At 44.8% G+C, this 72,089-nt stretch overlaps 1 protein-coding gene and 1 long non-coding RNA gene across 4 annotated transcripts; both read right to left on the reverse strand.

Moving 5' to 3' along the window:
* Positions 1–12,649: 12,649 nt before the first annotated feature.
* On the reverse strand, positions 12,650–18,124 carry LOC127307278 (uncharacterized). 3 transcript variants are annotated; one of them, XR_011743310.1, is made up of 5 exons: positions 17,501–18,124; positions 16,313–17,420; positions 14,238–14,695; positions 14,008–14,137; positions 12,650–13,571 (listed from the first exon to the last, which is right to left on the reverse strand). It is a non-coding gene; the product is annotated as an uncharacterized lncRNA (long non-coding RNA). The 3 variants fall into 3 exon arrangements; XR_007855373.2 differs by lacking the exon at positions 16,313–17,420 and having other exon boundaries at positions 14,238–14,684; positions 17,501–18,115; XR_011743309.1 differs by lacking the exons at positions 16,313–17,420; positions 17,501–18,124 and having other exon boundaries at positions 14,238–16,222.
* Positions 18,125–33,626: 15,502 nt separating this feature from the next.
* Positions 33,627–35,012, reverse strand: LOC127307285 (protein CURVATURE THYLAKOID 1B, chloroplastic). The gene is made up of 6 exons (XM_051338017.1): positions 34,705–35,012; positions 34,503–34,609; positions 34,333–34,419; positions 34,161–34,223; positions 33,970–34,007; positions 33,627–33,863 (listed from the first exon to the last, which is right to left on the reverse strand). The coding sequence occupies exons 1-6, from the start codon at positions 34,868–34,870 to the stop codon at positions 33,809–33,811; spliced, it is 516 nt and encodes a 171-aa protein (XP_051193977.1). The 5' UTR covers positions 34,871–35,012; the 3' UTR covers positions 33,627–33,808.
* Between the last annotated feature and the right edge of the window lie 37,077 nt (positions 35,013–72,089).

A 72,089-nucleotide genomic window follows, 5' to 3' on the forward strand; every position in this document is an offset into this window, starting at 1 on the left:
TCCCTATATTGAGTTTACCCTCTCCGTGAAGATGCAATACTCTCCTGATCTGCATGGCAGGTTGATATTTATCTTAATGTGTTCTAAGTGGCTTATTCAAGCAAAGATGTTGTCCTGCAGAACATCTTCTGAAGAACACACCTATATGAGTCTGATTGTTAAACGTCACAATCTATGAGAGTTGGGTGCTCTCTAATAAACTCATGAAAGCCCCTGGAGTATGACGTATAAGCTCCACACCGCGAGGAAGCCTCGCGGTAGCCCTGTATCGGTCTAGGCTTTGTGTGAAGCTAGTTCGCAGAATCTTGTAGTTCAAGGCGTAGTCCACTATTCAAGTTGCAAACTAGTGTAATATGAAGTTCTTAGTAGAAGTTCAACTTAACAGTCTCCACCGTGCACCGGTATATAAAACAATGTTTTGGAATAATGGTATTAGATGTGCCAATGAGACTTTGTGGGGGATTGCTCGAAATTGGCCTTGGGCCTTAGCCCATGTTCCAATACAAATTCTGAAATTCTCTTGGCCCATGTGGGAATGGCAAGAGGTGGGACTAAAGTTTAGTCCCACATTGCTAGCTGGGAGAGAGATGGAGTGGTATATAAGGTGGGTTGTTCTAGTCCTAGTAAGTGAGTGAGAAGAGAGAGACCCCTCGCGCACTCCTCCTCCTCCTCCTCCTCCACCCATCTCGTCACGCACGACGCGACGCGACGCGAGTTGCGGGAATCTCGCCGACCCGAGCTTATCTTTTTACTGTTCAGAAAATTAATTATGTGATTAATTACAAGTCATTAACGGACGTGTTAATGCAGCCGTTTCGTTCCGGTTTTTCTGGATCGTGGACTCGGACATGGGCTACACCCCACGACCTTCCCGAACAACACCACTATATAAGCGCGAACGCGGACCCTAGCAAAAACGATATACCATATGCGACCGCCTCATTCCAGTATATTGCGCCGCCGCCTTCGTCTTCCTCATCCATCCTTCGGCGTGCACCGAGCGGCGGGACAGTAGGCCTCCGGAACCCTGCCTCTCGTAGACCTGTGCGGGTGAGGGGCAATCAGGTTTTTGGGGAGCGCTTACGCGCGACTACTAGCACCACGATGTCGTCCGACAACGAGTTCCCAAAAGACGACTTATTCCCGGACATCGACAACCTCTTCGGCAACCTCAACATGGGCAACAACCAGGATGCCGCCAACATCGCCGCCACCGCTGCTGCTGCTGCCGCCAACGCTGGACGGTTTACGTTTATGTCCTCCTTGTTTCAGATCTTGTTAGAGTTTTTAGTCCTGCTATTTGGAGTATATGCGATAGGTTTATCTTATCTACATATCATCTTTTCATCTACTCTATTAATCTGCATGTGGGGAACCCCGGAGGTCAGGGCTAGACAAACCAAGATATCACGTCTGGCATAAGCCTAACCTAGATCTCTAGGGCCTACAGGGTGAGAATCGGTAACACAACAGTGACTCTACGACTGAAAGCAAATATATTACAACTCTTAGCAGAGTTAAGATCCAAATTTATTACACGCAGAGGTCACTGACCACAATTCAACAAGCAACGGAAAGCCAATTATGTTATCTAGATAACAAGACTGCAAAGGGCCTAAGAGGCCATAACATAAGGCGACGTCCCAGCCCATAAGTCTCAGGCTGCCGCCTGAGGAACTCCGAACTACTCGTCGACGTCAAGGTAGAAGCCACCATCAGTTGGAAGGATTTCCTCTGAAACAAAGCATGCAAAGCTGAGTACAGGGACTCAGCAAAACTTAGTACAACCTGTTAGCAAAGCGGGTATGCGAGGCTTTATGTGGAGCTTATTTTGCAGAAAGCGAGTTTTCCTTTGTAAACAGGAGGGAGCAGAAGCTCGTCTATTCAGACCATTTTCAAAAGGGATAAGAGAGCGATATCAACTCTAGCTCTAAGATCATCATGTTGAATCCACCGAATCTTCATCATCACCTGAACCTGTTACCTAGGATCACCCCCTCGACACCCTGAGAAGGGATCCTTATCACACATTGACAGCAAGTTTTACGATTAGGTTCAAGTTGTCTATGATCATCACGTCCTTTCCCAAGTCGTCCTTAACCGTGGACACGGCTTTTCGAAAAGATTTACCCTTCAGGGGTGTACAACTTTACCCACACGCGCCGACCGACTCTTAGTGCCACTAGTATAACACACTTCCTTGGTGTGCTGGCAGAGGGTGGTCGACCAAAACCTTTCCCTTACTTCGCGTATTCCATGAGTCAAACTAACTGGGGAGCTCCGTCATCGTAGGTAGCCACTCTCCGAGGCGGTCCCAGTCATTATGCGCAGGGGATCCAGTTCAATGCCTCCAGCATCCTTCACCCTAGCCACGCCCTGTATGATGCACTTTGAAAACCTTTTCCACCTTTCCCCCATGCGTATGGCAAATGGAACTTGCAAACTAATTGACTCATGGGTAAGCTAGGTAAGTTCGGGCCAAGGGGTTCCCATGGGCCCCGTGTGGCTGTACGCTCAGTCTTGGTTCCAGAGGCAAGAACTCAGGTCCTAGTATCGGCGAGAACGAGTCAAATCACCACATCCCCATGTGGCGGCCCATCCAAGCCTTTAGCATGTTTATTAACATCATCACTGATCTTACCACGTCATCCTGTCAAACTAGGTTCATTCGTAGCTCTGATTCATCAACCGGATGGATCAGACTTCAACAGCTAAGCATGGCTAAGCATAACACATATACGGCTCTAGCGATGCGAACAAGCTCAGACCTAGTTTTGCTGGGAGCGGTGGATCAGTAACTCTGGGCTACAAGGATGGAATTATGCACACATAGGATATCTACAACTGCCGATAAAACATATTTGAAGCGGATGCAATATGTAAGAACCAGAAGTAAAGCATTTCGAAACCATATATGAACCAGGTTAGGGCTTGCCTTGTCCCTCGTTGTTCTGGTGCTGCTCTTCGGTGGCGTTGATCTCAGGCTCGCGTTCGGTCCCTATCGAGAAGAACCAAAATACCGGAAAGGAAGAGCACAATCAATACAGGGTACAATGCAATGCACATACAATATGATGACATGTCATATTAAAGGGGTTTAGGTAACCCTAGGTGCATCGATGGAAAATAAAGGGGTTCGGCTTCGAACCCCGACATATGAGAGGGGTCAAATTAGGGTTTCTACTAAGGCTCATATTTAATTGGTTCAAAGATGTATGAAACATGAATAAACAATTAGGAAATGTTTTTCTGATCATTTTGATATATAATTTTATATTTTTATGATTTAAAATGAATTACTTATGAATTTCCAAAATTTAATTCATTTTAAATCAATTTCAGAAAATTATATAAATAATAATAAAGTTGGACCCACATGTCATAATTTTATTCTTTTCTAAAATATTTATGAAATTAATAAAATCCTGACAGGGGACCCCACATGTCATATTATTTTCTATTTAAATAAATACAGAAATATAATACAGAAAATACAAAAATAGGGAAAAATTGAATAATGACGTCACGCTGACGTCATGCTGGCGTCAGCGGCGCCATGGCTCACAGGGAGCTCGGGTGAGGTTGGAATCGGCCGATTCGGTCCGAAATCGCAGGCGCGCGGGTGGGGGAAACACTCCTGGCGACGCGGGCGACCTACTAGTGGCGGCGCCGCTGCGATTTGGTCGCCGGAGCACGGCCGACGGCCATGTCCGAGCGGCGGCGGGGCAGGTGGTGTGGCGCGGTGATGCTCGGGAGGGAGAGGGAGCAAGGCGAGGGGAGAGGGAGGTGCAGCGGCTCACCCTCGACGCGATGGAGAGGCCGGCGGCGACCGGGGAGCCTCGCCGGCACCGGAATCGACGGTGGCCGCCCCGCAGATGCTCGGCTAGGGTTTGCTCTCGGGGGTGCAAGAGAGCGCGGGGAAGGGGAGAAGTGGAGCTAGGGCTTCCGGGGCGCGGCGGCGGAGGTATTTATAGCCGCCGGGGGCGGCGGCGGGGATCTTGGTGCGCCGGCGACCATCGGGTGGCCGCGCTGCTGCCAGGCAGCTGCTTTGAGCCGCGGGGACGATGACCATTTTGCAGAAAGCCCCCTGCAAAATGGTTGGGCTTAGGTGGGTTGAGTTGCTGGGCCAACTGGGCCGTTTTGGGCTGCGGCCAGAGAGAGGGAAGGGGAAAGGAGATGGGCTGCGCCCAAGGGAGAGAAGAGAGGAGGGTTTCTCTCCTTTATTTTTCTTTTTCTAGTTTTTATTTCTCTTTTCAAAATCTAATTTCAAATCTGTTTTGAATTTTTGTTTGAACTCAAACTTTGCACAGATCAGTATACACACATGTCTTATTGAAATAACAACAAGACCATGTTGCCTGATATTAAAAACTTGCAAGATTTGAAGGAGGAAGAAACACAGAGGGATTTGCATAATTGAAAATTGAGATGCAAATTTTGCTCAAATTCAAACTACATGCATGCAATGCTCATGAACACTCATTTATTTAGATAAACAAGGTTGGGATGTTACAACTCTACCCCCCTTACAAGAATCTCGTCCTCGAGATTCCTAGATTTTAGAAAAGAAGGAAGGGTACTCAGATCGTAAACGATCTTCTCGTTCCCAGGTTGCTTCTTACTCAGAATGATTAGACCACTGAACTTTCAGGAACTTGATGCTCTGACGTCAAGTTTTACGCTCGGCTTTATCAAGGATACGAACAGGATGTTCTCGATAAGTCAGATCCTCTTGAAGGTCAAGAGTCTCGTGATCAACACCACGGATAGGATCTTTGAAGCAACGCTTGAGTTGAGACACATGGAAGACATCATGAACTTCAGGAAAATTGGAAGGTAACTCCAACTTGTAAGAAACATTACCACGCTTGGCAAGGACGCGGAAAGGACCAACATAGCGAGGAGCTAGTTTGCCTTTGATACCGAAACGACGGACACCCTTGAGAGGAGTGACCCGAAGATAAGCTTGATCACCAATTTCATACTTCACTTCTTGATGATGGCGATCATAGTAGCTCTTTTGACGTGACTGAGCAGTTTTCAGACGCTCGCGAATGATGCGAACTTGATCTTCTGCTTCATTGATTATATCTGGTCCAAAGAACTTTCTTTCTCCAGTTTCGGACCAGTTCAAAGGAGTTCTACACCTTCTGCCATACAAAGCTTCAAAAGGTGCCATGCCCAGGCTAGATTGGAAGCTGTTGTTATAGGTGAACTCGGCAAATGGAAGGCACTTTTCCCAATCTTTACCGAAGGATATAACACAGGCCCTGAGCATGTCTTCAAGAATTTGATTCACTCTTTCGGTTTGACCATCGGTTTGAGGATGATAGGCAGTGCTGAAGGAAAGACGAGTTCCCATAGCTTTCTGAAAACTTTCCCAAAATTTGGAAGTAAACAAGCTTCCACGATCAGAGATGATCTTCTTGGGAACACCATGAAGAGTGACTATCCGGGACGTGTATAGATCGGCCAGTTGATTAGCACGAATATCTTCCCGAATAGGAAGGAAATGAGCAACCTTGGATAGACGGTCAACCACTACCCATATAGCATCTTTTCCATTTTTGGTCTTGGGGAGACCGGTAATGAAATCCATGCCAATTTCATCCCATTTCCACTCTGGAATTGATAGAGGTTGCAGAGTGCCAGCAGGTCTTTGATGTTCAGCTTTTACGCGACAACAAACGTCGCATTCAGCAACAAACTTAGCGATCTCTTGCTTCATCCCAGACCACCAGAATCTTTGGCAAAGATCCCGATACATCTTGGTACTACCAGGATGGATGGAGAGTGGTGATTCATGAGCTTCTTTAAGGATTAGCTCTTTGAGATCCGATTTATCCGGCACGACTAGACGCTTACCGAAATAAACGGTACCTTGATCATCAATGGAGAAACATTTAGCAACTCCGCTAGCAATATTCTTCTTGATCTCGGTAATGCCAGAATCTTGCTTCTGAGCCTTATTGATCTGGTCTTCAAGAGAGGGCTTCACCTCTAGACTAGCAAGGTATCCACTAGGAACAATCTCAAGGTTGAGTTTTGCAAGTTCCTCATAGAGAGAAGGTTGCGCTTGCTTAACCATAAGATTGTTGCAATAGGACTTCCGACTTAGCGCATCAGCAACGACATTGGCTTTGCCGGGTTTATAGTTGAGACCCAAGTCATAATCTTTTATGACTTCTAGCCATCTTCTCTGTCTGATATTTAGATCCGGCTGGGTGAAAAGATACTTCAGACTTTGATGATCTGAGTACAACTCGCAACGATTACCATAAAGGTAAGGTCGCCATTGCTTAAGAGCATGGATCACAGCTGCAAGCTCGAGATCATGTGTAGGATAATTGAGCTCATGTGGTTTCAACTGTCGAGAGGCATAGGCCACCACATGACCATCTTGCATCAACACACATCCGAGCCCTTGGAGAGAGGCGTCGCAATAGACAACGAAGTCTTTGCTTGTGTCCGGAAGGACGAGCACAGGAGCAGTAGTCAGCTTGGTTTTCAAAACCTGGAAACTTTCTTCAGCCTTTTCTGACCATTCGAACTTCTTGTCTTTCTTGAGAAGATCGGTCATTGGCTTGGCAATCTTGGAGAAATTTTCAATGAATCGGCGGTAATAACCCGCCAGACCAAGAAAACTCCGAATCTCCTTAGCTGACTTAGGTGTCTTCCAGTCAAGAATGGATTGAACTTTATCTGGAATGACTGCAACACCTTTTTCAGAGATAACATGACCAAGGAGTATGAGCTCTTTTAACCAGAACTCACATTTGGAGAATTTGGCGTAGAGACGGTGCTCACGAAGTTTGGTTAGCACCAGACGGAGATGTTCATCATGTTCATCTTCGGTTTTGGAGTAGATCAGAATATCGTCGATGTAGACCACGACGAACTTGTCAAGATACTCCATGAAAACAGAGTTCATGAGCCGCATAAAAGTGGCAGGAGCATTTGTGAGGCCAAAGGACATGACAGTGTACTCGTAAAGACCATAACGAGTTGTGAACGCTGTCTTTGGAATGTCCTCCTTGCGGATTTTGATTTGATGGTACCCTGATCTCAAATCCATCTTGGAGAAAACTGTGGCACCGGACAACTGATCAAAAAGATCATTGATTATAGGAAGAGGGTATTTATTCTTGATTGTCACTGCGTTGAGCGGACGGTAATCAACAACCAGCCGCGGAATGTTTGTATCTCTCTTCTTGACAAAGAGGGCAGGGCAACCCCAGGAAGAAGTACTGGGTTGTATGAAGTTCTTCTCTTCTAACTCCTCTAACTACTTCTTCAGTTCAACCAACTCTTCCGGAGGCATACGATATGGTCTCCGGGAAACAGGGGCAGTTCCGGGAACCAACTCAATGACAAAGTCCACACTTCGATCAGGTGGCATGCCAGGTAACTCTTCAGGAAAGACATCTGGGAAGTCATGGACCACCCAGACATTGGAGATTTCTGGTTTAGGTAGGGCTTCAATGGCATATAACTCGGCTTCAGGGGTAAACCTTGCCGACGGAGGTATTGCGGATGGAGCCCAGTACAGAATACTTTTGCCAGAAAGATTGGTCAGCACAATAGACCTAGCTGCGCAATCAATGACTGCCTTATGCTTTACTAGCCAATCCATGCCCAAGATGATATCAATGTCAGTTGACTTGAGGGCAATGAGAGAGGTGGGGAACCACACTGGCCCTATACTGATTATAACCTCAGGGGTAATCCAGATAGTTTGCCAATGAGAACCAGGAGTTGTGATCTCTAGAGGGGAGGGCATTGTCTCGAAGGGTATATCATGCTTTCTTGCAAACTCTTGAGATATGAATGTATGCGATGCTCCGGAATCAAACAGAACTGTAGCTAGGATTGAGTTTATATAGAGCGTACCCATTAGGACGCTTGGATCCTCTTCAGCCTCATCAGTAGAGACATGGGTCAGACGGGCACGGCCAGAGGGATATTTGTCATCCTTCTTGGGCTGAGAATATCCACGACCAGCGGACTTATGGGGGCACTCCTTTGAGTAGTGGCCAGGCTGACCACAAGAGTAGCAGGCACCACTAGGCACAGTACCCATGGCAGGACGATAGCTTGAGCCACCAGAGGGTGGCTTAGAGTTACTGCTAGAAGACCTTGGTGCATAGGGAGCACGAGGTACAGCACTGTAAGGGATCCAGACTCGACGCTTCTTGTTGTGAGAGGAAGACGCACGAGAATCACCTTCCTCACGCTTCTTGGATTTTTCCATGTCCTTCCTCCTGTTCTCCATCAGAAGAGCACGGTTATGCAGGTCTTGGAATGACTGGAAGGTGAAAGGCAGCATCTCATAACGAAGCTCGGGGTTAAGTCCCTTGCGGAACAGATCTTGCTTATCAGCATCATCAACCACATCACGGGGTGCATAGCGAGACAGCTGAGTGAACTCACGTCCATATGTCTCCACATCCAGCTTGCCCTGAGAAAAGTCCAGGAATTCCCTCCTTTTGATGTCCATGACAGTCTTGGGGATATAGGCTGCACGGAAAGCTGTGACGAATTCCTCCCAGGTAACATCATGTCCTGGCGCTTGAAGAGCCAGAAAACCTTCCCACCAAGAACCAGTGGCACCCTCTAACTGGTAGGTGGCGAAGTTCACGCGTTCACCTGGTGGAACATGAAGAGCGTTGAACTTGCGCTCGATGGTGCGAAGCCAATCATCAGCATCAAGAGGCTCCTTGGGGTGGGTGAAGACAGGAGGCAGTGCACGGATGAAGTCCCCAAGTGTGACACAGTTGTCGGGACGACGCTCTGTGTTTTGAGCTACACGCTCCAGGAGTTGTTCATTCCTCAAGCGATTGGTCTCAATGTTGTTAAGAACCTGCGCCATTGTGGGAGGCGGCGGCAGTTCCGGTTCAGCATTGTTTTGTCCACGTCGGTTACGACCACGACCACGACCAGCCATCCTGAAGAGAAAGACAAAGACCATGAGAAATAGATTCCTTGGAAAGGATTCAACGGAATGATAACATTCACTGAATGGAAGGAACAAGATTCATATCAACTGATGGAACTTTAGGAACACTGAGTTAAGCAACCATGTACGGAGTACTTTTTAGAGAAAACCACCCAAACCCGTAGATCCTATAAGTTTGGAAATAACAGGGTAGAGGTAAACCTTTTTCAATCAAAGCAAGGTAAGATGACTCAGCATTAGAGTGACACCAGATAAGGAGTAAAAAGAATCCTATTCAGATATTTTTTTCAAATACTTTTAGGTTTCAAATAGTTTTCACAACTACTAGACTCAACATCGACCAGTCGAAAGGGTTTCCTATAGGCAGTCCTGCTCTGATACCAAAACCTGTGGGGAACCCCGGAGGTCAGGGCTAGACAAACCCAGATATCACTTCTGGCATAAGCCTAACCTAGATCTCTAGGGCCTACAGGGTGAGAATCGGTAACACAACAGTGACTCTACGACTGAAAGCAAATATATTACAACTCTTAGCAGAGTTAAGATCCAAATTTATTACACGCAGAGGTCACTGACCACAATTCAACAAGCAACGGAAAGCCAATTATGTTATCTAGATAACAAGACTGCAAAGGGCCTAAGAGGCCATAACATAAGGCGACGTCCCAGAGCATAAGTCTCAGGCTGCCGCCTGAGGAACTCCGAACTACTCGTCGACGTCAAGGTAGAAGCCACCATCATTTGGAAGGATTTCCTCTGAAACAAAGCATGCAAAGCTGAGTACAGGGACTCAGCAAGAATTAGTACAACCTGTTAGCAAAGCGGGTATGCGAGGCTTTATGTGGAGCTTATTTTGCGGAAAGCCAGTTTTCCTTTGTAAACAGGAGGGAGCAGAAGCTTGTCTATTCAGACCATTTTCAAAAGGGATAAGAGAGCGATATCAACTCTAGCTCTAAGATCATCATGTTGAATCCACCGAATCTTCATCATCACCTGAACCTGTTACCTAGGATCACCCCCTCGACACCCTAAGAAGGGATCCTTATCACACATTGACAGCAAGTTTTACGATTAGGTTCAAGTTGTCTATGATCATCACGTCCTTTCCCAAGTCGTCCTTAACCGTGGACACGGCTTTTCGAAAAGATTTACCCTACAGGGGTGTACAACTTTACCCACACGCGCCGACCGACTCTTAGTGCCACTAGTATAACACACTTCCTTGGTGTGCTGGCAGAGGGTGGTCGACCAAAACCTTTCCCTTACTTCGCCTATTCCATGAGTCAAACTAACTGGGGAGCTCCGTCATCGTAGGTAGCCACTCTCCGAGGCGGTCCCGGTCATTATGCGCAGGGGATCCAGTTCAATGCCTCCAGCATCCTTCACCCTAGCCACGCCCTGTATGATGCACTTTGAAAACCTTTTCCACCTTTCCCCCATGCGTATGGCAAATGGAACTCGCAAACTAATTGACTCATGGGTAAGCTAGGTAAGTTCGGGCCAAGGGGTTCCCATGGGCCCCGTGTGGCTGTACGCTCAGTCTTGGTTCCAGAGGCAAGAACTCAGGTCCTAGTATCGGCGAGAACGAGTCAAATCACCACATCCCCATGTGGCGGCCCATCCAAGCCTTTAGCATGTTTATTAACATCATCACTGATCTTACCACGTCATCCTGTCAAACTAGGTTCATTCGTAGCTCTGATTCATCAACCGGATGGATCAGACTTCAACAGCTAAGCATGGCTAAGCATAACACATATACGGCTCTAGCGATGCGAACAAGCTCAGACCTAGATTTGCTGGGAGCGGTGGATCAGTAACTCTGGGCTACAAGGATGGAATTATGCACACATAGGATATCTACAACTGCCGATAAAACATATTTGAAGCGGATGCAATATGTAAGAACCAGAAGTAAAGCATTTCGAAACCATATATGAACCAGGTTAGGGCTTGCCTTGTCCCTCGTTGTTCTGGTGCTGCTCTTCGGTGGCGTTGATCTCAGGCTCGCGTTCGGTCCCTATCGAGAAGAACCAAAATACCGGAAAGGAAGAGCACAATCAATACAGGGTACAATGCAATGCACATACAATATGATGACATGTCATATTAAAGGGGTTTGGGTAACCCTAGGTGCATCGATGGAAAATAAAGGGGTTCGGCTTCGAACCCCGACATATGAGAGGGGTCAAATTAGGGTTTCTACTAAGGCTCATATTTAATTGGTTCAAAGATGTATGAAACATGAATAAACAATTAGGAAATGTTTTTCTGATCATTTTGATATATAATTTTATATTTTTATGATTTAAAATGAATTACTTATGAATTTCCAAAATTTAATTCATTTTAAATCAATTTCAGAAAATTATATAAATAATAATAAAGTTGGACCCACATGTCATAATTTTATTCTTTTCTAAAATATTTATGAAATTAATAAAATCCTGACAAGGGACCCCACATGTCATATTATTTTGTATTTAAATAAATACAGAAATATAATACAGAAAATACAAAAATATGGAAAAATTGAATAATGATGTCACGCTGACGTCATGCTGACGTCAGCGGCGCCATGGCTCACAGGGAGCTCGGGTGAGGTTGGAATCGGCCGATTCGGGCCGAAATCGCAGGCGCGCGGGTGGGGGAAACACTCCTAGCGACGCGGGCGACCTACTGGTGGCGGCGCCGCTGCGATTTGGTCGCCGGAGCACGGCCGACGGCCATGTCCGAGCGGCGGCGGGGCAGGTGGTGCGGCGCGGTGATGCTCGCGAGGGAGAGGGAGCAAGGCGAGGGGAGAGGGAGGTGCAGCGGCTCACCCTCGACGCGATGGAGAGGTCGGCGGCGGCCGGGGAGCCTCGCCGGCGCCGGAATCGACGGTGGCCGGCCCGCAGATGCTCGGCTAGGGTTTGCTCTCGGGGGCGCGAGAGAGCGCGGGGAAGGGGAGAAGTGGCGCTAGGGCTTCCGGGGCGCGGCGGTGGAGGTATTTATAGCCGCCGGGGGCGGCGGCGGGGATCTTGGCGCGCCGGCGACCATCGGGTGCCGCGCTGCTGCCAGGCAGCTGCTTTGAGCCGCGGGGATGATGACCATTTTGCAGAAAGCCCCCTGCAAAACGGTTGGGCTTAGGTGGGTTGAGTTGCTGGGCCAACTGGGCCGTTTTGGGCTGCGGCCAGAGAGAGGGAAGGGGAAAGGAGATGGGCTGCGCCCAAGGGAGAGAAGAGAGGAGGGTTTCTCTCCTTTATTTTTCTTTTTCTGGTTTTTATTTCTCTTTTCAAAATCTAATTTCAAATCTGTTTTGAATTTTTGTTTGAACTCAAACTTTGCACAGATCAGTATACACACATGTCTTATTGAAATAACAACAAGACCATGTTGCCTGATATTAAAAACTTGCAAGATTTGAAGGAGGAAGAAACACAGAGGGATATGCATAATTGAAAATTGAGATGCAAATTTTGCTCACATTCAAACTACATGCATGCAATGCTCATGAACACTCATTTATTTAGATAAACAAGGTTGGGATGTTACACTGCATGATTAGTTTATCTGCTATTTATGTAGTCGTGATTTATCAAGTATTAGTTCGGATTAGTTCATATGATAATTTGTCTATATATTTAACACTTCCATCCCCTTAAATGAATGACCCTACCTGTTCATACACATATAGACATGACACGAGTACACTATTAGCATGAACTCAATGAACTCTTTGATTGCCTCTAGAACATATTTCTTACAATATAATCCCTCCGTCCCTTTTTAATTAACTTGGGGGAGGAAAACGTTTCACAGATGTCATTTTACAGTCTAGTCCTGCATATTTCAAAACATAACAAAAAAGAACTCCCAGATCTGATCGGTCAGTCCCAGATCCATTCGCCGTCCAGACGGAATCGATCGATCGATCGTCAGCTGGAGCGGCAGCTCCACCACCCGATCGTCAGCTGCTGGAGCGGCAGCTCCACCAGGCACCTCTGCCTGTAATCTGGAGCTGGAACGATCGATTCGATCGTCAGCTGGAATCGATCGATCGTCAGCCTCCGGAGCAACGCCATGCTCTCCACCCTGCTGGAGCGGCAGCTCCACCACGCGCCTGTGCCTGGTTGTCCTCCCCCAGCTCCTGCTCGACAGCTGCTGGGGCGGCAGCTCCACCAGGCACCTCCACCTGGTTCTCCTCGCCCACCTCCTGCTCGACAGCTGCTGGAGCGGCAGCTCCACCACGCGCCTCCGCCTGGTTCTCCTCAGACACCTCCTGCTAGACAGCTGCTGGAGCGGCAACACCGCCACCCGCCTCCGCCTGCTTCTCCTCGGCCCCCTCCTGCTCGACAGCCTCCTCCACCTGCTTCTTCTCGGGCCCGTCCTGCTCGACAGCTGCCGGAGCGACAGCTCCGCCACCCGCCTCCGCCTCCTCCTCGTCGACACCCTCCTGGAGAACCGCTTGCTTCAGATTGGCTCCGCCGCCCGCCTCCCCTTATTCAAGCTCGCCAGCCTCCAGCGCCACGTCCTTCATCCGACAGCTCGTCTTCATCTGGCAGCGGCAGCTCGTCTTCATCCGGCAGCGGCAGCTCATCTTCATCCGGCAGCGGCAGCTCATCAAGGTTATATTCTGATCATTGCAAGTGCCACGGTTACCAATTCAAATCTTGTAAAGGAATTTTGTACTGCTACAAAACATATTGCTCACCGTAGTGTAAAGTATAGAAATCTGGTTCAGTCATTAAAATTTAGCCTAACACAATTAATTTTCAGTTAAGTTTCATAAAATTTAGCTTAACACAATTTATCTACAGTGTTCAAGACACAACAAACAGTAGATTCTTCAACCCTTGCTGCAACAAAGAAATCTATGCATCCAAATTTAAATCCAGGCAATGCTAGTATTGATCAAGCACAACAACAAAAAGAGCATTACCATTTACGTCAAAAAAGATTAGTAATAAAAAGTGGAAACGAAAGAATGAGCAATAGTCTATAGCATGCCCAAATGGTGCCCAGGGGGGAGTTGAATTAGCCGGGTGACAGGGAATTAGCTGAATGACTACCTGAAAGTTCTTGAGATCCCCAACTGAACTCCGGATAAGATGATTGTCTGACATGTCAAGTGTCTTTAGCATCCCCAGCCTGCCTATGGTGGCAGGAATAGTGCCAGAAATCGCGTTGTTCTGCAATAGCCTGTCCAAGAACAAGAAATGTGAACACTTGCAGTTTCTCATTTGTCTAGAAACTTGTAATTTTTGGCATATTTCCAATTTTAAACGGGACAGGCGCTTACACAGATTGCAGTCTTGTGAGGTTGCCGATGCCAGGCGACAGTTTACCGGAGAGGCGTTGGCTGGGCAAACCACTGCGAATACACGAGAAGATTAGTCCCCACCGCAAAAGCTCACCGGAGATGGGCGTGAGGAACCAGGAGATGGCACATTGTACTCCTGAATTGCGGCGATGGAGTATTAACCAAGTACCGATAAGCCTTCACAGCAATAGAGCAAATTTACTTTCATGGAGTATAACAATTTCAACACAAGAAACTAAGACTAAGAATTGAGTAACTCAAATATTGCAAGCAAGCATAAGCATAAACATCATCAGATTTGCACAAGCATCATCATCAGTACTTATCTGTTCTTCTTGTCATGCAGTTCCATCATTGTTGAAGTGGAAGTACTCGAAGAAGATAACGGCCATGTAGTCAATGATGCAGGAGGTGTTGGGCAGCCATCTGGAAAAGACCTATCAGACCAAGCAAGATTTGGAGCTTTCTTTGCAATGCAATTTATACAGACCAGAGATGGAAAGGTGGATAAAAAAGACAAGGAGCTTGTTGCTGGTCTATTAAAGACAAGTCTAAGTACAGTTGAAAAAATCTGGAAAGAAGCACGACAACAAATTGCAGCAGGGCAAGAAGTAGATGTTTCATCGAAGAAAAAGGCAGAGTTGGACGTAAGAGAAAAGATCTAGAGCTCTCCAGGGTAACCTCAATCCCATTGAATAGAAGAAAAACAGTCAGAGCTCTAGCAAGGGAACTCAATGTTATTCGAACAACCTTGCACAGAAGGTTAGAATGGGGTGAACTAAATCGCTGCTCAAACACTTTGAAGCCAGCTCTAAAGCCAGCTAACAGAATTGAAAGACTGAAGTTCTGTATGTTTATGCTCCAAGAGTGCACAATGACAGATATGAGTGTTTTCTTCAAGGAAATGGACAATTTTGTCCATATCGACGAAAAATGGTTTGACTTGACACAGAAAAACAATGTGTACTATCTAGTCCCTGGAGAGCCTACCCCATATCGGACAGTGCATAATAAGAACAGTATAGGGAAGGTTATGTTTTTAACTACTGTGGCTAAGCCAAGGTTTGCCATTGTTGATGGAATAAAGGTTTGCACTTTTGATGGAAAAATAGGCACATGGCCATTTGTCACTGAAACAGCAGCTGTTAGAAGAAGCGAAAACAGGGAAAAGGGTACTCTTGAACTCAAATCAATGAAAGTTAACAGAGATGTAATGAGAGATTTCATGTGCAATAAAGTAATCCCTGCTATACTAGACAAGTGGCCAGATGAGGACGCAGGAAGAACTATCTATATACAACAAGACAATGCCACCCCACACATCAAGGCTAACGACCCTATTTTCCTACAAGTTGTTGCACAAACTGACCTGAACATTGTGTTACTGCAACAACCACCTAATAGTCCTGATATGAACATTCTAGATCTATGCTTCTTTCGGTCTATTCAATCTCTCACCGACTGCAGAGCACCTAAAAATATTAGAGAACTGATTGAAGCAGTGGAGGAAGAATTTGAGAACTATGAGGTGGATAAGCTATCTAAAAGCTTTCTAACATTGCAAACATGCTTGAGAGAGACTATGAAGAAGCAAGGAGGGAATTGCTATGACATCCAACACATGGGTAAAGATAAAAGGATAAAGGAAGGAAGACTCCCTATCTTTCTTACTTGCAAGGTTGATCTAGTTGCAGATACATTAAAAATTATAGAAGAAGCACAAGCTATTGAGAATAGCACAAGCAGCAAAGAAGCAAAAGCACAGCAGCTTAAGCAGTTGATAGAAGAGGCAGAAGCAAGAGCAAAACAAAAAGCAGAAGCAGCACAAGAAGCATCTTGAGTAGTTTTAAGTTATGCAATACTCCGTAGTTTTAAGTTATGTGGAACCTGCTGTATATATGCAACAGTCAAATACTCCGTAGTTTTAAGTTATGTGGAGTACATCATGTGCTGTACTAGTGGAAGGACTAGTACAACATCAGTCTCAAAATATTCATATTAGGAGTACTCTGTAAAAAATATTCATAGTAGGAGTGCAAGCAAGATATGTTCACCATGAAGGGATTGTGAGGTGCTGAACCATATGGCAGTTGTTGAATGTTAAGAATATAATGTGGTGTGAAGCAACCAACAGAAATTATGAGGGTACGGAAGTATTTTGTCCGTACATCCTTTTAACACCAAAATATTGCTTTATAAGAGGTGGTTGCCAGTAATGAACTTGCAATGACTCGTCAGAAGCAAAAATCACAGAGTGTGAGGAGAACAAATCACAAAGTACCACCACAAACATCGAGCATGATCCGCAATGGGTGCTGTTGTGAGGAAAGTGGTGTGGTAGTATTGCAGTAGTACCACTACAAACCATCAGTTCCATGATCAACAAACAGGCGGAACAGCCAAGCAGCTGCCATTCGATCGATACGTCCTCCGTTTTGGATCTTCTCACCCCGAGTTTGTTTTAAGTTATGCAATACTCCGTTGTTTTAAGTTATTTATGGATCATCTACAACAATTCATCTACGGCCATTATTTATGCTACTGTGTGGATCATCTAGAACAATTCACGGTGGTATTGCTAAGCTCATGTTGAAACTTAACACACAGACGCTATTTAACTAACTTGCTAGCTGAAAGTTTCAGTCGAATCTGTTAAAAATGAGGACGAAAAACACTGAACAGGTGAATTTCTTTGTTTCATACTCGTACTATAAATGTCAAACCGTTTGAGCACCGTAAGAATCATCAATAGACAACAAACTTGTAAAGTGTGACATTTGCTCATCTTGGGCATGAACTAAAACTGAAGAAGCTCAGCTTGGAATGTAAAAAATCCTTTTAGACAGTGTAATTGGGGCATAACTCATGAGGACCCTTAACGAAGGACTATGATAATGAAATCTCACACCAATTAATTAAGCCAGCACTAGCATGTCCATTCTATGATAATGAACTCATACTGTAGGCTACATTTAGAATTTCAGATACAGTATGGGATGATTTGCTTTTTCTTCAAAAACAGAAGTATCATGCCTCATTAAATTCATTGCGGTTGATGTTCTCTCCGTACTAGCATACCATTATCCTACTGACCAAGAATGAACCCTTACTGCATTCAGCCACCACCATCTACGAGTACACAGCACCACCACCAACAACATTCTGCAGTACAAGTGCGCAACGAAATAAGGGGAGGCACAGGGAGCAACAAGCGGAAGGGAGCAGCAAGCGGAAGGGAGTACCTGACCCCTGCGTCCCCGATGATCCCGATGGCCATGCCGGCGGCGGCGGCCATGGCGGACGGGCTGGACCGGTGGCGCGAATTCTTCCGGGGCGCGGGCGCCGGCATCTGCGAGGTGGTCGAGAAGGCCATCCTCGTCGCCGCCACCGACAAGCCGCAGCACCACCGTCTCGCAGCCGCCCGCCACGCCCGCAGCCGTCGCCGAGGACAAGGGCAGCGTGCGGCGCGTGCCCGAGACGCTCGACAGCAAGGTCCACAGCAGCAGCGGCAACCTCGCCGCGCCGCTCCCCCTGGTCGCTGCTGACTCCAACCAAGGGGGATTCGAGGCAGCCGCCACCTGATCTCGCATCATCGCCACCGGATTCGTGAAAAATGTCGAAAAAAATCAATCTTTCTCACGGATCCAGAGTTGGTGTGGAGTTGGAGATGTTCTGGTTATGGCGGAGAGGAGGAGAAGGGGACGGGGATGGCGAGCGGAGGCGACGCGTGGTGTTAAGGCGCGTCAGAGAGGAGTAGGAGGAGAAGGGGACGGGTAGGGGAGCGGCGGCGACGGGACACCGGCGACGGGAAAGGAGTCGCCACTGCGAGAGGATGGGGACTGCGGACGTGGACGCGAGGAGTGGAGACGTGGTTGTTGACTCGGGTCAGCGGCGGGGACGGGCGGGTTGATTGTAGAAAGCGATAGGGGGTTTTGCGCAAAATTACTGGCGAGTTAATTAAAAAGGGACGGATGGAGTAGTTCTTTACTTCTTTTTGCAAATTTGATTATCTTATTCTTATTACATTGTAAAATGATCCCTAAAGTGATCTATGAAAAGGATCTCGTGCAGCTTACTGAGAGCAAATGACTCGTCAAGTTATAGCCGAGTCATTCATTATGTACTACTATTAGCATACATTAGTTGCTTGTTCTCGAAGCATGGATGGTGAAGCCAACTTTGAAACCGAATTCATATCTCTACAAGATGCATCAATGGTTCTGAACCACCATGGCAAATATTTTGTTATCCCATTTAACAAATAAAAAATAAACGTGCTGCCTTTTGGGCTAAACTGTTATGGTGTCGCGTGGTCCATCACAAAAAGATGTTTCTATACGTTTCGTAAAAAATGTTATTGTACATAAAAAGATTCCGTAGCCCATATATGTGTCCTATGATTATCGATGTAGTATCCTTGGTTACTTTTAGCAGTACTCAATACACACAATTCTGCTCTTCAATTGATTAGCCAACTAAATTTCTTGTTTTATTCTCGCCAATCTCGTTGACTGTTGAGTAATGGGTGTGGAATGGGATGAATATTTCATCTAAGGAAATCTTTCATGAGTGTAGCCAGCTGCTAGCTATAAGCTAAGTGTCATATCATCTATAATTTAGAGCCAATAAATACAACAGTGAGCTGTAAAAATGTGGTGTTTTTTATCAATGTATGATCCACCTTTCACTCTCACAAAGTGCATAGGAGCACGTGCTAGAGATTACTCTTGCATAAGAGCAAGTACAATAACGTATAGTCAGCTAGCTATAACAGAAAAAATATTATATTTTTGCTTAGTTGGAGGAGCGAGAATAGGAGAGAGAAAGTAAGTGGGCTCTTATGCAAAAGCCAGCTCTAGCACGTGCTCCTATGCATTTTGTGAAAGTGAAAGGTGGGCCATATTTTGATAATGTAGTATATTACTAGAGTCCACTATTGTATGAGATGTCTATAAGTTGACTATAGATGATATGACAAACTACTATATCCATCTGCTGGCTATATTGCTGTTCTTGCTCTAAGAGTCCACTCTTCTTGTTGGGAGTGGTGTTTTGGAACATGGGAGCATATGCTCCCTCTAATTTGAAATTCAACTCACACACATTTTGAATTTCAAAAAAATTGAAACGAAAAATTCGCACGTACATCTTCACGTGCTACGCGCTTACAAAGTTGTTTCATAAAAAATAGACTTGTCATGTGACGTGCGTAAAAAAGACAAAACTCAGTGCCAAAAATAATGTTTTTTACAAGATAATTTTTCTCTTTTTTACATTGACCACAAAAAATATTAATTTTTCATGAAACTTGAGGAATGTACATATATTATGGAGATGTACATGTAGAATTTTTTTTCAAAATTTTTCGACAAGTCGAAATATAATTTTTTGGTATAGGGAGCATACGCACCCGGGAGCCGAATTGAATTCCCGCTCTTCTTCTCTCTTCTCCAACTAAGTAATAATATACTATTTTAATTCTTATAGTCAGCTGATTAAAATTTATTGTATTTGCTCTTAGACCAATATTACATGATGAATTTATTTACAATAGATGAAATAGTCCTTCCTTTCTAGACCCGCCAGTCAACAACCCACGATTTTGGGGTGAACAACAAAACAAAAGTTTGGTTCGCTAATCAATTATATAGCTGTATTGAATGCAATTACAAGTAACCAAGCATACTACATCAATAATTGCAGGACATGTAGGAGCTACATTATCTTATTATTGTTGAAATATTGGGCCCACTTTTAGTGGACCAAATTAGATTTCAGTTTTTCCTATAAATCTCAAAGCCCACATAGTGGCAGCCTTGTGAGTTTGAGCCCAAGTTGGTGGCAGCTCACTAGGGAGTGGCAAGAGGTGGGAAGTTTAGTCCCACATGGAAAGTTGGGAGGAAGTTAGACCACCTTATAAGGTGGGTTGTTCCACCACTAGTAAGTGAGTGAGAATAGGAGTGCTACACGCGCGCTCCTCCTCCTCCTCGCTCGCTCGTCTCGACTCGACACGACACGACACGACACGTCACGTCACGACGCGCGCCGCCCTCGTGGTGAGTGGATTGAGCCTCGAGCCGAGCCTTTCCTTACTTTTTGCAGCTCAGGAAAACGAACAGACTCCTAGACGGACGCGTCGCCGTTAGTCGGTTCGGGTCGCTCCCGGATCGTGGGCTATCTGTAACCGACTCGAAACGTTCGTGCGACGTGGGCGTGGCCCACGTTGCCTAGGGTTTCCCGAGCCTATATAATCTCCTGCCCGGCTACCGCAGAAACACATCCAATACACGAGTTAGGGTTTCCACCTCTCTCTGCTTGCGCCGCCATCGTAGCCTACTCCATCCCGCGAGCCGACGTGCATCGGCGAACGGGAGAGCAGGTCTCCGGAACCGCTCGTCCTTGCGATCCTGTACGGGAGAGGGCGAATTAGGTTTTTGGGAAGCGCTCTGCGCGACTGCTCAAGCTCTTCATCACGGGTCGCCTTCCGTTCAAGTCGGGCGGTGCTGCCTACCGTCGTCTTCAACGCCGTCTACTTCGACCCGTACTCCCCGTCGTCAACAACGTTGTCATCAACAACGTTACTGCTGCGACATCATCTGCTACACCTCCACCGCCACCTCCACCAGATCGGTACGTGCGACATATCTCGATCTGTTTAGCGATGGATGCTTTACCGTTTGCGTTGCTGCTACTCATGTTGATTAATGCATCTAGTATGTTTGAGTTTCACATGTTAGTAGTTGCTGCCATCATGTTTTATGTTCTGGAATTAATCATGGAAATTGTGCCTAATTATCCAACAATCCAAAAACCTAATTGTAGGCAATTTCCTGAGTTAACAATGGCTGGTTTTGCTGATGCACTGAGGCCGGATAAGTTTACCGGTGTGCACTTTAAGAGGTGGCAGGTTAAGGCCACGCTCTGGCTTACTCATCTGAAAGTGTTCGAAGTTAGTGATGGTTTACCTGAAGGAACTATATCTGACCAAGATCCGAACAAGTTCAAGGAAAACAATACTCTCTTCGTCGGATGCGTTCTGAGTATTCTTGCTGATCGTCTATGTGATGTGTACATGCACATAACAGATGGTAAAGAGCTCTGGGATGCACTGAATGCTAAATTCGGTGCAACCGATGCAGCGATGAAGCTTGTACATCATGGAGAGCTTCCATGACATCAGGATGGTAAACAACCGTTCTGTAGTCGAACAAGCTCATGAGATACAGTGCATTGCGAAAGATCTCGAACTCCTTAAGTGTGCCTTACCTGACAAGTTTGTGGCTGGATGCATCATTGTTAAGTTGCCCCCTTCATGGAGGAACTTTGCCACAACCCTCAAACACAAGAGACAGGAGATATCAGTTGAAAATCTGATAGCGTCTCTTGATGTTGAGGAGAAAGCTCGGGCTAAGGATAATACTGAGAAAGGAGAGGGTCAGTCTAACGCCAACATGGTGCAGAAGAAACCCTACAGCAAGAACAAAGGGAATAACAAGCCCTCCTTCAATAAGCCTATGAAGACTACAACCTTCAAGAAGAAGAAGATGATAAACAAAGCAGATTTGAGCTGCTTTACCTGTGGAGAGGCTGGCCACTTTTCTAAGGACTGTCCAGAGAGGGCAGACCGCAAGAAAAAGGGGAGGCAAGTCAACACTGTGACCGCTAGCAATGCTGATGGGTACGGTAATCTCTTTACTGTTCTTTCGGTATTTCAATCTCCATGTTGGTGGATTGATACAGGTGCTAATGTTCATGTGTGTGCTGACATATCCATGTTCACTTCTTACCAGGTCGCCCGGGATTCTTCCGTCTTGATGGGGAATGGGTCACATGCTTCTGTTCGTGGTGTTGGCACGGTAGATCTGAAGTTCACTTCGGGGAAGATCGTGCAGCTGAGGAACGTGCAGCATGTCCGTACTATGAACAAGAATCTCGTTAGCGGCTCCCTTCTATGCAGAGATGGGTTTAAGGTTGTTTTAGAGTCGAATAAAGTAGTTGTTTCCAAGTTTGGACAATTTATTGGTAAAGGCTATGAGTGCGGAGGCTTGTTCCGCTTTTCGCTTTCTGATTTCAGTAATAAGTCTGTGAACCATATTTGTGGCAATGTTAGTGATGATACCAGTGTTTGGCATTCTCGTTTATGTCACATTAATTTTGGTTTAATGTCTCGGCTATCCAGTTTAAGTTTAATTCCGAATTTCACCATTGCCAAAGGTTCTAAGTGCCATAGTTGTGTGCAATCAAAGCAACCTCGGAAGCCTCACAAGGCGGCCGAGGAGAGAAATCTGGCACCTCTAGAACTCATACATTCTGATATATGCGAGATGAATGGTGTGTTGACAAAAGGTGGAAAGAGATATTTCATGACATTGATTGATGATGCGACTAGATTCTGCTATGTTTATTTGTTGCGAACTAAATATGAAGCTTTAGACTACTTTAAAATTTATAAAGCCGAAGTTGAAAATCAACTAGAGAGAAAGATCAAGCGTCTTAGGTCGGATCGTGGTGGCGAATATTTTCCTAAAATCTTTGATGAATTCTGTGAGGAACATGGCATTATTCATGAGAGGACGCCTCCCTATTCACCCCAATCAAACGGGGTTGCCGAGAGGAAAAACCGCACGCTGACTGACTTGGTGAATTCCATGTTAGCCACTGCTGGTTTATCAAAGGCATGGTGGGGGAGGCTTTGCTGACTTCATGTCATGTCCTGAATAGAGTTCCTAACAAGAATAAAGATAAAACCCCTTACGAGGAGTGGGCTGGGAGAAAACCACCACTTTCGTATTTGCGCACATGGGGATGTTTGGCGAAAGTCAATATTCCAATTACTAAGAAGCGCAAACTTGGACCAAAGACAGTGGATTGTATCTTTCTAGGTTATGCTCCGCGGAGTGTAGGATATAGATTTTTAGTAGTTCAATCCGAGGTACCTGATATGCATGTTGATACTATTATGGAATCTCGTGATGCAACATTTTTTGAGAATATGTTTCCTATGAAAGATATGCATAGCATTGCTAGAATTTCTACTGAGATAATTCTGAGTCCAAGACATCTAATGAGTATTTTGAACAATCACATGAGAATGTTACTGAGAAGGATGACAATGAAGCTCCTAAACGGAGCAAGAGACGAAGGATTGAAAAATCCTTTGGTGATGATTTCATTGTGTACCTTGTGGACGATACTCCCACGTCCATTGCAGAGGCATATGCATCTCCAGATGCAGATGACTGGAAAGAAGCTGTCCATAATGAGATGGACTCGATTCTTTCTAATGGAACTTGGGAGTTGTCAGAACGACCCCATGGATGCAAGCCGCAGGCTGCAAATGGGTGTTCAAGAAGAAGCTAAGACCTGATGGTACTATTGAAAAGTACAAGGCACGGCTTGTAGCGAAAGGCTACACACAGAGAGAAGGCGAAGATTACTTCGACACCTATTCACCTGTCGCTAGACTTACCACCATTCGAGTACTACTATCCATGGCTGCCTCCTATGGTCTTATCGTTCATCAAATGGATGTAAAGACATCTTTCCTTAATGGAGAGTTGGAAGAGGAAATCTATATGGATCAGCCTGATGGGTTTGTAGTAAAAGGTGAAGAAAGAAAGGTGTGCAAGTTGCTGAAATCTTTATATGGCCTAAAACAAGCACCTAAGCAATGGCATGAGAAGTTTGTGAGAACTTTAACTTCGTAGGCTTTGTTGTCAATGAGGCTGACAAGTGCGTTTACTATCGCCATGGTGGGGGCGAAGGTGTTATACTATGTTTGTATGTGGATGATATTCTGATCTTTGGTACAAACATGAAAGTAATACACGAGGTCAAGTCTTTCTTGTCAAAGAGCTTTGATATGAAAGATCTGGGAGAAGCTGATGTGATTCTGAACATCAAGCTGATTAAGAACGAGAGTGGGATTACTCTAACGCAATCCCATTATGTTGAGAAGATCTTGAGCCGGTTCGGCTATATTGATAGCAAGCCTTCTTCAACACCTTATGATCCCAGTGTGACACTACGCAAGAACCGGAGGATTGCCATAGATCAATTGAGATATTCTCAGATCGTTGGCTCACTCATGTACTTAGCGAGCGCGACTAGACCCGACATCTCTTTTGCTGTTAGCAAGTTGAGTAGGTTCATGTCAAACCCGGGTACTGATCATTGGCATGCACTTGATAGGGTCATGCGCTACCTATGTGGTAAAATGAGTTATGGGATTCACTATTCAGGGCACCCAGCTGTGCTTGAAGGATATAGTGATTCGAATTGGATCTCAGATGTAGCTGATATGTACGCCACAAGTGGGTATGTATTTACCTTTGGAGGTGGCGCAGTGTCATGGAGATCTTGTAAGCAAACCATATTGACGAGGTCAACTATGGAAGCAGAACTTACTGCTTTAGACACAACCACTGTTGAATCAGAATGGTTGCGTGAGCTCTTGATGGACTTGCCTGTGGTTGAAAAACCTGTTCCGGCAATCCTTTTGAATTGTGACAATCAAACTGTAATTGTCAAAGTGAATAATTCTAAGGATAACGCGAAGTCATCAAGACACGTCAAGAGACGTTTGAAGTCTGTCAGGAAATTGCGAAACTCCGGAGTAATAACTGTTACATATATTCAAACAGACAAAAACCTGGCAGATCCCTTTACAAAGGGACTATCACGTAATGTGATAGAAAGTGCATCGAGGGAGATGGGTTTGAGACCCGTTGATGCTACGCCATAGTGGTAACCCAACCTTTGTGATCGGAGATCCCGTGAATTAGGACCTGGGAAGAACAAACTAGTGGTTTAATTGAGGAGAGTATTATGTAACCCTCTCTATGTGAAGATGCACAACTCTCAGTTGCTATAAGGCAGGTTGGCAACAAGCCTTAATGTGTTTATGTTGGCTATTTTAGCAAAGATGCTGTCCTACAGAGCATTCTTGAAATAACACACCTATATGAGTCCGATTGTTAAACGTCGCAATCTATGAGATTTGGGTGATCTCTAGTAAACTCATGAAGAGACCATGAAGTATGACGCATATGCTTCACCCGCGGGGTAGGCTACTGGCAGCCATGTACTGGTCATGACTTTGAGTGAAACCCTGTTCACGCAAAACTTGCAATTCAAGGCTTAGTCCATTGTTCAAGTGTGAGTGGATGTAGCTTAAGGTTCTAGGCGGAAGTTCAACTTAACAGTCTCCGCTGAAACACTGGTATATAAACAAGCAGCGAGTATTGGTAAATCTCTAAATGGGGATTTGAGATCTGGTGGGGGATTGTTGAAATATTGGGCCCACTTTTAGTGGCCCAAATTAGATTTCAGTTTTTCCTATAAATCTCAAATCCCACATAGTGGCAGCCTTGTGAGTTTGAGCCCAAGTTGGTGGCAGCTCACTAGGGAGTGGCAAGAGGTGGGAAGTTTAGTCCCACATGGAAAGTTGGGAGGAAGTTAGACCACCTTATAAGGTGGGTTGTTCCACCACTAGTAAGTGAGTGAGAATAGGAGTGCTACACGCGCGCTCCTCCTCCTCCTCGCTCGCTCGTCTCGGCTCGACTCGACTCGACACGTCACGACGCGCGCCGCGCTCGTGGTGAGTGGATTGAGCCTCGAGCCGAGACTTTCCTTACTTTTTGCAGCTGTCGCAGTTAGTCGGTTCGGGTCGCTCCTGGATCGTGGGCTATCTGTAACCGACTCGAAAGAACGAGAGAGCAGGTCTTCGGAACCGCTCGTCCTTGCGATCCTGTACGGGAGAGGGCGAATTAGGTTTTTGGGAAGCGCTCTGCGCAACTGCTCAAGCTCTTCATCACGGGTCGCCTTCCGTCCAAGTCGGGCGGTGCTGCCTACCGTCGTCTTCAACGCCGTCTACTTCAACCCGTCGTCCCCGTCGTCAATAACGTTGTCATCAACAACGTTACTGCTGCGACATCATCTGCTACACCTCCACCGCCACCTCCACCAGATCGGTACGTGCGACATATCTCGATCTGTTTAGCGATGGATGCTTTACCGTTTGCGCTGCTGCTACTCATGTTGATTAATGCATCTAGTATGTTTGAGTTTCACATGTTAGTAGTTGCTGCCATCATGTTTTATGTTCTGGAATTAATCATGGAAATTGTGCCTAATTATCCAACAATTATTAGGTAGAAATGAACAATATGTAGTTTGTCAAAGCATAGAGCAACATGTTCTTGGGATGTGCCACACGAACACCATGACAGTTTAGCCCAAAAGGTAGCACGTTGGTTTTGACTGGTAAAAAGGGGGAAAGAAGAGATTTGACACGATGGTTAAAACAGGACCATTGATGCATCTTTTAGAGATGGATTTGGTTCCAAAATTGTCTTCAGTGTCCATTCCTTACAGAAAACTAATTAAGGTAGGTATGCTAATAGTAGTAGATAATTAGTGCCTCAACTATAACTTTATCAGAGCAACTCCAACACAACCGAAAAGCGAGCCGGACACACTATTTTTCCGACGAGAATACGGATTCGGACCTAAAGAGGCCTAGAACGGAGCTCGGACTCGCGTCATAGCCCATAAAATGAGTTCGGGGGCCCGAGAAACGTATTTATACAGGGCACGGAGGCGAGTTGGGTTCCAAAACCCTACTCTCCCACCACGGCGAAAAGTCTCGACCTCCTGCGAGCAATTTCTTCACCGTCTTCGGCTTATTCGCTCCGCCGCCACCACCCCTCCCTTCACAATGGCATGCGCACGACGGGCTGGTAGGGGAGGGGGCCGAATCGGTGGCGGAGGATCGCCGCCGTGTCCGCCGAGTGTGCGGTCGGAAGCGGACCGCGCGAGGCGGGCGTGCTCCGATGGAGCTTGGAAGCAGGCGGCCCGCAGGTGCCCGCGCAGGCTCGCGCGCCGACTGGCGCGGGATGGGGAAGCCGACGCGCCACCCGCCGGCTCATGCAGCCCGCGACGATGAGGAAGACGGGCCGACTCTCACCTGCGGGAGCACGGCGGAGGCGGCGGTTCGAGGTGGCCACTGTCGTCCTCGCATAGGCGTCGCCGGCGTCAAAAACCCTCCTCCTCCGCCGCGCGTAGTGCCCCGGTGACAATCCCGGGGCCAATTTTGGATCAAATTAGCGCGCAGGAGTAGCTTTAGTTAGTAATTTGATTCGTATTTTTAAATTATGTTCGAATGTAGCTCGATCGGAGCAAAATTTCGTTTCATTTCGCATGGTTCGTTGGAGCAAAATTTTCCGTGTTTTTGATTTCCATTTTTCAGTTCACGTTTTAAGTTTCTATTCTGCGCCGTGCCTAAAATCATCGAAACTGAAAAATTCGCGCGACCGAACTCCGTGTTTTCAGTTCATGTTTATACGGGCACTACTAAAGATGCTCTGAGTCACTTCCTTCGAGTAAGCTGCAACATCCTTCACATATCACTCTGTCTAGATCATGCAATAGATTTGGAAGATGGTTGCAACCGGTCATTACTAATCAGAAACGAACCTACAGATCGGAGAAATGAATATGGCTGATATGTTTTTAAATAGTTGTATTTGCTAAGGACAATACATATTGCTCATGGTTTTTTTTGCTCAAGTATCTCTCTTGATGAGCATTGTTGGAGTATATTATAGGGAGAGACTTGTATAGGATCAGCTCATTAGGTGAGATTATAGGACTAGTTCATAAAAATTATATTTACAAAATTTTAAAAAATCTGTGAAAAACCTTACAACATACCTATAGTGTGTATTTATACTTAAAAAAACAGTTCAAAACTCCGTCTACATTTAGAAACACAAAAAAAAAATCTGTTGTGAACAGTGTCAACCTTGGGTGAATAATATATCACACTATTCACTCCCAAACTTATCTATTTTTATCTCTAAATGTACATCGAATTTGAAGCAGCGAATGTCTGGTGTTGCATATATAACAAAGATGCATGTTGTCACTTTATTAAAAATATATTTAAACATGTTTCCTATATTAAAAAAAATCGATCCCATTGATCCTATCTAAAGTCAGATCCTACCCAAGTTGTCCCCGTATATTGTAAGTGGAAAAACTTGCTTCAAACTGTTATAGAATTTCATAACTTCATTTCCATTTGAGTGAGTGAGCTAGAAACTAACACTAGTAGACAACATACCTTTTGTCCAACAACCTAGGAGCAATAGTCTCGGTTTTAAAACGAGCCGAGACCAGTGAGGGGCATTGGTCTCGGTTCGTTCGGCGCGAGCGACCCCAGCCTCTGGTCCCGGTCCGTTTGGGGCCTTTGGGTTGCGGCAGGCACGGCCTGCCGTGTCAGGCCTCGAAACCCTTTGTTCCCGGTTTGTATTATCAACCGGGACTAAAGGCCTACCCTTTGGTCGCGGTTTGCCTTACCAACCGGGACCAAGTGCCCATCTGCCTACATATACCTTGCCCCTGCCCAAGTATGAGCCATACTTAGCCATTTTTCACTTGTTAGCACAAGAGAGGTGTATGTTTCTTTGCCCTCTTCATATGCACAAGATGTGTTCGATGAAATGCCTAAGAGGTTTTGCCACTTGAGTTCACACAAAACAAGCCACACTTACTCTCTTTTTTCTTCTTCATCGAGGTTAACAACTTTATCCTTCCATCTGTCATTGATAAAATGCATGTGTATATATATACATCGTTTCACTAATCATGATGTTCTGTAATGGTTTTTGATAAGATTAATTATATCATGCAGATGAATCGGCTATGGATGTACATTGACCGACGCTTCGACGAGTTCACTTCGGGCCTGAGTAATTTATTGCCGTGGCTGAGGCAAACAAACATGGTGGCTTTATGTATTGTACACGTGTTAACTGTAAGAATGTCGTAAATTACTCTTCCTCGAGTACCATTCACAGCCACCTGTTGCGGTCCGGTTTTATGCCCCAGTACAATCGTTGGACCAAGAACAGAGAAAGAGGGATTATGATGGAAGACAATGAAGAAGAAGACGATGATTACAGCTATCCCATGTTCTCTGAATACGGTGATACTCCAGAGGGGGGTTGTTCTCCATTAGAAGGCAATGAAGATAATGAAGCAGAAGATCAAGAGGCACCAGATGAGCCCGCTGATGATCTTGGTCGGGCCATTGCTGATGCAAGGAGAGAATGTGAAACTGAAAAGGAAAGGTTGGACTTCGATCAGATGTTAGAGGATCACAACAAATTGTTATACCCAACTTGCGAAGATGGTCATAAAAAGCTAGGTAGCACACTGGAATTGTTGCAATGGAAGGCAGAGAACGGTGTCACTGACTCATGATTTAAAAAGTTGCTGAAAATAATTAAGAAGAAGCTTCCAAGGGGTAACGAATTGTCCGCCAGTACGTACGAAGCGAAGAAGGTTGTCTTCCCTCTAGGATTAGATGTGCAAAAGATACATGCATGCATTAATGACTACATCCTCTACCGCAGTGAGTACGAGAATTTGGATGCATGCACGGTGTTCACTGCGTTGCGGTATAAGATCATACGAGATGACCCGGGTGATGTTGAGCGCGAGCACCCCAGGAAGAGGGTTCCTGCCAAGGTTATGTGGTTTGCTCCTATAATATCACGGCTGAAACGCTTGTTCAGAAATAAAGAGCACGCTAGGTTCTTGTGATGGCACAAATAAGATCGTAAGAAAGACGAGATGTTAAGACACCCTGCTGATGGGTCCCAATGGAGAAAAATCGATAGAGAGTTCCCGTACTTTGCAGAGGATGTAAGGAACTTAAGGTTTGGTCTAAGTACAGATGGCATGAATCCTTTTGGAGTGCAGAGCTGCAGCCATAGCACCTGGTCTGTGACTCTTTGTATCTATAACCTTCCTCCTTGGTTATGCATGAAGCGGAAGTTCATTATGATGCCAGTGCTCATACAAGGTCCGAAGCAACCCGACAACGACATTGATGTGTACTTGAAGCCATTAGTCGAAGAACTTCTACAGCTGTGGTCCATAACAGGTGTACCTGTGTGGGACGAGCACAAGTCGGAGGAATTTGACCTACGAGCGCTGCTTTTCGTAACCATCAATGATTGACCTGCTCTTGGTAACATTTCAGAACAATCATTGTTTAGATGAACTCGAAGGTGAATATTTGGATAAATGTAAGAAGGTCGTGTACCTGGGGCATCGTTGATTTCTTAGGCATACCCATCCCGTAAGAAAGAAAGGCAAGCATTGCAACGGTGAGACGGATCACCGGAAGAAGCCTGCCCACCGTAATGGTGCTGATATATTTGGTATGGTCAAGGATCTAGAATTAATTTTTGGAAAGGGTCCTAGCGGACGGTTGTTCCGAATGACGCTGTCAGACACGCGGCCATGTAGAAGAAGAAATCTATATTTTGGGATCTACCCTATTGGAAAGTCTTGAGGTCCGCTCTTCAATCGATGTGATGCATGTGACGAAGAATCTTTGCGTGAACCTTCTAGGCTTCCTGCGCGTGTACGGGAAGAGAAAAGATACACCAAAAGCACGGGAGGACCAGCAACGTATGAAAGACCCCAAAAACTGCACGAGACATATAAATGACATCATTACTCCAGCTACGCTCTTACCAAAGCAGAGAAGGAAATATTTTTTGAATGCCTAAGCAGTATCAAGGTCCTGTTTGGCTTCTCCAATATAAAAGAAATAATAAATATGGCAGAGAAAAAAATTCCAGAACCTGAAGTCTCATGACTGCCACGTGATAATGACACAGTTGCTTCCGATTGCATTGAGGGGGCTTCTACCGAAAAATGTTTGACTGCCCATTGTGAAGCTATCATGGAGCAGATGTTCAGTACGAAGATTATTATCCAATGGCTGAAGTCGTAAACAAGTATCAATATGGGCATAATCTCGTCAAACCTGGCCAGCTCGCGCGTCTAGGGACTCAGATGCGAAGGTTGCATGAATGGTACCTGCAAGCTTGTCGAAACTGTGATCGCTACCTCACGGTGGCAGTTAGAGATGAGCATTACTTCCGGGGGAAGGAGGAGATAGACATTGAGTTTGAAGAACTATTTCAGTTATTCAAAAGACGCCCTCGACAAATCTGTCATCAGTTGCTACTGCCTGTAAGTGATTCATTTATGTAATTAAGTCTGTAGCTTAGCTCATTCATTTGCACTAACAACTATCCTCACTATATTCTTTTTGTACGCTATATAATATGCAAAATGAAGATGCTCGAATGCAAAAGAGGCGAGCTCTATGACATCGGGTTCATTGATCCAAACACCGTTCATGAAGTTACGGTTCGACAGTACGCCAAGGACACAGAGGACAACATGCTAACGGTTTTACAGAAGCAAGCAAACAAAGATGAAATATTCTTTCCTTACAACTTCAAGTGAGTGTTATAACATACATTCGATTTCGCTTACTCGATGTGAAGTGTATTATAATCCGGCGAGTTATGCTTGTGCAGCTTCCACTTTATTCTCCTAATCATTGAGCTTAACAAGGAGTAATACTTGTCATGGACTCGAAACGTAAAGAAATGGGGAATGGGCGAACATGATTGCCCTGCTCCAGAGGTAATTTCAATCAATATCGTATGGAGATCTTCATATGTTCTCATTCGATGATATCATCAACTAATCAATAACTTATTTACTCTTTTTTTCTTTGCCGGACAGGGCTTGGAAACGGTTCATCAATACTGTTCCGGGTAAATGGAAACCGGAGCTTACATTTAAAGATCGTCCTGTAAGTAGTACTATATATATAGCTATGTCCGCGAATCTCTTTGATATTTTGTTTCAATACCATGCTTGATTATTAGTTTGATCGAACTATTTTTTCGTAAAGTGTTTGAAGCAGGAACCCGGGAATAACTTATGTGGATACTACGTCCGTGAGTTCATCGAGATAACCTGTCGCAAGGAACCGGAGGCGGCTATACAAGCTGTTCGTGTACATGAACAATATTTCACAATCTTATTTTATTACCATCAATTGTATTGAGTTCCATTCATATATATTGATCTTTTTTAAAAAAAATTAGATGGAATGCCTGCAGGACTCTCTCCTAACGGAGGATCACATACGAGCAAGTCAAGAGGAACTTGCGGGATTCTTTCTTAGCGAGGCCATAGCCCCAACTGGAGAATACCATTGAGAGTTCGTATATATGTATTAGGGATATGAATAGATACGATACCTTTGGTCCCGGCTTTATATATTGTAAACATGCATTACTTGTAGTGTATTTCACGATGATGTCTATCTATACATGACGATGTTTCTGGTTTCTTGAATGATGTATGCATTGCAGATTTGAATGAATAATATAAAACCCTGAAACTCTGCCGCGGCAGAGAAACGCTGCTCCACCCTAAACCTCTGCCGCGGCAGAGAAACGACCATTTTCTGTGTCGCATCAAAGACCCTCCAGTCGAACTGGGACCAAAGGTCCTCCACCACGAGCCCCCCTGGTCGCACCACATGGCGGGATCTTTGCTCCCGGTGTACATTTGAACCGGGACCAAAGGGTTGACCCTTTATTCCCGACTGGTTGGTCCTGATTGAAAAACCGGGACTGAAGGTCCAAATGGACTGGGACTGTAGGCCCATTTTCTACTAGTGTAATGAAGAGATGGGGCTAGGCATGGTGAAACTAGATGGGGCTTGCATTACAAAACTATTCTGCAGATTATTGCTATATGTATGATGTACCCCACATTTCGTGATGTGCTCATAATTCTTGGAGAAAGATCATGGGCAGAAGGGTGATTGATCATGGTTTAGTTGATGCTCGTCATTCTTGGATACACCAATCCTTTATCTGATTGTTTACAAAGGAGAGAGCAAGATATTGTTATACTTTGAAAATCCTAAATATAAACATCCATGGTCAATGTTTTGTAATCTATTTGTGACATGGAGGTAGCAGCACAACACTCGCAAGGTAGACATAGGGATACATCCCAGCTCTAGTTCCTCCAATTTTTGACTTTAGCAAAATGGCCTGCACCCGTTCAACCAATAATTCTCCTATATACTATACGCATATATATTTCCCCAGTGGATTCAGCTGTCAATAGCTTAACCCCGCCTTTCCAGTTGTTGCACTACAAACGGCAAACAGGACATTAAGCTGTCTGATTACAGATTGCACATATTATATTAAAGTTTATAAAGTCTGCAGACTAAGCACTGGTCAAATTTATAAATATCGACTGTCGAGTTTAGACTGTTGAGGCAATTTCCAAGTTACGCATTACTCGAATATGTTTGACCCCCTTGTATGTCTTTATGATTGTCCAATTTAGTGAAATTGAACCGTTATTGGTACTTGGTGCTATTGATTTGATGCACCATACACATACAAATAGCTTTCATGGGAAGGTCAAAATTGCCCTGAGCATTTTGAGAAACATGGTGGCTAAACAGATCCAAAAGTTTTGTATTGTCAATATGTCCAAACTTATTATTCAGGTATACAACCGATTATATTAGATCTATGCTGGAATATAGTATATAGTTCAGAAATACAGTAACTGTCTCCGTCTGAGTACTTTGTGCTTCTCTCAATTGGGACTCGCATGTTCAAGTACTTTGTCGTCGTCTAGCCGCTGATTATATCCTCGTAGATGTTCCTGACCTTAGCAAAGAACGCTTTCCTGTAAAATTCATTAATTGGAGTTGCTTTAGCACATGGAAACGGAGTCCTTATTTAGTAGTGCTAGAACATTCTGCAGGTTTGGTAAAATGGCCCTGTTCTATTACCTGTCTGGCTTGAATATCAGGTTCTTGTACGCAAACCACTGCATCAGAGATTCAGAACAGCAGATCAGATGTTGAAACTCGGAAGAAAATTGGCAGCAAGGAACTTGTACAGCTTGACCAGTTTTGTAAACGATAAACGTAATAATGCTACTGAAGTTTTGTTCAGGAATCAGGAGTGGATGTTATCTTACCCCGCTGTAGCCAATGCCAACGACCTCCATGAGACCTGGAACCACGGGGAGCCTGTCGATTGCCTGCAAGGTTAACACCATGCATTATTATCAACTTCAGTTACTTCCATCGCCCAGCGATTTTTCAGTTACTTGTTTCAACAGCTTGTTGAGAGGTGAGAGCCATCCGTACCGATACTACTCCGCCGGCGCTCCACATGCCGAGTGTTGCGGCGACGGCGAGCGTGGTCACCGCGTACTTGTCCTCAACCCTATCCCACTGAACGCGTTGTCACTTGTCAGTCACTCGCGCCACAAGAAATGCAACTGGATGTGCGGAGATAGGCTAGGCCACGTACGTACCTCTTGTTTCAATGCGCTGATGAACTCGGTGAGCTCGGCGTTGTCGGCCAGCGGCGCCGCCGGCTCCCCGGCGGCCATTGCCCCCACGTTCCTCGCCAGCCTCTTGCCTGAAAGAACACGCGCGCTTAGTATCACGTTCGTGCTGTCTCGTCGATGGAATGCAGTACCATGCATGCCGTTGTGCGGGTTCGGAGGCACTCACAGAAGGAGGCGACACGGGGCTGGCCGTGGGACGCGAGGCCGGGCAGGGACGGCCATGAAGGCAGGGCGGGGAGCCCGAGCCCGACGGAGCGCGTGGCCTTTCCAACGTCGCTCACGGCTGGCGAGGCGACGGCGCCCGTGGCAGGGGTGGCGACGGTCGGGGCCATGGACACCGATCGATGGCTTCCGAGGTCAGTGTACCTCTCTGCACCACTTGCGCGCTAAGCGTTCGTCCGCGGTCGGTGGGGCGGCGTGGTGGTGCAGCTGCGGGAGGTTAGGGAGCGGCGGGGTTTGGGCGCGCAAAGATAAAGTGGGGATGCGCAGGATGGGCGCCACACGTTTACACGCTGGGAAGAACGATAAGATGGGGTTTGGGTGGGCTCTGTATGGCCTGGATCTTCCCGTGTGCGGCATCTGGGATTTCTGGTGTTTATCGCGCGAAGAAGATCGATCAGGGAGTGTATGACACTAGGACTAGGAGTACTGAATACTGATGGCCACGTATGTACCGCAGTCTCTGCCGCCTGTGTTAGACATGTCCACCTGCACTATAGGAAATGTAAAGCCGCATTTGGTAGGCCTCATGTTTTTCTTGACTCATTCGTGTTTTTTTTTTATAGGAAATCTTGACTCAATCTGGTAGTGTTAGGATAATCATGTCTAGGCAACAACATGGAGTACGCCATATTGTGCAGCCCGTTTGATAGCGTGCATAAAAATGTCTAGCGTTGGTTGGGCCACTATTCACACTTGTTTAGTTGGATGTGTATCCCCTATTTGATCCTGGTAATGCAAAATAACCTTGTTTGGTGACAACTTATAAGCCCGTTATGGTTACCATGTAACACATTTGGTGGAATTTTCGGCACAAAGGATGACCTGTACAAATAAATTGACAAAAAAGACCACCTACAAATCGAATTGCCAAAAAAGACCACCTCCAACATGGCGGCATGGCCCCAAGGCGACACGTGGCCACATGCCGCCTTCAGCGGTGGTGGCAGGGCATGCCGACCCTGGCTATGGCGGCAAGGCATGCCGGCCCGGGCTGTGGCAGCACATTAGCCCGTCGATCGCGCACATCCATCGTCATTTGGAGCTGCAGGCCATGCTACCCCACCAGACGGAGGCAGGAGGATGTAGAGGCTGTATCCACAGCACACGGCGGCAGGGCCGTGCTGCGCGTGGTTGACGTATGTCTTTTCCGTTCAACACGCGTCCGTTGGGAACCCCAAGAGGAAGGCGTGATGCGTACAGCAGTAAGTTTTCCCTCAGTAAGAAACCAAGGTTTATCGAACCAGTAGGAGCCAAGAAGCACGTTGAAGGTTGAAGCCGGCGAGATGTAGTGCGGCGCAACACCAGGGATTCCGGCGCCAACGTGGAACCTGCACAACACAACCAAAGTACTTTGCCCCAACGAAACAGCGAGGTTGTCAATCTCACCGGCTTGCTGTAACAAAGGATTAGATGTATAGTGTGGATGATGATTGTTTGCTGAAAACAGTAGAACAAGTATTGCAGTAGATTGTATTCGATGTAAAAAAATGGACCGGGGTCCACAGTTCACTAGTGGTGTCTCTCCCATAAGATAAATAGCATGTTGGGTGAACAAATTACAGTTGGGCAATTGACAAATAGAGAGGGCATGACCATGCACATACATGATATGATGAATATTGTGAGATTTAATTGGGCATTATGACAAAGTACATAGACCGCTATCCAGCATGCATCTATGCCTAAAAAGTCCACCTTCAGGTTATCATCTGAACCCCTTCCAGTATTAAGTTGAAAACAACAGACAACTGCATTAAGTATGGTGCGTAATGTAATCAATAACTACATCCTCGGACATAGCATCAATGTTTTATCCCTAGTGGCAACAGCACATCCACAACCTTTGAACTTTCTGTCACTGTCCCAGATTTAATGGAGGCATGAACCCACTATCGAGCATAAATACTCCCTCTTGGAGTTAAGAGTAAAAACTTGGCCAGGGTCTCTACTAATAACGGAGAGCATGCAAGATCATAAACAACACATAGGTAATAGATTGATAATCAACATAGCATAGTATTCTCTATCCATCGGATCCCAACAAACACAACATATAGCATTACAGATAGATGATCTTGATCATGTTAGGCAACTCACAAGACCCGACAATGAAGCACATAAGGAGAAGACAACCATCTAGCTACTGCTATGGACCCATAGTCCAGGGGTGAACTACTCACTCATCACTCCGGAGGCGACCATGGCGGTGAAGAGTCCTCCGGGAGATGATTCCCCTCTCCGGCAGGGTGCCGGAGGCGATCTCCTGAATCCCCCGAGATGGGATTGGCGGCGGCGGCGTCTCTGGAAGGTTTTCCGTATCGTGGCTCTCGGTACTGGGGGTTTCGCGACGAAGACTATATGTAGGCGGAAGGGCAGGTCAGGGGCCACACGGGGGCCCCACACGCTAGGGCCGCGCGGCCCCCCTGGGCCGCGCCGCCCTAGTGTGGTGGCGCCCCATGGCCCCACTTCGTCTTCCCTTCGGTCTTCTGGAAGCTTCGTGGCAAAATAGGCCCCTGGGCGTTGATTTCGTCCAAATCCGAGAATATTTTCTTACTAGGATTTCTGAAACCAAAAACAGCAGAAAATAGCAACTGGCTCTTCGGCATCTCGTTAATAGGTTAGTGCCGGAAAATGCATAACTATGACAAAAAGTATGCATAAAACATGTAGATATCATCAATAATGTGGCATGGAACATAAGAAATTATCGATACGTCGGAGACGTATCAGGCCACCACTGTGCACTCGGTCGGTCCGCAACGTTGAAAGGGAAAGTAGAGATTCTCCCGAATGATTCTCCCCGACAGCCATGCGCAACGCCGATTTCCAAGACGTGATGGCACTGACTGGTATGTCGGAGATTCCCGCCTAAAATCGTTCTGGTTTGAAAGATGTACGGTAAATAGACCACCGAAATAGGCATATATGCACGTATGATTTCTGTGCTAAAACAACACATATACCACCGACTGTCTTCTACAATTATTTATTGGTGTTGTTTGCACTAATTGAAAGCTATATAAGGCATATTTAGCCGGCTGCAATTTGGAACACCAGCGTAGAGTTTGCCTTGTCCCCTTCTTTCTTTCCATTCCAAAAACTCCATCCACCCACCATGAGTGTGCCCTGCTCGGACCAGTATTTTAGGCCGATGAAGGGAAAGAATGCAAGCTTGCCACCGGGGGTGAAAGCAGAGAGGTGTTGGTGCGGCCACCTAGCGAAGATGAAGGAGGTGGTAGATTTTTCTGATAATTTCGGCATGAAATATGTCATGTGCGCGAAATACGATCGTGATCCACCCACACAAACAATTTCATCATCCTCGAGACCTGCCGTATGTTCTAACAACATGAGTAATAAGCATATTTGTATGTCATTAATTTTAATTTATTAACCGTCTTGTTTGTGTTGCAGTCTCCCCCATCCCTGTGCAAGTGGTTTCGCTGGATAGACACGAAGCAACCAGATTGGGCGCGCCGTGAAGTTGAGGAAAAAATAGGCGTGCATGGGCAAGGTTTTTTGAGGAGGAGTATTGGGAAAAGGTTGTTGCTAATGATAAAGCAGAGAGAGACATATACACAAATTAAGGGCAGAGCAAACTCGAAATCAAGAGGTGAATCAGAAGAGGAGGGATGATGAGACTCCACGTAGATATGCGGAGGAAGAGGTGCGCAGGGAGGTCCGTGAACCGGAAAGGAGGAGATTAAGAGAAAGAGTTGCTGAGGTGCAGCAGCAAAATAACGTGGCGACAAGACCGGAAAATGGCCACGCTGGACGCAGGGAAAGTAGAGTGATTTTTCATAGTAACTATGTATCTTAATTTCAGTTATAATTTGTCGTTGTATCTTAAATTCTGTTGTAGTGTTTAGCCATTTTTTAATTTTAGCATCTATTGTATCTTAATTTCGTTAGATGTCTTAATAAATTAGTTAAAGTTCCCGCCTATATATTCCTGCCCAGAAGTTGCCTCCTATTTTTTTTCCCGGAAGGAAATGCCGCTAAGATATTCCGCCCTTTCTCTTCCTCGCGTGCTATAAAACCCATCCCCCAGCGTTCATTTTTTAAGGCAAGAGTAGTCGCTCCAAGATGCCTTCTCCTGGCGATCATAGTTTTAAGTTGTATATGGATCGTCATCTTCTGTCCTCTGCTTGTTCTGTTATGAGTGCTAATAACATAGCCAATGTCTAAGATCTCATCACGAATGTGATCCTCCCCGTGGGGGTAGGAAGGATCTTTTATAGGCACGCAGGTATGCCTAGTTGAACTCCGGTGGAAATACGACAAGAGCTTCTTAGGTTGGAAGCCAGACTTAGAGAAGAAGAAACCCAGGAATGAGAAGGAAAGAGAAGACCTTGCAAATTGTCCTAGGTATTCAGCTTCGTCGAGAGAGGATGACGAAGAAGTCTTCACTCCGAGGAGCCTGGCCGGGAGTGATGCATTTTTCAAGGGGAAGAGAGCTGCATCCACAAGCGTTGACTCCGACGACGATTTTATGCCACCGATCAAGAAGGGCAAGATGAAGGGCGTGTAATGTTCGTATCGTTCATTACATGTTGTATCTTAACCGTTATTACGGATGTTGTATCCTAAAATATTGGGCTTGTTGCAACTAGAGTCACACGTGTTGGGCCGAGTTGAACAACTTGATTTTTTGATCCTCTATGGTGGCCTTTCACATCCTTGGCTTGTACGCGGATTTCCCAGTTATTATTAAGTGTATCAATTTGACGAAACCCATGACTTTTTGATTTTTTAGCTTTCTCATCTAAATGTCGTTGCATCTTTTCAGACCATGGCTTGTTCATTTGGTATCATGCGTTTGCGACCTGCACTCTGTCTACAAAGTATGACATACTCCAGTTCCAAGTTTCAGCGATCAGGATGCGATAGGGAGGGATCGCACACCTTTCAGCACGATATTGTACACCTCTGACGTGTAACTGTTGATCACCAAAACCCACCGACGAGTAGCGACGGGCAACACGAAGAGCCGGAAGGCTCCCAGGACTGCTGGTGGGCCCTGGTCCCTCGGGCGACGGCCCGCAAAGCTCCGGCACGCACGTCCGATGCTGGTGCAAGGGCGTGCCACCTGACCTATACCTGGTCAGGAAGGTGATGGATTGCTTCGACTAGTTTCCTGCATGGCATACACGTAAACATTAAATACGAGCCTCGATCGGCTCTCAGGTTGTCCTGTGAATCGGCTCAAGGAGCCGATCCACCCATGATTCGTATGAGATCTACGATAACATGGTGGTCCTGCTTGATCAATATTAGGTTAAAACGATCTACGACGATCTAGGGTTTTCACCACATAACCGGAACGTCCTACACGTAATTGAGCCTGGCAGACACGAAAGATGATAATAAACCAGCCCTAGACAAGGCCTAAAAACCAACGTGGAGTTGATTCCCGGAACATCTTCTCTAGGACTAGTAAACTATACCTTACATGCTACTGGATCCTTCAACTCGTTTGCAAGGCCTAACTATGTAGATATCAAACTAATCCCTGAAGAACAAGGAGCAATCGTAACGGATCGAATCTACTAAACAATGACTAAGCAAGGTGCCACCCTTGCACCTAAGATCGGTACAAGGGTGGCTAGATATCCAGGGGCAGCATGACTAATCAAATACATCGAGAAAGTACCGATGCTAACCCTAACATATCCATGATAATGGTGTTGCTCGCCATCAAAAGGGCTTCAGTACGAGCAACACATGAACAACGAATAAACAAGATTCTGCCTAGATCGCAAGATGCGATCTAGGCAGCATAGCGCTTACCCGGAAGAAACCCTCGAAACAAGGGGTGGCGATGCGCCTAGATTGGTTTGTTGTGAACGTGATCGTCCTCTTTCTCAATAACCCTAGATACATATTTATAGTCCGTAGACTTCCTAACGTGGGAATAATCCCAACCGTATACGAGCTAAACTCTACCTTTTAATCCTAACCGACACGTATCCTACTATATTTACAGATACACGGGCAATTTAGCCCAAACTCTTTATACAAGGCCGATTCATGAATAATTTCTACGTATATTTGCTAAGCCCATCTCAATCACGGCCCACTTCTGATTTGGTTAAAATCTGGTGATAACACATGCCCCCTGGTTTTGGTAATGATAATTCCAAAACCACTCTGCTTTTTCTTCGTCGGGTCATGTCGTGGCAGAGCAGAACCGTCGCAGTATCCTTCATCATGATGCCTTGCCTTCTCAACTTCTCCGCGTGATTTGACAGTTTTTTTCTTTGGCACCACTTCCTCGGAAACTGCTGTGGCATTAAATCTCCACTATATCCCCTTTATTTAACCGTGCCGAACAGTTCGCCTCTTCATCCCCTTGCTCTGTTCCAGCCATCGGCACCAAAAAACCCCCTTCTCCTGTAGCAATGTCTTCCTCTTCCTCCTCCTCCGCCTCGTCGGGTTTTTCTTCCCAATCCTCCTCTTCCTCATCCTCCTCCTCCCGCGAACCCACGCCGGAGTGGGATTTGATGGCGGCGCACAACGAGCGCGCCCCAGAGGAATGGGACCAGGAGGACCACGACTCCTCCGTCTGGTCTGAGGACGACAAGTCCTTGACCAGCGGAGACGATGACCTCCAGTTCCTTGCCGATGGGGAACTGGAGGCGAAGAGCGAGGATGACTCGTTCTCCTGGGACGACTACACTTCCTCCGACGAGGAGGAAGAAGAGGAGGACGACGACTCCCTCGAGGACTACCCGCCGGCGAAGCGCTTCCGCGCCAGATCGGATGATGACGACGACGACGAGGAGGAGGAGGAAGCTCCCATTGAGGGCTACGGGAGCAGCGACGAGGAGCCCGCCGGCAGCAGCGCCGACGGCAGCTCCGACGGCGACGACGAGGGCAGCGACGGCCCGTAGAGCAGCACCTACTAGTATAGGTCTAGTAGTAGTAGCAGATTGGTCAATAGACCTCTCTTTTGTTCTTCCTCCCTTGAGCAATCGGCTCTTTCTTTGTAAGAAATCTCCTCTATTAATGAAGAAAATGTTCCTCTGTCGATTTTGCTTTAACATCAATTTTGCCGATTGCCAAAGTAAGTCAACGCGCAAAGAGCCGATGGCAGCGCATCGACCTTTTCCATAAAATGCGATTAAGGCCAAATCAGTTGCTTATTTACACGGTAATCTGCAACCTTTGTTTGAGAGAATAAAATCAGATCCCCCAAATTGCCGTCCAAACAGGTCCAATCCGTGTCCTTAGATCTCAAACGCACAGATTCAACTGCTCAGCGAAACCCATGGGAGAATCATCCCAATGCCACGGTCTCTGGCCTGAAAATAATCCGTTAACTGCTCAATTGAGCTTGTTCCTCTGGAGTCGATGGCTATGCATCGGCTTTTTTTATATTCTGAAGTCGATGTCCGTGCATCGGCTGTACTGGTATCCATATTTCTAAAGTCGATGTCTGTACATCGGCTGTGATTTGTATATGTTAAAAAAATTTCTGGCCGATTTTATGCATCGGCCCCCACATTTCACTGTCCGTCATCCCACATGCTTGGGAAATATTTCTTGAGATGTTGACCATTGACAGCTACTGGGAATTTAACACCGTCCAGCTGCTCGAGCATGTATGCATTACCCTTCAAAACCTGGTCGATTCTGTACGGACCATGCCAATTAGGAGACCATTTACCATATTCTTTATCCTTAGTCCCTAATGGCAACACAGCTTCCCATACTAGATCACCAACCTGAAACTCCTTTGGTCTCACCTTCTTATTGTATGCGCGGGCTACCTTGGCTTTGTTCTCTTTAATCTTCTCCAACGACCAAAGTCTGAGTTCTGTCGAATCCTCAATAGTATCACTCATCAGGGCTGCATATTCTTCAGCTGTTAGATCATTCTGAAACGTAACACGTCTCGATCCAGCCGTAATTTCCCAAGGCAATACGGCTTCCTGCCCATAGACCAGCTGGTATGGAGAAGTTTTTATAGCTCCATGGCATGACATGCGATAGGCCCACAAAGCTTCTGACAATACCTCATGCCAACGCCTAGGGTTCTCATCAACTTTCCTCTTAATCAGCTTGATAAGGCTCTGGTTGGACGCTTCAGCTTGCCCGTTGGCTTGAGCATAGTACGGAGACGATCGGATCAACTTAATCCCCATGTCATCGCAGAACTTTCTGAATTCCTTAGGAACAAAGACCGATCCTCCATCGGTCGTGATAGTCTGGGGAATCCCGAATCTATGAATGACATGTTCTTTCACAAAATTGATAACATCTTCCGATTTTACCTTCTTCATAGGGACGGCCTCCACCCATTTAGTGAAGTAATCTGTAATGGCCAAAATCCACTCGTGGCCTTTGCTCGACGCAGGGTGGATTTTGACGATCATATCCATGCCCCAACCTCGAAATGGCCAAGGCTTGATGATGGGGTTCATTGCCGATGCGGGCACCATCTGAATTTTCCCAAACATCTGACACGCTTGACACCCTTTATAGTACCTAAAGCAGTCCTCAAGCATGGTGGGCCAGTAAAACCCTGATCGTCTGATCAGCCACTTCATCTTATGAGCCGATTGATGAGTTCCACAGGCGCCTTCGTGTATCTCGTGTAGGAGCCGATTAGACTCGGTTGGTCCCAAGCATTTGAGCAGTAACCCTTCTAACGTCCTGTAGAACATGTCGTCTCCTATAAGGACATATTTCATGGCCTTATACCTTATCCGTTTAGGTGCCCCCCGAGCTGGATCCTTCAAGTAATTGAAGATATCGGCTCTCCAGTCATCCTGTTCCAGGAACTGCACCTGAACTTCTGACCCATCTGGTATATCCTTGTAGCCTGACGCCATCTGTGCGAGATCGTTGGCCTCGGTATTTTGAGATCTTGGGACCCAATTGAAGTTTATGTACCGAAATTGTGCCATCAGCTCGCGGCATTCCATCCATAATGGGAAGAGTGACTCACTCTCGCACTTGTATTCGTCCGTGAGCTGGGAAATCACCAACTTAGAGTCTCCAAAAAGTTCCACCGCTTCTGCCCTGGCTTCCAAAAGCAACTCCATTCCCTTGCGTATTGCCTCATACTCGGCGACATTGTTGGTACAAGGGGTAGATAACCTGATGGAGAAGGAATATGTTGCCCCCCGAGGCGACACGAGCAGAATGCCGATGCCACAACCATCGTCACAAGCCGATCCATCGAAGAACATAGCCCATGCACGTACAGATAGTGCTGCTATATTAGTATTGATTCGTTCAGCAATGAGATCAGCCAATGCTTGTCCCTTGACTGCTTTCGCAGGCTGATACCGGAGATCAAACTCCGATAATGCAAACATCCATTTACCGAGTCGGCCTTTTAAAACAGGGGCCGAAAACATATGTTTGACGACGTCTGATTTGCATATGATGATGATTTCTGCTGTCAGAAAGATATGACGAAGCTTGGTGCAGGTGAAAAACAAGCAGAGGCATAACTTCTCAATCTCAGGATACCTCGTCTCTGCATCCAACATCCTTCTGTTGAGGTAGAAAGCCACCTTTTCCAGACCATCATAAAGTTGCACCACCACTGACGCGATGGAAGTGTCAGCTACCGATAAGTAAATGTAGAATGGTCTGTCTTGCTGAGGCGGAACCAGCACAGGCGGTGTCGATAGATATTCCTTAATCTCGTCAAACGCTTGCTGCTGCTCTGCCCCCCAGTGAAACTCGTCATCAGATTTAATTTTCACCAATCCCATAAATGGCTCAATTCGTCCCGACAGATTGGAGATGAATCTTCGGACGAAGTTGATTTTGCCGATGAGGCATTGGAGTTCCTTCTTCGTGGTAGGTGGTTGCATGGTGCGCACTGCCTCCTGGCTTTTCAGGCCGATCTCGATTCCACGTTCATGAACCAAGAAACCCAAGAACTGACCGGCCGTCACCCCAAAGGAACACTTCTTTGGATTCATTCTTAGCCCGAATTTTCTGGTTCGGTCCAGGATGCGTCGCAAATCCTCCAGGTGTCCTTCTACGGAGACAGACTTGACCACCACGTCATCAATGTAGATTTCCACCAATTTGCCGATCAGATCATGAAAGATGTAATTCATGGCTCTTTGGTATGTTGCACTGGCATTCTTTAGTCCAAAAGTCATGACTACATATTCAAACAAGCCCACTGAACCTGGTACTCTGAATGCAGTTTTGTGTATATCTTCTGGAGCCATGAAGATCTGATTGTAGCCGGCGTTGCCATCCATGAAACTCAAGACCTTATGACCAGCAGCTGCATTAACCAATGTCTCTGCTACCGGCATGGGATATTCATCCTTTGGAGTGGCTCTATTGAGATCTCGAAAATCTATGGCAATGCGCCATCGGCCATCCTTTTTCTGTACAGGCACTATATTGGAAATCCATTCAGCGTACCTGCACGGCCTGATGAACCCGGCGGTCAACATTTTCTCGACCTCTTTCTTGACTTCTTCTAGGATATCGGCCTTCATCTGACGTGCACATTGCTGGAACGGCCGAAATCCTTTCTTGAGAGGGAGCCGATGCTCAATGATGCTCCTGTCTAACCCAGACATCTCTGTATAATCCCATGCAAAGCAATCTGGGTATTCTGTTAACAGAGCTATCATCTGGCTCCTGAGATGTGGATCTAGCTTTTTGCTGATAAAAGTTGGTCGTGGCTTATCCCCAGGACCAATGTCAACCTCTTCTAGCTCATCAGCTGATGTAAACCCATACCCTAGCTTTCCGTCGCCTGCTAGATCGATGTTAAACATAGGCAAAACGTATGGCGAGGATAGTATGGGCCGATTGCTGGAATCGGCCCCCATTTTTATTGCATTGCTCAATGAAGGTTTACATCTTGTTCGTGCTTTACTAAGACTACGTGGCATGTTTGAGACGAGATCATCACTTTTTATTTTTGGGGCCGATCGCAGGGATCGGCCTTACCACGTATGTCCATTGCCTTTGCTCTTGTTATACTGTCAGGCCGGTGGATAAGCCCAGCCTCACCCCGTTTTTTGTCACTTCAATGCACTCACAGCCGTCCAAACTGATTCCGGAGAGCGGCTCTTGGCCTCCCGCTTCCTAAATGTTCATGCCAGCCGTTGAGATTTCGGCTGAATCATCTGCATGGACGACCTCCACTTCATCTCCATCCCACTGTATCAAGCATTGGTGCATCGTGGATGGAATGCAGCAGTTAGCGTGGATCCAATCTCTCCCTAGCAGGACAGCGTAGGTGCTTTTGCTGTCTGATACGTCTCCAACGTATCGATAATTTCTTATGTTCCATGCCACATTATTGATGTTATCTACATGTTTTATGCACACTTTATGTCATATTCGTGCATTTTCTGGAACTAACCTATTAACAAGATGCCGAAGTGCCGATTCTTGTTTTTCTGCTGTTTTTGGTTTCAGAAATCCTAGTAACGAAATATTCTCGGAATTGGACGAAATCAACGCCCAGGGTCCTATTTTGCCACGAAGCTTCCAGAAGTCCGAAGACGAAACGAAGTGGGGCCACGGGGTGCCCAAACCCTAGGGCGGCGCGGCCCCCCCTTGGCCGCGCCGGCCTGTGGTGTGGGGCCCTCGTGCCCCCTCCTGACTTGCCCTTCCGCCTACTTAAAGCCTCCGTGACGAAACCCCCAGTACCGAGAGCCACGATACGGAAAACCTTCCAGAGACGCCGCCAACGCCGATCCCATCTCGGGGGATCCAGGAGATCGCCTCCGGCACCCTGCCGGAGAGGGGATTCATCTCCCGGAGGACTCTACGCCGCCATGGTCGCCTCCGGTGTGATGTGTGAGTAGTCTACCCCTGGACTATGGGTCCATAGCAGTAGCTAGATGGTTGTCTTCTCCCCATTGTGCTATCATTGTCGGATCTTGTGAGCTGCCTAACATGATCAAGATCATCTATCTGTAATTCTATATGTTGCGTTTGTTGGGATCCGATGAATAGAGAATACTTGTTATGTTGATTATCAAAGTTATATCTATGTGTTGTTTATGATCTTGCATGCTCTCCGTTACTAGTAGATGCTCTGGCCAAGTAGATGCTTGTAACTCCAAGAGGGAGTATTTATGCTCGATAGTGGGTTCATGCCTGCATTGACACTGGACGATGTGAGAGAAAGTTCTAACGTTGTGTTGTGTTGTTTCCACTAGGGATAAAACATTGATGCTATGTCTAAGGATGTAGTTGTTGATTACATTACGCACCATACTTAATGCAATTGTCATTGCTTTGCAACTTAATACCGGAGGGGTTCGGATGATAACCTGAAGGTGGACTTTTTAGGCATAGATGCAGTTGGATGGCGGTCTATGTACTTTGTCGTAATGCCCAATTAAATCTCACTATACTCATCATGATATGTATGTGCATGGTCATGCCCTCTTTATTTGTCAATTGCCCAACTGTAATTTGTTCACCCAACATGCTGTTTGTCTTATGGGAGAGACACCTCTAGTGAACTGTGGACCCCGGTCCAATTCTCTTTACTGAAATACAATCTACTGCAATACTTGTGCTACTGTTTTCTGCAAACAATCATCTTCCACACAATACGGTTAATCCTTTGTTACAGCAAGCCGGTGAGATTGACAACCTCACTGTTTCGTTGGGGCAAAGTACTTTGGTTGTGTTGTGCAGGTTCCACGTTGGCGCCGGAATCCCTGGTGTTGCGCCGCACTACATCCCGCCGCCATCAACCTTCAACGTGCTTCTTGGCTCCTCCTGGTTCGATAAACCTTGGTTTCTTTCTGAGGGAAAACTTGCTGCTGTGCGCATCATACCTTCCTCTTGGGGTTCCCAACGAACGTGTGAGTTACACGCCATCAAGCTCTTTTTCTGGCGCCGTTGCCGGGGAGATCAAGACACGCTGCAAGGGGAGTCTCCACTTCTCAATCTCTTTACTTTGTTTTTGTCTTGCTTAGTTTTATTTACTACTTTGTTTGCTGCACTAAATCAAAATACAAAAAATTAGTTGCTAGTTTTACTTTATTTGCTATCTTGTTTGCTATATCAAAAACACAAAAAAATTAGTTACTTGCATTTACTTTATATAGTTTGCCTTATTTACTGTCTTGCACTCTATATTAAAAATACAAAAAAAAATTAGTTACTTTTGTTACCATGTCTAGCTCTGAACCTGTTACTTCTTCGCCTGAAGAATTAGTCTTCACTTTCAAACAAGGGGATGAGGAGAGTTTTAAGGATGCTTGGTCTAGAATTTTTACTTCTTATCGTAAAACTGAACCTCAAATGACTCTAAGTTTGCTCCTTAGTAATTTTTATTTTGGTCTTATGGTTCGCTATAGATATGCTTTGGATACTTTAGTGGGAGGAGATTTCCTTCATTGCAATGGGGATCAAGCTTTTAATGCCATAAAGAAGTTGGTTGCATCACATGATTCAGCTAATAACTTTGATTCAGCCCTCACTAGCATATATAGTAGATTAAATAATCTCGAGATAAGTACATCTCGCTTGGATGATAACTATTGCCATGTTCGTAATCGTCTTGAGCAAGTTTTAGTGAACTCTAAACTTTCATTGTGGGATCCTACTGTTAAAATTGTTATCGGTGATTGAACTCTTCATGCCTACTGTGATATTATGTATGAATTTTGCCTTATGCCTGAAAGCATTTATAAATCTTTGAAACTTTGGGGAGTCGATGAAGGAGGAGAAGAAATAACTCTCATTGATAACTCTATTATAATTCCTAAGGGAATAGCCGCAGGTGTGCATACAACCATTCTTGGAAGAACAATATCCATTGATTATCTTGTTGTTGAATGTGTAGGGACAGGAAAGATCACACTCGGAAGATCCCTGCTGAAACTATTGGGAGCAGTCATTGATGTGGGAGAAGGCACTCTGAAATTCACCGCTATACCGGGGGGAAATCATATATTTCCTAAACCAAAGGGAAAGAAAAACAATAAGAAAGGTAAGGGTAAAGCCCAAGGTAAGGTTGACGCACCACCCTTTGATAATACTTGATATACACTTTCTGCGCCTAGCTGAAAGGCGTTAAAGAAAAGCGCTTATGGGAGACAACCCATGTTTTTACCTACAGTACTTTGTTTTTATTTTGTGTCTTGGAAGTTGTTTACTACTGTAGCAACCTCTCCTTATCTTAGTTTAGTGTTTTATTGTGCCAAGTAAAGCCGTTGATAGAAAAGTAAGTACTAGATTTGGATTACTGCGCAGTTCCAGATTTCTTTGCTGTCACGAATCTGGGTCTACCTCCCTGTAGGTAACTCAGAAAATTAAGCCAATTTACGTGCATGATCCTCAGATATGTACGCAACTTTCATTCAATTTGAGCATTTTCATTTGAGCAAGTCTGGTGCCATTTTAAAATTCGTCAATACGAAGTGTTCTGTTTTGACAGATTCTGCCTTTTATTTCGCATTGCCTCTTTTGCTATGTTGGATGAATTTCTTTGATCCATTAATGTCCAGTAGCATTATGCAATGTCCAGAAGTGTTAAGAATGATTGTGTCACCTCTGAATATGTCAATTTTTATTGTGCACTAACCCTCTAATGAGTTGTTCTAAGTTTGGTGTGGAGGAAGTTTTCAAGGATCAAGAGAGGAGTATGATGCAACATGATCAAGGAGAGTGAAAGCTCTAAGCTTGGGGATGCCCCGGTGGTTCACCCCTGCATATTCTAAGAAGACTCAAGCGTCTAAGCTTGGGGATGCCCAAGGCATCCCCTTCTTCATCGACAACATTATCAGGTTCCTCCCCTGAAACTATATTTTTATTCCATCACATCTTATGTGCTTTGCTTGGAGCGTCGGTTTGTTTTTGTTTTTGTTTTGTTTGAATAAAATGGATCCTAGCATTCACTTTATGGGAGAGAGACACGCTCCGCTGTAGCATATGGACAAGTATGTCCTTGGTTTCTACTCATAGTATTCATGGCGAAGTTTCTCCTTCGTTAAATTGTTATATGGTTGGAATTGGAAAATGATACATGTAGTAATTGCTATTAATGTCTTGGGTAATGTGATACTTGGCAATTGTTGTGCTCATGATTAAGCTCTTGCATCATATGCTTTGCACCCATTAATGAAGAAATACATAGAGCATGCTATAATTTGGTTTGCATATTTGGTTTCTCTAAGGTCTAGATAATTTCTAGTATTGAGTTTGAACAACAAGGAAGACGGTGTAGAGTCTTATAATGTTTACAATATGTCTTTTATGTGAGTTTTGCTGCACTAGTTCATCCTTGTGTTTGTTTCAAATAAGCCTTGCTAGCCTAAACCTTGTATCGAGAGGGAATACTTCTCATGCATCCAAAATACTTGAGCCAACCACTATGCCATTTGTGTCCACCATACCTACCTACTACATGGTATTTTCCGCCATTCCAAAGTAAATTGCTTGAGTGCTACCTTTAAAATTCCATCATTCACCTTTGCAATATATAGCTCATGGGACAAATAGCTTAAAAACTATTGTGCTATTGAATATGTAATTATGCACTTTATCTCTTATTAAGTTGCTTGTTGTGCGATAACCATGTTCACTGGGGACGCCATCAACTACTCTTTGTTGAATTTCATGTGAGTTGCTATGCATGTCCGTCTTGTCTGAAGTAAGAGAGATCTACCACCTTATGGTTAAGCATGCATATTGTTAGAGAAGAACATTGGGCCGCTAACTAAAGCCATGATCCATGGTGGAAGTTTCAGTTTTGGACATATATCCTCAATCTCAAATGAGAAAATTATTAATTGTTGTTACATGCTTATGCATAAAAGAGGAGTCCATTATCTGTTGTCTATGTTGTCCCGGTATGGATGTCTAAGTTGAAGAATAATCAATAGCGAGAAATCCAATGCGAGCTTTCTCCTTAGACCTTTGTACATGCGGCATAGAGGTACCCCTTTGTGACACTTGGTAAAAACATGTGCATTGTGATGATCCGGTAGTCCAAGCTAATTAGGACAAGGTGCGGGCACTATTAGTATACTATGCATGAGGCTTGCAACTTATAAGATATAATTTACATGATACATATGCTTTATTACTACCGTTGACAAAATTGTTTCATGTTTTCAAAATCAAAGCTCTAGCACAAATATAGCAATCGATGCTTTTCCTCTATGGAGGACCATTCTTTTACTTTCAATGTTGAGTCAGTTCACCTATTTCTCTCCACCTCAAGAAGCAAAAACTTGTGTGAACTGTGCATTGATTCCTACATATTTGCTTATTGCACTTATTATATTACTCTATGTTGACAATATCCATGAGATATACATGTTACAAGTTGAAAGCAACCGCTGAAACTTAATCTTCCTTTGTGTTGCTTCAATGCTTTTACTATGAATTATTGCTTTATGAGTTAACTCTTATGCAAGACTTAATTGATGCTTGTCTTGAAGTGCTATTCATGAAAAGTCTTTGCTTTATGATTCACTTGTTTACTCATGTCATATACATTGTTTTGATCGCTGCATTCACTACATATGCTTTACAAATAGTATGATCAAGGTTATGATGGCATGTCACTCCAGAAATTATCTGTGTTATCGTTTTACCTGCTCGGGACGAGCAGAACTAAGCTTGGGGATGCTGATACGTCTCCAACGTATCGATAATTTCTTATGTTCCATGCCACATTATTGATGTTATCTACATGTTTTATGCACACTTTATGTCATATTCGTGCATTTTCTGGAACTAACCTATTAACAAGATGCCGAAGTGCCGATTCTTTGTTTTAGCATTTTTGGTTTCAGAAATCCTAGTAACGAAATATTCTCGGAATTGGACGAAATCAACGCCCAGGGTCCTATTTTGCCACGAAGCTTCCAGAAGTCCGAAGACGAAACGAAGTGGGGCCACGGGGTGCCCAAACCCTAGGGCGGCGCGGCCCCCCCCCTTGGCCGCGCCGGCCTGTGGTGTGGGGCCCTCGTGCCCCCTCCTGACTTGCCCTTCCGCCTACTTAAAGCCTCCGTGACGAAACCCCCAGTACCGAGAGCCACGATACGGAAAACCTTCCAGAGACGCCGCCAACGCCGATCCCATCTCGGGGGATCCAGGAGATCGCCTCCGGCACCCTGCCGGAGAGGGGATTCATCTCCCGGAGGACTCTACGCCGCCATGGTCGCCTCCGGTGTGATGTGTGAGTAGTCTACCCCTGGACTATGGGTCCATAGCAGTAGCTAGATGGTTGTCTTCTCCCCATTGTGCTATCATTGTCAGATCTTGTGAGCTGCCTAACATGATCAAGATCATCTATCTGTAATTCTATATGTTGCGTTTGTTGGGATCCGATGAATAGAGAATACTTGTTATGTTGATTATCAAAGTTATATCTATGTGTTGTTTATGATCTTGCATGCTCTCCGTTACTAGTAGATGCTCTGGCCAAGTAGATGCTTGTAACTCCAAGAGGGAGTATTTATGCTCGATAGTGGGTTCATGCCTGCATTGACACAGGACGATGTGAGAAAGTTCTAAGGTTGTGTTGTGCTGTTGCCACTAGGGATAAAACATTGATGCTATGTCTAAGGATGTAGTTGTTGATTACATTACGCACCATACTTAATGCAATTGTCTGTTGCTTTGCAACTTAATACTGGAGGGGGTTCGGATGATAACCTGAAGGTGGACTTTTTAGGCATAGATGCAGTTGGATGGCGGTCTATGTACTTTGTCGTAATGCCCAATTAAATCTCACTATACTCATCATGATATGTATGTGCATGGTCATGCCCTCTTTATTTGTCAATTGCCCAACTGTAATTTGTTCACCCAACATGCTGTTTGTCTTATGGGAGAGACACCTCTAGTGAACTGTGGACCCCGGTCCAATTCTCTTTACTGAAATACAATCTACTGCAATACTTGTTCTACTGTTTTCTGCAAACAATCATCTTCCACACAATACGGTTAATCCTTTGTTACAGCAAGCCGGTGAGATTGACAACCTCACTGTTTCGTTGGGGCAAAGTACTTTGGTTGTGTTGTGCAGGTTCCACGTTGGCGCCGGAATCCCTGGTGTTGCGCCGCACTACATCCCGCCGCCATCAACCTTCAACGTGCTTCTTGGCTCCTCCTGGTTCGATAAACCTTGGTTTCTTTCTGAGGGAAAACTTGCTGCTGTGCGCATCATACCTTCCTCTTGGGGTTCCCAACGAACGTGTGAGTTACACGCCATCACTGTCGACGATGAAGAACGACGTAGGGATGGTCTTTCGGCCTACAGTTAAATCCACGTTCAGAACGCCTTGTGCTTCTGATGCTTGGCCGTTGAAGTCGTTCAGAGTGACGTTGGTTTTGATCAGATCCGCGCTAGAGCGTCCCAAGCGACGTAGCATGGAGTATGGCATTATATTGACTGCCGCTCCCGTGTCGACCAGCATCTTATTGACAGGCTGCCCGTTGATATAACCTCTTAAGTACAGGGCCTTCAGATGCCTGTAGCTCCTTTCTCGTGGCTTCTCAAAGATAACTGGCCGTGGTCCGCAGTCGAGCTGTGCTATAGGTGCCTCCTCTGTTCCTGGAGCACAAAACTCCGATGGAAGAATGAACACCATGTTCGTGCCAGCCGATGTCGTATCATCGGCTTTCTTTTGTTTGGGGCGCCACTCTTTCTTCTGTGGACGACCCTCCTCATCCAGAGTTTGCTGAATTTTCGCGGCCAGATCAGGCCGCGCTTTCCTTAACGCGTGTAGGTATCGTCTCTTGGCTTCCTCTACGCTACGTAGTCGCTGAACCCTACGCTTTTGAGAATGGCTGAGTCCATCAGGGCACCACCTTGGCCGGTGGTATCTATCTTCTTCTTCTAACTCCTCGAGATCTTCCACCCGAGAGGACTCAGCTTGCTTGTTCCGAGATGGGAGAGGCCCTAGACGCTTGAACACTGACACGTCTCCTGTGTCCCCCCTTTTCTGTCTACACTCTGGGCAGTTGCCGATTGTAGGCAATCGGCTCATCCCTGAATCCCAGCAATGTTTGAAGAAAGGACAATCCCAGTGTCTGTCCACATCGTCTTGCTCTCTTGACTTTTCCTTGACGCTGCGCTCATATCTTTCGTCGTCTCGATCATACCGACGATATTTCCTGTTATCCACACTAGACCGACGATCTTTTTCGTCGTCGCTGTCGTATCGCCGGCGCTGGTCGTACTGACGCTCATATTTGTTGAGGAGGTGCTCGGAGAGAGGTCGCTGGTAACGCACATTCCTTACTTGCTCCTCTGTGATGTAGCGCTTGTCATTACGTTGGGGCCGGTCGTGTGAAACGGCCTCCTCTTTTTCTTTGCCACGAGAGCGGCTGCTCTCGCCTTTGTCCTTACCAGGGTGGTACACAGGTCCCACCATGTTGATGCTGAACGAGAAACCTGGCTGGCACCTCCCGGGATAAGTGCACTCCACCATGTTAACGGCAGGGAAGGGGTGTGTGTCAACTTTCATGGCGTACTGGCTGAAAATTAGACGGCCTTGTTCTATCGCCATTTGGATCTGCTGACGCCACACCCTGCAGTCGTTGGTGGTTGATGACCCACAAGTATAGGGGGTGTATCGTAGTATTTTCGATAAGTAAGAATGTCGATCCCAACGAGGAGCAGAAGGTGTTGACAAGCAGTTTCGATGAAGGATTCACTGTAAATGCTCACAGACAAGTATTCAGGGGGTTTAGATGTAACAGTTGAATAAAGTACGAGTAAGTAAAGTGCGAGAGTAACGATTGCAGCAAGTGGCCCAATCCTTTTTAGCACAAAGGACAAGCCGGTTTGTTTACTTATAATGACCAAACGTTCTCGAGGACACACGGGGTTTTAGTCTAGTGCTTTCGCTACATACGGCTAAATAATCTTCATTGTTATGATAAGTGTTGTGTGGGTGGACCTATGCTAATGTACCGCCCTTCCTAGGACTAATACATACTTGTGATTATACCCCTTGCAAGCATCTGCAACTACAAGAAAGTAATTAAGAATAAATCTAACCACAGCCTTAAACTCTGAGATCCTGCTATCCCTCCTGCATCGATATACCAACGGGGGTTTAGGTTTCTGTCACTCCGGCAACCCCGCAATTGGCAAACGAATACAAGATGCATTCCCCTAGGCCCATAAATGGTGAAGTGTCATGTAGTCGACGTTCACATGACACCACTAGAAGAATAACACCACAACTTAAATATCATACCATTGAATAATACTCAGCCATAATTCACTACTAACATTTAGACTTCACCCATGTCCTCAAGAACTAAACGAACTACTCACGAGACATCATATGGAACATGATCAGAGGTGGTATGATGATGAATAACAATCTGAACATAAACTTGGTTCAATGGTTTCACTCAATAGCATCAACAACAAGTAGAGATCGATACCGGGAGAGTTTCCCCTATCAAACAATCAAGATCAAACCCAAATTGCTACAGCGGTGACGGTGTCCAGCGGTGGAGACGGCGGTGATGATGGTGGAGATGATGATGATGGTGATGGAGATGATGTCCAGCTCGATGACGGCGACGATGGCGTCAATTTCCCCCTCCCGGAGGGAATTTCCCCGGCGGATTCCTGCCCGCCGGAGAGCTCTTTTCTCTCTGGTTTTCTCCGCCCCGCAGAGGCGGCTGTAACTCTTCGCGAGGTACCCTCTGTGGCTTAGGTTTTCGGGACGAAGGATTTCGCGAAGAAAAGGAGGCGAAAGGGGCTGTGGGGCCCCCACACCACATGGTGGCGCGGCCAGGCCATGGGCCGCGCCGCCCTATGGTGTGGGCCCACCCTGGGTCCAGCTGGCTCCTCCTTCTGGCTTCCTTCATCATCTTGAAAAATAGGATTTTTGGTATAATTTCGTTCCACAGTTGATCTTCCGAAATATTGCGTTCTGACGGTGCTTTTTCCAGCAGAATCCTGGCTCCGGTGCTTGATCCTCCAACAATGATGAAACATGCAAAATAGATGAAATAACATAAGTATTGTGTCCCAATATGAAATATATCAATGAATAACAACAAATTATGATATAAAATAGTGATGCAAATTGGACGTATCAACTCCCCCCAAGCTTAGACTTCGCTTGTCCCCAAGCGAAACTGAGCTCGATAAACAGGACCACATGTTTATGGAGTGAAGAGTCGATAAATAAAATACGGACAAGAAGCATCATATTCATTCGCACAAGACATTATAGTAGTCAACTTCCTCATATAACTCAACTTGAAACAAGTATAAGGTAATCACAAATAAAGATGCATAAGAAATCATAATTGGTGATGGCAAACTTCGTTCTTGGTCAGAGAACAATTAACAGATTATACTTATCTCATTGAGCAGCGCTCTCATGTTAAAGTTTATAAGGCACAACTTGCATACTCAATCATAATGGTCTCTTCATGATCATTGATAACATGCAAAGCTATATTCATTCAGATAAAACTTGTACTAAACAAGGAAGAATAAAAGACATGATGAAGCAAATCACAATATAATGGTTTGATCACAACTACTCAAATGCTTGCTTGAGATGGAGGGAAATAGGTTCTTGACTCAACATAAAGTAAAAGACAGGCCCTTCGCAGAGGGAAGCAGGGATTAAATCATGTGCTAGAGCTTTTTCAGTTTTGCAATCATATAAAGAGAATAAAAGTAACATTTTGAGGGGTGTTTGTTGTTGTCAACGCATCGGTAGCGGGTACTCTAACCCCCTTGCCAGACAACCTTCAAAGAGCGGCTCCCATATTATTTTCATTTTATGTGGCACTCCTTCCAACCTTTCTTTCACAAACCATGGCTAACCGAATCCTCGGGTGCCTGCCAACAATCTCATACCATGAAGGAGTGCCTTTTTATTTTAGTTTTATTATGATGATGACACTCCCCCCAACCTTTGCTTACACAAGCCATGCCTAACCGAATCCTTCGGGTGCCGTCCATCAATCACATACCATGGAGGAGTGTCTATTTAGTTTAATTAATTTGGGACTGGGAATCCCATTGCCAGCTCTTTTTACAAAATTATTGGATAAGCGGATGAAGCCACTAGTCCATTGGTGAAAGTTGCCCAACAAGATTGAAAGATAAAACACCACATACTTCCTCATGAGCTATAAAACATTGACACAAATAAGAGATACTAAGTTTTGAATTGTTTAAAGGTAGCACATGAAGTATTTACTTGGAATGGCAGAAAATACCATGTAGTAGGTAGGTATGGTGGACACAAATGGCATAGGTTTGGGCTAAGGTTTGGATGCACGAGAAGCATTCCCTCTCAGTACAGGTTTTTTGGCTAGCAAGGTTAATTAGCAAGCATAAGAATCGAGGGAAACAAACAAATATACATGTGATAGAAACAATCATGCATCTTCCTTGTAAGCACAAATAATTTTAACTTCAGAATAATAAGCCATGAGCTAACAAGAAAGAAAGACAATGAAACATCTACATGTATTTCTCTTTTCTACTTAAACCTCAAAGTGTTGTTGCTATTGACCAATGCTAAGTTTGCCAAAACCAAATAGATTTATTCAATGCTCCTAAAGTGATACCAATACTAACAACAAGGTAAATCATATGATAGAGATTGCAAACTAGAATAAGATGTGCAATATGTAAATGATAAGACTTCTCATTAATATTCCATAACGATAACTCACACCAAGGGATACATAGATAACCAACTAAAGGAGAGATACTTCCAAACTGCAACCCATCTTATATGATAACTTCCCTTCTCATGATATGACACTACTTGACAATAAAAGTAAAAGGCAATGATGATGTGATACCGCGGCACTCCCCCAAGCTTGGAACAAACCAAGGGGATGCCAATACCGATGATGAATTACTCCTTTGGCGATGGTGGTGATGAATTCCTGACAAGCTTCTCAATAAGCTCCTGAAGCTCATCAATCCTGTATGTGAGATTGCGAATCATCTCTGAATTGTGCTCGACGCGGTTAAGGAGTCTGTCCGACGGCGAGTCCCAGCTCTTGGAGTTATTTCCCCACTCTTCAGCCTCAGGCTCCTTCCCTCCTGCAGTGTTAGAACGATCTATATCCCACTGGCTAGGCAATGCTGCCTTTGGAGTCCCTTCAATTTGATTATTGAAAATTAGATTGTGGAAGGGATGGTGAATGCCTGATAGAGATGTTTTCGGAGCTAGGTAATGACGTGGAACCACTCCTCCAGTGCGAATTCTTGCGCTCTTGTTTGCACTAAAAGGGTTGTCCACCACCTTGATGCTTGCGATGGTAGCACGCGGGTGTGCGCGCGAATCTTCCTCCACCTCTTCTTCATCCTCTTCCTTGACGTCCTTGTCTTCCTCTTTCCACCCAAGATCTCGATCATCTTCATCCAGAAACTCCTTGCCCTTGTTCTTGGAGACCATGGTGCTTCTAAACTGAAAACAGATCCTGGCAGAAATAGCTCGAAACAAAACACGTCGAGAAAACGATATACGGACCTCCAGGGGTCCGGGGGATTATATAGCAAAAATTTTCACGACACAAGGAAAGTACCAGATCGAACCAGAGTCGGAAAGGGGCGACGAGGCGGCCAAACCATAGGTCGGCGCGGGCCTAGGTCAGGCCGCGCCGCCCTATGGTGGCACCCCCTCGTGCGTCCTTTCCACTCCGTTTCGAACTCGTAATTTTTCATATTTTCCAAAAACAGCAAAAATATTGTTCGGAAAGTAAATTGCGTACTTTTCATTACCAGTACTGTTACCTATTCAAAGTCGAGTTCTGGCGGACTGTCGATTTGCCCTTTGATGAAAGCCTCCGGTGTTTCCACTTGAATGATATCAACATCAACATTATAGGAATCACCTGAGATATAATGCTTGAGTCTTTGTCCATTCACCACTTGCGTAGCATTGCCTTGGAGAGAGCTAATTTTGATTGCTCCTGAACCATACACCTCCTCAACAACATATGGTCCTTCCCATTTCGAGAGTAATTTCCCTGCAAAGAATCTGAGACGAGACCGATACAATAGGACTTTGTCCCCAATATTAAATTATCTTTTGATAATCCTTCTATCATGCCATTTTTTAACTTTCTCTTTAAAGAGTTTAGCATTTTCATAAGCTTCACTTCTCCATTCATCAAGAGAACTTAATTGCAACAACCTCTTATCACCGGCAAGTTTAGGATCTTTATTTAATTCTCTAACAGCCCAATAAGCTTTGTGCTCTAGTTCTAGAGGTAAATGACAAGCTTTCCCATAAACCATTTTATAAGGTGACATTCCCATGGGATTTTTATAAGCAGTTCTATAAGCCCATAGTGCATCCTTCAATTTACTAGCCCAATTCTTTCTAGTTTTATTAACGGTCTTTCCCAAAATAGATTTAATCTCTCTATTTGATAATTCCACTTGACCACTAGTTTGAGGATGATAAGCGGAAGCAATTCTATGATTAATACCATACTTAGCAAGAGTTTTTCTAAAACCTCCATGAATAAAATGAGAACCTCCATCAGTCATAATATATCTAGGCACTCCAAATCTAGGAAAAATAATGTCTAAAAGCATTCTTAAAGAGGTCTCATCATCAGCACTTTTTGTAGGTATAGCTTCCACCCATTTAGTAACATAATCAACAGCAACAAGTATGTGAGTGTTACCTTCTGAAGAGGGAAAAGGTCCCATGAAGTCAAATCCCCAACAATCAAACGGTTCAATAACAAGAGTATAATTCATAGGCATTTCATTACGTCTGGAGATATTACCAACCCTTTGGCATTCATCACAAGATAAAATAAACTTTCTCGCATCCTTGAAGAGAGTTGGCCAATAAAAACCTGATTGTAGAACCTTTTGCGCGGTTCTTTCTCCGGCGTGATGTCCTCCATAAGCACTACCATGACATTTACTCAATATCTCTTGTTGTTCATATTCGGGAACACATCTTCGCATAATACCATCCACTCCTTCTTTATATAAGTGTGGGTCATCCCAGAAATAATGCCTCAAGTCATAAAAGAATTTCCTCCTTTGCTGAGCTGAAAAGGTTGGAGGCAAGTACTTGGAAACAATAAAGTTAGCATAATCAGCATACCAAGGACTGTCTCGCGAGCTCACCTTTATTACAGCTAATTGTTCATTTGGAAAACAATCATTAACAGGAACAGGATCATAAGCAATATTTTCCAATCTAGACAAATTATCAAAGAACAGGATTATCAGCACCTTTCCTATCTACAATATGTAAATCAAATTCTTGCAAAAGAAGTACCCATCTAATAAGCCTCGGCTTAGCATCTTTCTTTGTCATAAGGTATCTAATTGCAGCATGATCAGTATGAATAGTAACTTTTGAATCAACAATATAAGATCTAAATTTATCGCAAGCAAAGACTACAGCTAATAATTCTTTTTCAGTTGTAGCATAATTTCTTTGAGCAGCATCAAGAGTTTTACTAGCATAATGAATAACATTCAGTTTTTTATCTACTCGCTGTCCAAGAACAGCGCCTACAGCAAAATCACTAGCATCACACATAATCTCAAATGGTAAGTTCCAATCAGGAGGTTCAACTATAGGAGCAGTTGTTAAGGCTTTCTTTAGAGTTTCAAAAGCTTCCTTACAATCATCATCAAAAACAAATGGTACATCTTTTTGAAGAAGATTAGTAAGAGGTTTTGAAATCTTGGAGAAATCTTTAATAAATCTCCTATAAAACCCAGCATGACCAAGAACACTACGAATACCTTTAACATCCCTCGGATAGGGCATCTTCTCAATTGCTTCAACTTTAGCTCTATCAACTTCAATACCTCTCTCAGAAATTTTATGTCCCAATACAATTCCTTCATTAACCATAAAGTGGCATTTCTCCCAATTAAGAACAAGGTTAGTTTCTTCACATCTCTGCAAAACTTTATCAAGGTTTCGCAAGCAACTATCAAAAGAATTTCCATAGACGGAAAAATCATCCATGAATACCTCTACAATACTCTCACAAAAACCATGAAAAATAGCAGACATGCATCTTTGAAAAGTAGCAGGAGCATTACATAAACCAAAAGGCATACGTCTATAAGCATAAGTTCCATAGGGACAAGTGAAAGTGGTTTTCTCTTGATCTTTAGCTTTAACAGCAATTTGTGAAAACCCAGAATAACCATCAAGAAAACAAAAATGAGTATTTTTAGACAATCTTTCTAGCATTTGATCAATAAATGGTAAAGGGTAATGATCTTTCTTAGTAACTTTATTAACTTTTCGAAAATCAATGCACATTCTATACCCTACAACTACTCTTTGAGGGATGAGCTCATCATTATCATTAGGCACAACAGTCATTCCTCCTTTCTTGGGAACGCAATGCACAGGACTAACCCATCTACTATCAGCAATAGGATATATAATACCAGCTTCAAGAAGTCTTAATACCTCATTCCTTACCACTTCCTTCATCTTCGGAATTAGACGACGCCGATGTTCAACAACAGGCTTTGCATCATCTTCCATATTAATAGCATGTTGGCAAATAGAAGGAGAAATCCCCTTCAAATCATCAAGAGTGTAGCCAATAGCTCCTCGGTGTTTCTTCAATATTTCCAATAGCCTTTCTTCTTCAATCTCTGAAAGCTTAGAACTAATAATAACAGGATATATTTTCTTATCATCAATATGAGCATATTTAAGATTATCAGGCAAAGGCTTTAAATCAAAAATAGGATCTTCCTTTGGTGGCGGTGTTGTACCCAAATCTTCCACCGGTAAATCATGCTTGAGAATAGGTTGGCGAAGAAAAATTTCCTCAAGCTCATCTCTTTCTTTCCTAAAAACTTCACTCTCGCTATCCTGCAAATGTTGCTGGAAAGGATTATTAGGAACAAGAACAATAGATGCACACTGTTCCATTTTAAAATCATCACTAGGCAAATCAGCTTTATAAGGAGTTTTGGTAAATTTAGAGAAGTTAAACTCATAAGATTCACCAGCAAATTTAGTCAAAATTTTCTCTTTCTTGCAATCTATAATAGCTCCACAAGTATTTAGAAAAGGTCTACCAAAAATAATAGGACAATAATCACTAGCAGCAGAACCAAGTACCAAAAAGTCAGCAGGATATTTAATCTTACCGCATAAAACTTCCACATCTCGAACAATACCAATTGGAGAAATAGTTTCTCTATTAGCCAGCTGAATGACCACATCGATATCTTCAAGTTCACAAGAATCAATTTCGTGCATAATCTCCGTGTAAAGCTCATAAGGAATAGCACTAACACTTGCACCAATATCACATAATCCATAATAGCAATGATCACCAATTCTAACAGATAGCATAGGAACACTAACTTGTTTGGGTTTATTAGGATGTGAAACAATATTAGAAGCATCTTCACAGAAAATAATATGACCATCCTCCACATTTTCAGTCACAAGATCTTTATCTATTGCAACAAAGAGGTTCAACTTTTATTTGTTCTTCAGGTTCTACAGGTTTCTTTTCACTTTTATGAACCGCACTATTTATAACAGAGTACTCCTTCATTTTAGCAGGGAAAGGAGTTTTTTCAATATAAGCTTCAGGAATAACATGATCAGCAGTTTCAACTACAACGCATTTATTAATAGATGAATCAATTTTATCTTTATACGGTTCATGATACTTATCAAAATTCTTCTTTGGCAATTCATAATGAGAGGCAAAAGCTTTATAAAGATTTACAGCAACTTGAGAATCAAGACCATATGTAGCACTCATATTACGAAATTTATCAGTATCCATAAAAGCTTCAATGCATTTATAATCATAAATTATACCTGATTCTCTATCCTTGTCGTTCTCCCAACCTTCAGTATTCTCTTGGATCCGATCAAGAAGGTCCCTTTTAAAATCTTCTTTGTTGCGTGTAAATGATCCAGAACAAGAAGTATCCAGCAAGGTCTTGTCTTGAAAAGAAAGTCTTGCATAGAAATTATCAATAATAACATTACCAGGAAGCTCATGAATGGGGCATTTGAGCATTAAAGACTTCAATCTCCCCCAAGCTTGGGCAATACTCTCTCCAACATGAGGCAAAAAATTATATATGCGATTCCGATCCTTGTGAATTTCACTTGGAGGATAGAACTTAGAATAAAACCGGGGCACAATATCATTCCATTCAAGAGAATCCCCATTATCCAGTAATTTATACCAATGCGCCGCCTTACCAGACAGCGATAAAGAGAATAGTTTCTTCCTCACTTCATCCATAGCAATACCTGCACACTTGAATAAACCACATAATTCATGTAAGAACAATAAATGATCTCCAGGGTGGACAGTTCCATCCCCTTCATAGCGGTTATCCATAACACGTTCAATAATTTTCATAGGTATTTTATATGGTATCACTTCCTCACCTGGCGCCTCATCCACTACCGTTGCAGTAGTAGTAGATTTCCCAAATAAAAATTGAAGAGAAGATCTCTCCATAATGACTTATAGCAGCAGGCAGAAATAAAATCAGCACAAGCAGTAAAGGTTTTCCTTACCAATTCCACTTACCAATAGCGCTTCACTCCCCGGCAACGGCGCCAGAAAATAGTCTTGATGTCCCTCATGTATTGGGGGTGTATCGTAGTATTTTCGATAAGTAAGAATGTCGATCCCAACGAGGAGCAGAAGGTGTTGACAAGCAGTTTCGATGAAGGATTCACTGTAAATGCTCACAGACAAGTATTCAGGGGGTTTTGATGTAACAGTTGAATAAAGTACGAGTAAGTAAAGTGCGAGAGTAACGATTGCAGCGAGTGGCCCAATCCTTTTTAGCACAAAGGACAAGCCGGTTTGTTTACTTATAATGACCAAACGTTCTCGAGGACACACAGGGTTTTAGTCTAGTGCTTTCGCTACATACGGCTAAATAATCTTCATTGTTATGATAAGTGTTGTGTGGGTGGACCTATGCTAATGTACCACCCTTCCTAGGACTAATACATACTTGTGATTATACCCCTTGCAAGCATCCGCAACTACAAGAAAGTAATTAAGAATAAATCTAACCACAGCCTTAAACTCTGAGATCCTGCTATCCCTCCTGCATCGATATACCAACGGGGGTTTAGGTTTCTGTCACTCCGGCAACCCCGCAATTGGCAAACGAATACAAGATGCATTCCCCTAGGCCCATAAATGGTGAAGTGTCATGTAGTCGACGTTCACATGACACCACTAGAAGAATAACACCACAACTTAAATATCATACCATTGAATATTACTCAACCATAATTCACTACTAACATTTAGACTTCACCCATGTCCTCAAGAACTAAACGAACTACTCACGAGACATCATATGGAACATGATCAGAGGTGGTATGATGATGAATAACAATCTGAACATAAACTTGGTTCAATGGTTTCACTCAATAGCATCAACAACAAGTAGAGATCGATACCGGGAGAGTTTCCCCTATCAAACAATCAAGATCAAACCCAAATTGCTACGGCGGTGACGGTGTCCAGCGGTGGAGACGGCGGTGATGATGGTGGAGATGATGATGATGGTGATGGAGATGATGTCCAGCTCGATGACGGCGACGATGGCGTCAATTTCCCCCTCCCGGAGGGAATTTCCCCGGCGGATTCCTGCCCGCCGGAGAGCTCTTTTCTCTCTGGTTTTCTCCGCCCCGCAGAGGCGGCTGTAACTCTTCGCGAGGTACCCTCTGTGGCTTAGGTTTTCGGGACGAAGGATTTCGCGAAGAAAAGGAGGCGAAAGGGGCTGTGGGGCCCCCACACCACATGGTGGCGCGGCCAGGCCATGGGCCGCGCCGCCCTATGGTGTGGGCCCACCCTGGGTCCAGCTGGCTCCTCCTTCTGGCTTCCTTCATCATTTTGAAAAATAGGATTTTTGGTATAATTTCCTTCCACAGTTGATCTTCCGAAATATTGCGTTCTGACGGTGCTTTTTCCAGCAGAATCCTGGCTCCGGTGCTTGATCCTCCAACAATGATGAAACATGCAAAATAGATGAAATAACATAAGTATTGTGTCCCAATATGAAATATATCAATGAATAACAGCAAATTATGATATAAAATAGTGATGCAAATTGGACGTATCAGTGGTATGGGTGAACGAGTTATGCCACTTGCAGTATGGCCTTCCGTTCATTTCTTGCGCCGTGGGGATTTTATGGCCTTCGGGTAACTTCAGCTGCTTCTCCTTGAGTAAGAGGTCAAAAATCTGCTCAGCTTTGCTTATGTCGAAGTCAAACCCCTTTGCAGGACCTTGTGGTTTAACCCATTTGCAGGACACGGGGTTTGCCCCCCGAGTCCATTCAGCCACGGCTACCTCATGATCTCCCGCAGAGTCTTCATCTTCCCCTGTCTCAACCAGGACTACCGAGTGCTTGAACTTGTCCTGGTACAACTCTGGGTGTGGCGATGTTCATATAATGATAGTTTCTGAACCATATGCGCCAGTGAAGTGTACTCTGCTTGGGAAGCCATATCCTTGATCCGCGATGCGAGACCCACCACTGCCAGATCGACTGCTTCTTTTTCATTCATACGAGCCGAATAGCATCGGTTCCTGATGGCCCTGAAGCGCTGAATGTATTCCGATACCGTTTCTCCGCACTTCTGTCGTACTTGTGCTAGATCGGCAATGCCAGCCTCGGAATCTTCTGAGTGATATTGCATGTGGAACTGTTCTTCCATCTGCTTCCAAGTCCGGATTGAATCTGGTGGCAGCGAGGTGTACCACCCGAAAGCCGATCCTGTGAGAGATTGCGCGAAAAACCTCACACGTAATGGGTCTGATGCTGAGATCATGCCCAACTGCGCCAAATATCGGCTCACATGCTCAACTGAGCTAGAGCCTTCCGATCCACTAAACTTGGAGAATTCAGGGAGCCGATATTTGGGTGGTAGTGGGATCAAATCATACTCGTTGGGGTACGGCTTGGAATAGCTGATTGCCCTCCTTTTTGGCACCATGCCGAACTGGTCCCTCAAGATTGCACTGATCTGATCCACGGTGCTAGCTACAGGAGTTGAGCTCTGATGATTCGTTGGGGTGGCATATTTAGCTAGCCACGCGTGCTTCTCGGGATCCGCTCCAGAAACCCCTCCTGTTGTTCCAGAAATCCCTGCTGTTGCAACCTGGTTCGTGCGCGCCCAGTTACTGCAGTCCGGCACGTACGTGCACATGTATCCGTGCGGGATTTCCTTAGGCGGTTCATACAAGAACTGGTAATCACTAGGATCACCGCCGATCTTGTAGACGACGTATGCCGGTGAACTCGGCAGCTCTGGTGCTGCTAGCGCGAATGGCAGCTGTGGTCTGGTCCGGAACGGTATCTCTCCTTGGTGAGTCCCTAGAGCAGGTCCTGACGGAGAGTACTGATGCTTCATGATTTCCTGGACCACGCGAAGCGCGACACGCTCCAAAGTGTTCACCAGGCTCTCAGAATGGCGGTGTAGCAAATGAGCTACCATGTGATTAACCTCCTGACGTAGAGACCTGGTGCGTTCTTCTGAAGGACTAGACAGATCTACTCCATCGAGAGCGCCTTCAGCTGAGAACCCTTTCCACCTGATGCCGTGTGAGCGGGTCCTCTGGAAAGGGCCGATGAGGTCGGCTTCAAAGAGAGCTTTGATCTCATCATACTTCTTCTTGTACTCCTCAGACAGATCTTCGTACGTGACTGGATCTTCCGCCATCTCTGATGCGGATGTTGATGCAGTTGTTGTAGAAGAATGTCCCACCGGGCATGCCAGAATGTGTTGACCACCAAAACCCACCGACGAGTAGCGACGGGCAACACGAAGAGCGGGAGGCTCCCAGGACTGCTGGTGGGCCCTGGTCCCTCGGGCGACGGCCCGCAAACCTCCGGCACGCACGTCCGATGCTGGTGCAAGGGCGTGCCACCTGACCTATACCTGGTCAGGAAGGTGATGGATTTCTTCGACTAGTTTCCTGCATGGCATACACGTAAACATTAAATACGAGCCTCGATCGGCTCTCATGTTGTCCTGTGAATCGGCTCAAGGAGCCGATCCACCCATGATTCGTATGAGATCTACGATAACATGGTGGTCCTGCTTGATCAATATTAGGTTAAAACGATCTACGACGATCTAGGGTTTTCACCACATAACCGGAACGTCCTACACGTAATTGAGCCTGGCAGACACGAAAGATGATAATAAACCAGCCCTAGACAAGGCCTAAAAACCAACGTGGAGTTGATTCCCGGAACATCTTCTCTAGGACTAGTAAACTATACCTTACATGCTACTGGATCCTTCAACTCGTTTGCAAGGCCTAACTATGTAGATATCAAACTAATCCATGAAGAACAAGGAGCAATCGTAACGGATCGAATCTACTAAACAATGACTAAGCAAGGTGCCACCCTTGCACCTAAGATCGGTACAAGGGTGGCTAGATATCCAGGGGCAGCATGACTAATCAAATACATCGAGAAAGTACCGATGCTAACCCTAACATATCCATGATAATGGTGTTGCTCGCCATCAAAAGGGCTTCAGTACGAGCAACACATGAACAACGAATAAACAAGATTCTGCCTAGATCGCAAGATGCGATCTAGGCAGCATAGCGCTTACCCGGAAGAAACCCTCGAAACAAGGGGTGGCGATGCGCCTAGATTGGTTTGTTGTGAACGTGATCGTCCTCTTTCTCAATAACCCTAGATACATATTTATAGTCCGTAGACTTCCTAACGTGGGAATAATCCCAACCGTATATGAGCTAAACTCTACCTTTTAATCCTAACCGACACGTATCCTACTATATTTACAGATACACGGGCAATTTAGCCCAAACTCTTTATACAAGGCCGATTCATGAATAATTTCTACGTATATTTGCTAAGCCCATCTCAATCACGGCCCACTTCTGATTTGGTTAAAATCTGGTGATAACAGTAACTGGCCATTATGCCGTATCGAGGCCCCGTGTCGTGAGCTTGCGCCCTGTTACTTAAATCATGGCAGTTCTCGTTAATCCATGTACTCAAATTTATTTCAGTCCTCTGGACTCTCCGGTCTTCTCTTGGCGGCAAGGTAACACGCTCGATTTCTTTATTGATTCCAGCCCAAATTGCATTCATCTTCGCCGATGTCATGCATATCGTATTGAATAGCTTGAACCAATCATTGTTCTTGAACTTTGAGTAAAAATTGGCGGCCAAGTGCCTCATGCACCACCTTGTCTCTAGGTCAGCCCACCCCAAGTCAGTATCCGATGACCTGCTTGATTATTTCGACCGCGCTCAAAAGGCTCATGTTGTGATCTGAGATGATGCAAACATCGGGCCGATTTCTCACGACCCCCATCATCAAGCAGCTGAGGAACCATAACTAGCTATCTTTGTCCTCACTCTCGACTAGTGCATATGCAATAGGCAAGAGCTGATTATTTTCGTTAGAAGTGATAGCCACCAAGAGTGTGCCCTTGTACTTTCCAGTGAGAAATGTACAATCTATTAACAGCACCGGGCGGCATTGATGAAATGCCCGTATAGTATGGAGGAACGCCTATAGTAAACGATCAAAGATTTCTTGGTTTTCCTCCAGAGCGTGTTGATGATGTCTCCTGAACACTTGAGTCCCCCGGTTAGTTACACATATCTGATGGAGCAGTCTGGGGGAAAGGTCATATGCCTCCTCATAGGTGTCATACAACTTCTGGAAAATGTCCTCCTTCACACGCCTTGCCTTGTTGTAGCTGACTGGGAAGCCAATCAGATCTTCCATGATTTTTTGCAGCTTCTTTGCACCAAGGGTTATATCTTCTTCCACCACCACTTGCATGATATGTGATACATATTTTGCAGTGACGTTGTGCTGGTTCTCGTAGCTACACGGGGTTCTATTTTTGAGATATGCCAATGCTGACATACCCTAGGGCTCATCCGAGCGATAACTCTCCCCTACAACCCCCATCCAATTTGACACATATGACTTTCAGCTGCCTTCGATCCGACTGCTTCACTTTATGCTCGCGAGATATGCCCAGCGCATACCTCTTTATTGATTGGTTAGTCGAGTCCTTGTCTGGGAAGTTTTACCAACCTACAGACTCACCTTCCCTAGGCCCGGAACAGGGCAGAATTCATTGCTGATGGTCATAGTTTGCAAGAACTTAGGTTCCATCGGCGCCGCAACTGCCCTCCACGAAGGACCGACACCTTCTTCATTTGAGGAGGATTCAGACGAAGAAGACGAGTGTCATCGTCCAATGCCTCCGGCAATCCCTCCACATGCTCGCTAATGTCTACGAACAAGGACCAATATCCTGGGTCAGGAACTGAGTAGGCAACCATCTACGCCGATGGGCTGGTGCTGGGGCCTGCAGTCAGGGCCATATGCTCTGACTGGCTGATGCTCGGTCCTGTGGTGATGGTCATCTCCTCTTCACCAGCGCCCCTAGTGCAACCGACATCATCATCACCAGATATAAACTGAACATACACCATGAGCTCTCCGTACATAGCAGCACCAGGTGTGATTACAAACCTCATGTACGTACCACAATTTCTATCACTTTTTACCTCGTACAAACTCCAACGGCCACGTGTCCCATCATTCCCTCCTACGTTGATGGGAGCCTCAACGATCATCTTCATCCCACACATGCTAGGACCAAATTTTGCTCCGATGCATCTTCTAACATCCATAAATCCTCTATTGACCATGCTTGTCACTACAACTTTCATTGAGTCGCAGTGCGACACATCGAAACCGAAAAATTTGTTGTGTACGACGTCTCCATAAAAAACTAATACAATTTCCATCATACCTACCACACAACCATATTTTCAAAATAATATTAGACTACAACACAACAATATTTAACATGCCATTAACATTTTTAATAATCATAAGACAACACCATCTATAATAAATACCATTACATAATAATTCCATAAGACCCCTACCGTAGAGTCATTCCATAATAAATTTAACACCAAACATAAGACGACACCATATTTTAATAAGCGGTGAATTTTAATACTACCAACTAAAAAATAAAATTAAAATAAGTATGGATATATTTTAATACCTCAACTTCAACCCGCGCGCTCCACTTCTAATTATATCGCAAAATATTTCTACCTTGTTGTAATTAGAGCATGACGAGGTATCGACTCGTCGATGCCTACATATTGTAGATTTAGGGTTTCGTGGAAAATATAGGGAAAGTAGAACTCGAAGGTTGTTAGACGAACAAAGGCGTCCAACTAAACAAAACACGGTGGCTAGGGTTTGCAATGATTTGATCCTTATAAAGGTGAAGCCAAGGATTTTCCGTGTCGTACAAGTACAGAGTTATTTGGCCGCACTGAGCCTTTTCTTATATTGTTACAAGTTTCATATACCAACTCATCTTCCTAGGCCTCCAAATCTTCGAGTCCATAGGCCTTCGACTTCAACCATTGACCAGGGATATATATATATATATATATATATATATATATATATATATATATATATATATATATATATATATATATATATATATGCGACATGTCCCTTAGGTATACCTATGTCAGAGCTGTCTATACTCAAATCGACCTAAAATACACATTTAACACATTTAGTTAGAACATTAATATTTCATCACCCTATTATTATATGTCTATTTTAACATGGATCTTGAACATATCATTATTTACTACTAATGTTCATCACTACTTAGTCTACTTAGTCCTAATATGCACCATTACTTAGTCTAATTAGAAGGTCATTCGCACGTGATATATTTCTACGTAACACATAAACTCATAGTCTATATGATCCGCATGTTGCATACATAAAACATAAATTTTACACGGAACATTTATTAGCTACTTAACGTCTTAATTATATGTTGCATGTTCTAATATACTACTCAGTAATAACTACACAGCCGATGGCGTACCAATATTTCCATCCTACTTATGCGTGCAACTACAGAACATGCACCAATCAAACTAATTACACTACACAACTAATTAGGTTCTAACTACATAAATAAAATACATCATGCTACTTCTTGAAATCCTTACGTTGATATCAGAGACTGAGCAAACACTGAATTTTTGAGCAGCGAGCAAGAGACATCAACTAAGTGAGCATAGACTATGTGCGCGAAGAAAAATGAGTATACTGATAGTGAGAGTGGGCAAAAAGTAAGAGAGAGCGAGTCAGGTCTTTATATAGAATAAGCTCAGCTAGGAGGAATCAACGAGGCTGCACTGAATTAATCATCCATGCTTTATTTATTGTACCATTTTTGTGAGACACTTTGTCATCGGAAATAATGCAGTCTATTTCCTGTACCAGAGAATATGTGCCCCATATCAACTTAATTTGTAACAGTTTCAGAGCAATCACGTCACCGAAAGCATCATAATTGCAACAGTTTGAGCAATCAAAGCAGCACAATTTGCAATAGTACTAGCTGTCGAATTGTCTTTTGCAGCATAAAAATCAATGTTCCCGCATGGAAGTCAGTGTTACACTGAGATGATGTCGGCCAGGATTCCCGCGCGAGGTGGTCGAGCCATGCTGACCTGCTGCCAAGGCGTATGGAGGCATGCGCCACGCTGACGTGCCGCCAGCCGCCACGGCGGCAGGACCCACAACACCTAACGGTGCACGGACGGCGGTCACAACGGACTAACCTGCAGCCAATGTTTGCGCTAGCAGGTGCTGCCACCTCTCTTTAGGGTGGCAAGCTACACGTGTCGCATGGGGGCGTTGCCGCCATGCACGAGGTGGTCTCTTCTGGCAATTACACTCAGAGGTGGTCATTTTTATCAGTTCACTGAGGCCGGTGGTCTCTTTTGCCAAAAATTCGATTTGGTGAGCTTAAGATCGATTTACACATGATCAGCGTGTGCAAAAGTTCTAACTTGACAACTAGAAAGTAAAATGTGAGATAGTCGAATCACTCCCCACGGATTAACTTGACACATAGAGTGCATTGTGTCGGTCATGTTCACATAGAAATAAGGAAGTGATTCCATGATATGATTGAAGAAAATAGATTAATATTACAACTCCTTAACATAGATACTTATTCTTTCATTGCCATGAGATCGTCTCAGCATTCTATAGACAATCAAACCACACTGCACATAGGATATAAGGTTTTTACTAGACATTGTACGTTCGGGGCCTAAACCTATATATAAATCTCTATCTTCAGTGTGCTACCATTCTAATATCCGAGCGTGACCTCCGTCGAATAAATATACTTACGTAAAATACCTTGAAAAAAGGATAACATGTTGATGCAGCACCATTTCATGCTCTCTTTTGTTTTTAGATGGTATATACATGTATCAACTCTGTATAACCCATGATGTAA

Source organism: Lolium perenne, chromosome 1 (genome assembly GCF_019359855.2).
Source record: "Lolium perenne isolate Kyuss_39 chromosome 1, Kyuss_2.0, whole genome shotgun sequence".
NCBI lineage: Eukaryota > Viridiplantae > Streptophyta > Magnoliopsida > Poales > Poaceae > Lolium > Lolium perenne.

What these genes read in the sequence shown, in the direction of transcription:
- LOC127307285 (XM_051338017.1), bottom strand. Translation starts at nt 34,870, where the DNA reads ATGGCCCCGACCGTCGCCACCCCTGCCACGGGCGCCGTCGCCTCGCCA. An exon ending in GCCCCGTGTCGCCTCCTTCT is followed by an intron (nt 34,610 to 34,704) that starts GTGAGTGCCTCC and finishes GTGTTCTTTCAG; the next exon opens with GCAAGAGGCTGGCGAGGAAC. An exon ending in TCAGCGCATTGAAACAAGAG is followed by an intron (nt 34,420 to 34,502) that starts GTACGTACGTGG and finishes CAACGCGTTCAG; the next exon opens with TGGGATAGGGTTGAGGACAA.